A 60,948-nucleotide genomic window follows, 5' to 3' on the forward strand; every position below is an offset into this window, starting at 1 on the left:
GCCAAATCCCTTCAAGGAGGTGCCAAGTCCATTCTGGTCTGGAATGCATTGATAATTGGGACATTATGCTCAGAGACTGCAAATTGACATTCTGTCGTCATCCCTCTTGGAATAGAAGCCCTGATCCTTTCAAGTAATTAGCACCAATTTGGAGCTTGTGTGCAAAAATAAATCACAAGTGTCCAAAAACAGATACATTAAGTTCAATGGTTAGGAAGCAAACATTCTTATTAGCTCCGCCTACATCAACAACATCCGAAGCAACTAGCATTTAAAAATAGAAGAGACAAGGAGAGTTCACAGTTCCCACTGGAAAATTATTATTTATATAAATGTCCACAGTGATGACCTCCATGCACCCTTCCTGACCTCAGTCATGTTATTTCAATGGCTAGAGGATCAGTTTTCTTTTGTGAGGGTTAGGGAGGAGAACCATGATTCTGTGTGTATTGTCCTGGTTGAAACTGAGAGGTGTGTGGCCTCTAGCACTCCAACAGGTAGGGCTCCATCTCCTCTTCATTGGGCATCACCCCATCCTCTGCACGGATGAGAAGAGGATCTGCTGTGTCTCGAAATGCTCAGCAGATCTGCCCCCAGAAGCCCACTTGAATGCAGTAGTGTTGACCTTCACCCATGGGACACCTGCCTGCTGGAGAAAGCCTCAGTGGTCCTCCCTGAGGAAGGGTGGCAGCTCCCAGGAACCCAGCAGTGCACGCTTTGTAGTGGCCCTTGACACACTCTCTAGGACACGGAATGTCTCAGTCAAGGATGGAGTCTGACCATTGGCGTTCGGTGTCAGACTGCAGAGGCAGACTGACCACGGAGCACCTGAGGGACTGAGCTGTGATAAAGAGCACTGGCCGCTGGCTCGACAGGGCTCTAAGTCCAGGCTGTGTCACTAACTTGCTCTGTAAACTTGGTCAAACCACTAGCTCTTTCTGGGCCTTCTTTTCCTCATCCTTAAAATTAGGGGCTGAACTGGGTTATCTTTTTGCTTTATTCCATATGGTTTTTATACCCTTTGAAAGCTCAAGTCTTTTTCTGCCTCTTTTTATCCCCCTGCTTGGAAACATGTAGTGAATGGCAGGCTGGAAGGTAAGGTGTAGGACTCAAATATTTTTCCATTCCTCAAAAATGTGTGAAAATATACCCCATACTCCCTTCCCCCAAAAGACTGTGGCTTTAGGAACACAGGACTGGCAAGGAAGACACAGAAGGCCCACTTGGCAGGGCCAGGGCAGAACCCAGCAGACAGCCATCAGCCTGAGAAACAAACATCATATTTAAAGTTGATAGGGGGGGACTTCCCTGGTGGCGCAGTGGTTAAGAATCCGCCTGCCAATGCAGGGGACACGGGTTCGAGCCCTGGTCCGGGAAGATCTCACATGCCGCAGAGCAACTAAGCCCTTGCACCACAACTACTGAGCCTGTGCTCTAGAGCCTGTGAGCCATAACTACTGAGCCCACGTGCCTAGAGCCCGTGCTCTGCAACAAGAGATGCCACCGCAATGAGAAGCCTGCGCACCGCAACTAGAGAAAGCCCGCACGCAGCAACGAAGACCCAACGCAGCCATAAATAAATAAATAAATAAATTTATAAAAGTAAATAAATAAAGTTGATGGGACTTTGGAATCATTATGGGCTGAAGGAGGAGAGACTTGCTCGAAGTGGCAAGTTAAAGACAACTGTGATTCAACCTATTGGCTCCCAATCCTCTTTCTACCATGTCTTTCTTCCTCTGGCTTTGGTATTTCTAACCTGTAATCAGAGCCTAGGGACTGATCACATGTGTCCGCTTTAAATAAAAATATCAGTTTTTTGTAGAAGTGGGGAGTGGATTAAATCTTTGACCGTTAGTTTTTGTTAGGGCATCACTCATTTTTTCATACTGTTCCCCCTAAATTTTTCATTCTTTCCCCCCTAAATTTTTCATTTTTCTCCCTTACAATTAATACCAGTTTCCCCAACCACCTTGCACACACACAAATGTTTTTCCTTTTCTTGCAAAAATGAAGAGTTGAGCTAGCTCCTTCTTGTGTATCTTCCCATCTGCCAGTCAGTCTATATTCCAACGCCTCGTCCATACTTTCCTCGAGGTTTCTAATTTCCCTGTGTACAGATCCATCTCCTCTGGTAAGTCATAAGCTCTTTGAGAACTGGGAACATCTTTGGATTTCTGTTTCCAAGGCCAGAAATGCTACTCAGTTGTTGACTGAATACATTCATGGAAGAAAGAGGCACTTCATCCGTATCCAGATTGTGCCCTTGAAGCCCCTCAGAGTGATGATAAGCTTAGCAGTGGCCTCCATTTCATCCTTCATGAGGAATCAGAAAAGGTCAGAGAATGGGCAGATCTGGCTTGGCTTCATCGGATTTCCTACCTTATGTCTCTATGGCTGTAAACTCATCAAAGAGCACTCCTGGGTGGCCAGAGTACACAGAGGGACCCTGCCCAGGCTTAGGAGATGGGGGACAAGAGCAAGAAGCCAACTCCTAAACTTTGGGTTGTCAGTCTCAGCATGAGGGCATCCTAGAGCCAACCCCCCCACTGACTTTGGCCAGGGACCTAGGTCTGTTCACTGTGCATAAGCATTTGTCAACCTGGCCATTGGGAGGGGATCCTGGCAACAGACAGGCACCAAGGGTGGTACCTGAAACAATGTTGGATCGAGTGGCCTTTTTACTCAGAAGCTTGGAGGAGGAGAAGGAGGGGGAGATAATATAAAAATCCATGTGACCTCTGTCCAATGGTGCAGGCAAGAGAAAAAGGAGAGGCTTCTTAAATGGTAGTGAAAGATGAGATGGCACAGGGATGCGGGAGTGAGAGAAAGTCCTTGTGGACAGGAGCTAGAGGAAGAGTCTGGACTGAGGCTGGAGGAATGAGAGACAGAGATAAGAAAGACTGAGAACAAATACATATGGGAAGGAAGGAAATGAGGGAAGGAGGGAGGGAGGGAGGGAGGAAGAAAGGAAGGAAAGAGGGAAGGAGAGAGGGAACAAATGAAGGGACATTAAAATGCTAAAAAGAGACAGGCACAGACATCAGGAGAAAAAATCAGAACTAGGTTGGGAATGAAAGAAAACTGTGAGGAGAGAGAAGAGGGATGCGATGAAGGAACGTGTGTACACACATGAGACAGGGACAACTTAACGCCAGCCTGACCTGCTCAGCTCAGAAAAATTTCGTTTGTGAGCCTGGCACAGGAAAGATCTGGACAGGGAGAGAAATGGGCTGACTCCTGCCCAGGGCCTGTCGGAGGAAACAGATCAATTAACCTGGGTGGGGATCTCCTGTGCCAGGCCTGGCACTGCCAGCTCTCAGTGCCCAGCTAGGCCAGGCCAAGGACTCTCATGTGATCCTTGAGCTAGTAAAAGGCCATCAGCTGCAGGGCAGAATCAGCCTTTTACGCTGAGAAAAACCCTCTTCCCATGCGGACATCACTTCCGATGGCCCAGCATCCACCTCTCAGCCAGGCCCAGCCCTGGACCCAGTAAACCCGCACCCCTTGGCCTGGGGAAACTGACCATTGGGAATCTGAGCAGGTTTTGAGGACCCTCTGGGGGCCAGCACAGCCTGGAACATCCAATTGATGAAGTGATCTTAGGGCATATTTGTGGGTGGAGCAGGAGGTGTCTGGGGCAGAATGTTCCCTTAGATCTTGGATCACTGGGTGCACGTTATAGGGAGAAAGATTTCAGCACCAGGAAGGACTTTGAAATCAAAGCTAGACAAAGCTGGTTTCATTAATTTGTACATTTGTTATTTATCCAACAATTTTTGAGCATCTACAATGGGAGGGGCATTGTGCTAGAGGCTGAAGAGATAAGTAAACGCATCCCCTGGCCTCAAGGAGAGAACAATGGCGACTTTGCTTCCTCTACCCAATTTAACAGTAGGAAGGTGCGCGTGCACTGTGTTGGGTGCACGAAGGTGACTGATCCTGTTTCCAGGACAAGCAAGTTTTCCAGGGAAAGCAAGTTTTCCAGGAACTGCACATTGGAGTACAGCCACAAAGGTTGAGTAGGATCCACGAGGCAGAGAAAGTGGAGGAATTCTAGACCAAGAGAATCATAGGAAGAAGCTGGAAAGTGTGGAAGGGCAGGTGGATTACCTGGGGGATGAACTGGAGGAAACACCTTAGTAGACGTGCTGGACTCTCTGGAGGTAAAGGTGGGAGGGAGGTGGGTCCAGATAAGGACAGACAAATATAAAGGCACAGAGACACCCCAAATTTTAGTCAGAAGGGAGCTTAGAGATGATGGAAGTCATCTTTGTCCTTGTTACACATGTTTTTAATTTTAATGTGAGCGTGTGTGTGTGAAATAGGCTTCATTGAAGAGTATCCAGGGTTGGACACAGAAGAAGGAGGCCTGATAGCAACTCAAATAATTTCAAACTGGGGACTTCCCTGGTGGTCCAGTGGTTAGGACTCTGTGCTTCCACTGCAGGGGGTAAGGGTTTGATCTCTGGTTGGGGAACTAGGATCCCGCAAGCCGCACGGCGCGGCCAAAAATTAAAATAAGATAAAATAAAATAAAACGTTCAAATAATTTCAAACTGAATATGTGATTCCTCTTCTCTGAAGAGACCTGCTAGGCTGGCTTTACTGACTGCTTTACCTTGAGTGGTGGCCCCCAGCCTCCTGCCTTCTCAGGGTTTTTTCTCTGCCTTCTTTCCCGTCTCAAGTCTTCACCCAGCCCTCCAGACTGCCCACCCCAGGCACAGAAAATTCTCTGTTGGGTCTCCTTTAGGTAACAGTAAGTAATCGGAGAACAAAAAAGCCTCCTGTTTGCCCAGATCCTCCTTCCTTAGAGGGCAGATGTTAGTTTGTATTTGAAAAGTTCTAAATGCCCCAAAAGTAAAAATTACCCTTATGCAGTTCTTTTTAAAAATTACATAACGAACTTAAAGTTTCCTCCTTCAGTCTGTTAGCATTTATCAGTCAAGATATCTTCCCAAGTTAAAGCAAATATATCTCCCTCTACATATATATATATACATGTACACTCACACACGTATTTATAGAAAAGAAATTATGCCTTACATATTGATCTGTTTTTTAATTTAAAAATATGTTGTGAAAAAACTTCCAACCCCATACTTCATATGCAGTCTAGTCCATAGACTAGATAGACCACAAGTTTTCAACTACTTTCCTGTTGATAGACATTGATAACGCTTTAACCTGTTTGCTTGTAAATAATGCTGCCGCAAACATCCTTGCATGTGAATCCTGACGTGCCCTCGTTATGATCTCTATAGGATGGATTCCTGGAGTTAGGTTGTTAAATCAAAGACAATGCACATTTAAAATCTTACTAGGAATTACCTCATTCCCTTTGAAGAGTGTTGTACTAGTTTACACTCCTACGGACAGTAGAATGGGACGGCCTCTTTCACACTCGCCCTCCAGCACTGGAACTGCCTCCTCATTTGCCAGATAAGGAAATGGCTTAGAGAAGTGAACAGTTCTAATAACACACCTAGGTACTGGCAATGCGGGCACCAAGATTTCAGATCTACTGTCACTATACAATGAGATAATGCGTGCAGAATATTAAGGAGCATGCCTGGTACAATGTAAGTGCTCAATAAATGTTGGTCATCGCTATGATTAAAGCACACTGCCACAATAGGGACCTATCAGAAGCTTTAACAGCTGGCTCAGCCCGAAAGATGAATTGGAGAGGAGAGGGGACAGAGGCTCAGGTGGCTCCTCCCAGGCTGGGTGGAATGCCCCTTCTCCTGTTCTCCTAGCACTCTGTGACTACCTCTTCATGACATTCCATTTAATTAGTTGATTCATCTTTCCCCATAATACTGTCCCTGAAGGACAAGCAAGTGAGAAGGTGTGTTCTCTGAGCTCAGAGACTGATGACCTATGAGCTAGGATGCTGTCATCCTCCTCAAGTACCCCAAAGAAGTTTAAAGTGATAAACTTCTGAGTTTGAGATTCTCTCACTCTGTTATATGTTTAATACCTGAAAGTTACCAAAGTGCTTCTACATCATAAATTATAGTGTGGCTTTTTTTGCTTGTGACTCTCCTCTCAATCGGGATGCAAACTCTTTAAAATAGGAATTATATCCTGAACTTATTTTCTCTTCCACCGTGACAACTAGTGTGTTGAAGGGCACACAGGAGACACTCAGTACATACAAAGTGGGGGACGATAACAAGCCTGGTTTTGGGTTTTGGAGGAGGGGTAGGAAACTGGTTAAGGAAACCAGTCCCTTCGCTTTAGAGTCGTGACTCATAGATGTTGATTGACTAAATCACCAAGTGGCTATTTATCTAAAAGTCAATTTCATCTTTGCAAAGTAATGAGTATACCCTTGGAACTACCCTCAGAATGATGCTAGCCTCTCTCCCACACATTCACCAAGGCATGCCCCACATTCTTCAGCTGCAGGTTTTGCATCTGGGTGGGCCAGAGAGGAATGTCTGGGGAAATGGGATTGTAGGAGGTAACAGCCACTGGAAGAATTTGGCCCCAAAGCCAAGGACTCCTCATTCAATATGCATGGTTTTCAGAATTCCTATTTTAATCAGCAAAACGGAAATGAAATTCCAATGTAGCTTTTAGTTAAAAAAAAAAAAACAACAAATTACAAGTGGTATATGATATTCATGCATACCATTTCCTCTGAAATTCTTTTTAAGAATTGAAGAAAATAACCATATAACATACTGGAAAGAACACTAGCCTAGGCGTCCAGAGATTTAATTTCATGCCCTAAATTTATCACCTAGTAGCTGTGTGATCAAAAGCAGTCAGTTCCCCCATCTTACCTTATTTCACTCATATATAGAATGAGTGAGTTGATGACAGGTAAGCTCCCCTTCAGCCTCAATAATAAACGAGTCCATAATTGCCTGCTTAGTGTTGAAGATCCATCCGACCATCCAGCCTTTCCACAAGTATTTGTCGAATTCCCACCTGCATTATGTCTATATGATTTGAGCCCTTCTGATTCTCACCGATAGGTGACAGCATCATCACCCTTCCAAGGACCAAGATTCAACATCTTGAGTAAATTCTGACCCCTCCTCCTCTCTCACCCTCTTCACCTTCCAGCAGTTCCCGATGTTCGTTCTTTCTCTGTGTCTATCTCTGGCCCATCCTATCCCTTCTTCCTGCCCTTCATCCTATCCCTTCATCCTATCACTCTTCTTCCTGACTACTAGCTCTCACTTGAGCTGTTGCAAAAACTTCCTAAGTGGTCTCCCAGCCTCAATAATCTTCCTTCTCAATCCACTTGCATGCTCTGCCCAGAGTTATCTCTGATCTTTGATTTTAATCAATATTTTTTTGAAGGTTTGTTGTGCATAGTCACTCAGCCTGGACCCTTCAGGAGTTCACAATCCAGAGAGGAAGGCAGACAAAATTAAAGAATAAGTACAATCCGGTCTGGAACTGCGAGAGTGGAGGACCTAACACTGCTCAGTGTTGGTTTTCTTCCTCTCCTCTCACAGAACTTTCTTCCTTAGTCGTTCCCTCTTCCATGTACCTCACAGCACTTTTTCTCATGCCTCTAGCGTCTCACTTATCACATCCTTTTACCGTTCATTCTCCACTTGTCTCTCTCCTTGACTAGACTGTTAACTCCTTGATGATAGGGATCTAATCAACTTAAGCCAGCCTTCCAAGTCAGAAACCTTCAGTGGCTCCTTTTTGCCCTCGGGTGGAAGTCCAAACCTTCATACTGAGAATTCAAAACCCTGAAGAGTTTAGGTTTAACTATGTTTCCAACTAACTCTGCTCACCAGCCCATATCCAATCCCACTTCAATCCCAAACCCTCTTCTATTCTTTCCAAGAACTTTTGCAGAGAATCAGATCCACCTGTTCAGAATTAATTTTCACCTGTTCCCAAATACTTCTTATAGTGAATGTCCTAACACATCTATGTCTATCTTCTGCAGAGATTTTGTGAACTTTCTGTCTACTTCCTATATGACGAGTTCTTGGGGGCAAGTGCACATGTCCCTTGGGTTCTTGGATCCTTCATAGCACAGGGCCTACCTACTGCCTGGCACTTGGTCTGACTCTGTCCTGAGTAGTTGCCACCTGCCAGGCACTGCACAAGCTCTGTGATACTTTATCCTCACAGAAGACCTGGAAACTGGGCTCCAAAAGAGGCTAAGTAACCTGCTCAAGGCACCAGCAGGTACGTGATACAATTTAGATTTAAACACAGGTGCCTCTTAGCAACGAGGCTACACTGCTTCCCTACGAGGAGCCCCAGTAAATGTGAAATGGTTTTGCAGCCTCTTGGAGAAGAGGTTGAAGATATACTCAACAAGCATTTCCTAGTCAGCTAGGGAGATTTCTATTGGTTTTTTGAATCAATGAGTTGGCTCTGATCTTGCCCTTGAAGACTGAAGAGGAATCCGACAAAGAAAAAAGGTAAGAGTATTCTAGTAAGAGAATAAAATGTGAGCTAAGTCCCTGATACATGAATAAAGGGTGTTTTGGGGGAGAAGAGGGGAGATATTTAACTGATTCACTTCCCCAGCCAGACGGTAAGCAATTGAGGAAAGGAAACGTCTTGGTCTGGCTCAGGGCTGTATGTCTATTGCCCACGGCAGACTCTAATACAGAGCACATGTCGAATAAATATTTTGTATGAATGAATCTACTCAACAAATACTGTCTAAGCAATTTTTTGTGTGTTCATGTAATTTTAAACTCACTCTCGGCCTAGAAGAATTTATTGCCTTTATCAAGTCTCTAAAAGCCCAAATCCAAACTTTCAGCCCCTGAAAGTGAAACCTCCAGTCCCTAGAAAGTTTCACTGACCGGCTGAGTAAAAAACATTAAACCAACAGAACAAGCTATGAAAAATCAAATAAGAAAAAAATAATCTTTCAGTTCCAAGAAACTTAGGTATTTTCAGTAATGTGCCTCCTGCAAGGAAGCCTGAGGGCTTAGATGGTGTCAGTTTCATTTCCAGTAGAGAGCTTTGACCTTCTGTCTCCCAAGGAGAGAGGAAAAGGCTCCCACCTCCACCCCGCCCAGCAGCTGTGCCAGGGGCCTGGGTCTGAAGACACAAAGGGAACTGAGGCAGAATCAAAGAGGTTCTTCTCACATTGTATTAGGTTGTTTCGCATCTCCTTGTTCTGTGTTAGAATAAGCTATAAGCATGCCTGTGTCAGTGAGCATATTCAGATCACAACATTTGTTGAGTCAGTGAGTCAGACAATGGCTCAAAGCAGAGCTGGTAAGCGGGAAATTTAGCATGATGAAGTAGAAAATGCATTCAACTCGGGACAGGAGGACAGGCCTGTTCCTTCTCCACCACATATGAGCTGGTGACCCTGGGCAGTCACCTCTTTACTCTGGGCCTCAGTTTCCCCTTTCATTTCTGACATATTTGGTAGATCCTCATTATGGTAGGAGGGGAAAAATCCATGAAAACATCTATGGATGTTTTTTAAAAGGAGACATTCATGGAAATCGCCTTATGTACATGGGAATCTGGGAACTGGAGGGTTTTCCTTTTACTCTAACCTAGGGCTTTCCAACCTTGGCTCAGTTAATACTTGAGGCCAGACAATTGTTTGTTATAGAGGGCTGTTCTTTCCATTGTAGGACGTCTTGCAACATCTCTGATCTCTACCCTCCGGATGCCAGTAACATCCACTTCCCTCTCCCCAGTTGTGACCACCCAAAATGTCTCCAGACATTGCCAATTATTCCCTGGGGGCAAAATCACCCACAGTTGAGAACCATAGGCCCTGAGTTGCATTCCCAACTGGAAATGACAGATTCCTTAGAATAATGTAGCTGAGGATGGACTTGGGAGGGTGTGGAAACCAGGCACAGGGTCTTCCTTCACTTGTAAGGGCCTGGGGATGGGACATCTCACAGAGCTCAGGAAAGTTAGAAGTGCATGGGGTCTGGAGGCAGGAAATTGGCATTTGAGTCCCTACATTATTGCTGACTGGCTTTTTGACGTTCACCATACTGCTAACCTTTCTGAGCCTGAGTCCCTATGAATGTGAAGGAATTGGTACCTCTCCTCCACGCGCCTTCCTCCCATTCTCTCAGCCTCCACACACACCACCAGAACATTGTTAAGAGCACCAAAAGTTATGTATATGAAAGACACTGTGAGCTAAAAAGTCAAACATGTGTTATCGCTCTAAAGGTTTGTTTTTCCTAAGAGAGCACAGAAAAGGAAATTTATTCCTGGATAATTTTTCTGTCAAGAGCAGTAATGGTACCAGTGCAAGTACCACCACAGCAATAATGAGAACAAATAACAGAATTCTTAGGGAATTACTGCCACACCGCCAGCTCCAAGACTGGATTTCCACTGTGCCATGAATTCATTAGCAGTTTTCAAGTAAAAATGAAAAGTCTCCTCAAAGAACGTGTCATGGTATTTATTAGGCAAAGGTGAGGATGAGCCTTTAGCTGTTCACGTGCCTGGAAGTAACTGGGCCCTGGGCTGACTCTTTCTTCAACAAGGCTATCAACCTGGAAGGTGCCTCAGGGACTCCTATCTTTGACAACAGAGAACTTCAGAACTAAGAGAGGCTTCTGAAGCCTGGTGGTTCCTCAGAGTGGGAGTCAAGGGGCTCTGGTCATGGTCAGGCCTGGAGTGGGTGGCCCTTCCAACACCTCAGGCCAAAAGCCAAATCAGGGGGGGTCCAGGGTGACTCTCCAGGAAGCTCAATTATCTCAGAAACAATCTAGAATTTCAGAAACCTCTCAGGTCGAAGGGACAGGTTCAAGTTAGAAGGAATGATGTAACACACACTTGCACATGTTTTAGCATATGGACCACTTTTTCATCCTTTGGGGGAAGTATAGAATAGTGGCTAAGGGTGCTTACTTCTGAGCCCCGAGTGTGTTTCTTGGCTCTGCTCCTAGTTAGTCGTGGGTCCGTGGGCACCCAGTGGGTGCTCTGTAAATGTTAGCTGTACTGTTTGATGTGCTACTTGATGGGCACAGCAACCTCTGAGGTCAGTGGTGTGGTCACCTTCACGCTGCAGATGTGGACACTAAAGTTCAGACAAGTGTATCCCCACAGAGCAGCCCCCGCCTCCTTCTCCTCCTCTTCGTCTTAGCTCACTCTTTCCTCCATCTCTGCTATCTAAACGCCACCTGTCCCTCGAGCCTGTTCACATGCTAGCTCCTCTACATGTTCTACCTTCAGAGTTACTCTCTGTTTCCTCCAAGCTCCACAGCATTTTGCTGGTATCTCTGTTGCACCAAGACACTCACTTGGGCCATGGTAGGCAAGAGAAGGGACCAGGATAAGGCCATGACACAGGGCACACTGTGACAAAGACTAGAGAGAAAAGCTCAGATGAAGAACTCAGGAGGGTCAAAGGAAGGAAGGTTTCCTCCCTGAAGCATGCCTTTCCCGCTTCTCCCATCTGCCAGTCATAATACGGCATGGTACCTTTTAAAGGCCTCATCGCTTTCTGGTTTCAATGGAAGTTAACTCTGTATATGCTCTCTCCCTTCTGCTATGGAACATCTTAGGGGGCAGAACAGATTCACTTCCACATCCCCCATAGCACATGGCTAAAGGTTGCAAGCACTTAAAAACGCACATGGCTCTGAACTGAAAAAAGCTTGCTGACAGTGGGTGATGGTGCTGGATGACGGCGGAGATGATAGTGATAACAGGGAGGTTAACTGAACCGAAACCCAGCCGTCACGAAGGGTGATGTACGCACGATGTTTCGCTATGACTGAGTGAACAACAGGAGATCCATGAATCAGACCTAGAAACATAGCCCACTCACTGGCAAACTGAGAAGAAACTGGAAAATGGAAAAGGCATTTGGGTGGGGACTATCTTATCAGCTTGGGCCTGATCTACAGATCAATGTAGCAGTGGCCTATGGAAATGTTTCCTCTGACTGTTTAAGAAACGTAACTTTCACAGTCGTTGAAACAACGCTATTTATTATGATTGTTCATTGAGGAAGATATACAAAAATATCCAAAGGTACACATAAGAGAAAGAACCTCCATCATAGCAAGTGGGGTACTATTAAATTTCACTGCAGTTCTCTTGTTCTACCTGTTTGATTTTATGAAGTTGAGACCATACTGACTCTGTTTATTACAAAACATTTTAAATTTATTTTTAGAATAAATAACACATACATAAGGTACACAAATGAAAAGTCACGAAAGGGAGGGCAGGGAAAAGTCAGCCTCTCTCTTGTTCTTGCTTCTAACCACCCAGCTTTCTCCCAAGTCTCCCCGATCTCCTTCGAGAGGAGTCGATGCTTATCCCTTGTCCAGTTTTTTGAGTGATTTAATAGCCCTTCGTCCTTCGAGGTTCTCAGGAACCAAAAATTGTCTGTAAGAACAAAACATGTAACCTGATATAATGTATCTGTGCTGATGAAAGATACAGTTATACCACCTGGATGCCAGTTACATAACCAGAATTATATCCTGCAAATTTTCCTAAAGAGCATTCTTAACTGACAAAGGCAGTAGCAGGTTCTCAACAGGTCTCTGTCCCAAAGATTTCCCTGAATCTTCACAAAGCTCAGAACTTGAAATCAGAGTCTGTGTGTCTGGATTGCAGTGACTAAGACACATCAACCCCAGGCGCACGTCCCTAAAGGCAGGCCGCTCTTTCTCCCAAGCTCAGACCTGGCAAGGCCGTCCTCATCTCGTTCTGCCCTCGGGAGATTGCTGGGCTGGGACGCGTAGGAAGAGTGGGTGGGGGAATTCCAGTTCCAATGAAGCAGTTTTTTAAAAACTCATTTCCTTAAATTCTAGCTCAAAATAGAGAAAGCCACTCTATACTTACCCAAACTCTGTCCTCGTCAAACTCACCACCCTGCCCTACACGCAGAGAAGTGGAGGAGTGGCCCAGGGTTTTTTCCTGGAGATCTGGTGACACATGCTGCTCCAGGGGCTTACAGGGTCACAAATCCTCCCGCTCTGAGTGTGTACTGGCCACCACCTCACTGTGGATTTTCTCCCCTGTAGGCAGTTGCAAGAGATTTTCAGGAATCGGCTACGATTTGCAAGTTGATTTGCCAGGGCAGTGCATTTCCTTCTTTCCTCTCCCTCCTCGCCTCACAGGATCCATCTGATAAAGTTACAGCAGCATCTTGGATTCACAACAATCCCGCCAGCTCCTCACTGAACAACACGTCGTCTGGCAACAGGAGGCGCTTGATTACATTTGGCTGGAGCGCCGGCATCAACTCCAGTTGTCCCTGAATGGGGATTGATGGGCCTCACGTGCTGCAGCCAACAGTTTGCCTTCACCCACTCCCCTCTCTCAAATGAACCTTCTTCTGGGAAAACAAGAAACCTACGTGCCATCCTGGGTGAGAGACGAATGGGGGCTGCGTCCCAGCATCGAATCCTTGGAGTGACAGGGAAGAGCAGACTCGGAGGGGTTCCCGACAGCAAGCCATGCTTCGAGCATTTCTGGAGAGACCCCCTGAACCACAGGACACAAATGCTCTCTCTGGAGGACTGGAGCCCCTGTGTTCCTTTCAGCTCACGGGCATCGATTCTCCCTGTGTGCAGGGTAAGGCATCAAGCGACTGTCCCCTTTAGGCAAGCTTCCATGACCTCCCTCTCCCTATTCTGACTTATTTGCTCAGTGAGTCACTTGCGCAGGCAGAATAATGGCCCCCGAAGATGTCCATGTCCTAATCCCCAGGACCCGTGAATATGTTATATTAAATGGCGAGGGCTAGTAAAGGTTGTGGACGGAATTAAGCTTGCTCATCAGCCTACCTTAAAAAACAGGGATATTATCCAGGACGAATCATGTGGCCACAATGTATTCACAAACGTCCTTAAATAAGGAAGAGGGAAGGCAGAAGAGTCAGAAGCAGACTGGTGGCATCGTAAAAAAGACTTGACCTGCTGTGGTTGCCTTTGAAGATGTAGGAAGGGGCCACGGACCAAGGAATGTGGGCAGTCTCTACAATCTGAAAAAGGCAAGAAAATAGATTTTCCCCTAGAGCTTCCTTGATTTTAACTCAGTGAGACCTATTCAGACTTCTGACTTCCAGATCTGTAATATTTGTGCTGTTACAGCAGCCATAGGAAACCAGGACTGTCATCATGGACTCGCCATGTACCCGGCCTGGTACAGGTGCTGAGGGAACATTCCCCAAGCATGTGATTTCTACCTTGTATTAGTCATCAGGGTCCAACCAGGGAAACTGAGGCCACTCTAAGTGTCTAAACACAGGAAATCGAATGCAGGTCATTGGCTATATAGACGATAGAAGAAGTTCAAAAGCCAGTCCAGCCATTAGCCATAACAGTGGGTGCTACTAGGCTGAGCTAGAGGGACAAAGAGAGGAGGTCATATACTGGAGTCCAGAGGCCAGATCACCTGGTAGAAGCTGGACCATGGTGGGCCTGTCTAGCAGGAGCTGCAGCTATGGAGGGAACAGAGCCCTGCTGTAGAAGCTGTCTGAGACAGAAAGGGAAAGAGATATACACCCTGATTTCTCCCTTTCTCCTACCCTCCAATCTCCCACCAACGCCTCCCATTGGCTGTTACTAGCTGGAAGGCAGCTGACGTGGGAGCCTGGGGTACGCAGGAGGAAACCCTCCTGCAGGACAGAGCAGAGCTGGGAAACAGCAGTGAATGGATTAATGGATTTGTAGATAAATAGGCCCCAGACTGGTACATACCTCCTTTCTGCTTTGATCACCATGAATCTTGAAACATAATTTATTGTTTAAAATCCAAATTCTTGATCATGGCTTCTAAGACCTGACATAACCTAGCCCTCCTCTAATTTCTCTGCCCTCATCCTATAAAGTTCTCCCCTCATTCACAGCACGCCAACCATGCTGGCCTTTGTTCTGTCCTCAACATGCCAGGCAAGTCCCATCTTGGGACCTTGCACTTGTTTGTTGTAGCCTCTGCTGGACTTTCCTCCTCTTGTCTCTCCCCTACTGATCACTTTTTATCATTTGAGTTTCAGCTTATGTAACACCCTTCCCCTTCTGAAATAGGTCCCCTCACCAAAAGTCACCATCGTATTCCCCTATTTTTTTTTCTTCAGAGCAGCTATTATTAGCTGAAATTATCTTGGTTATATGTGTATCTATTTATCATAACCTTCCCCAAGCTGTAAGCTCCTTGAGGGTAGGAATCTGTTTTGCTGCTTGCTATATGTCCTTGTATCAGCGTTGGCTAGATGTTCACCAAAATCTATCTCTTCTTCTTGGAAACAGAGTAAGGCTCATGTTATATTCCTTTGTGGTTAGGTGTGATGGAGTTCTAGCTAATGGAACAGGAGTGGAAACATTCAGTGCCGCTTCCCAGGCTTGGCCCATGAAAACCTCTCATGCACACTCCTGCATGTTTTCCCCTTTCTGCCAGATGTTGACAAGGCCCTACGGGAGGGTGGAGGCACAAGATGAAAGGAACCTGGGCCGTTGAGTGACTAAGTGAAGAAGGGTTGCCCCAGCAACCTGCATACCCATCCGGGACTATTATGTCAACAAGAAACAAATGTGTTTTGTGTTGAGTCATTATATTAGCCTGTCCTAACCAAAACAATTCCCACTGCCAAGAATTCCCAAAGCCTTGTCCATAATTGGCTCTCAGTAGCTATTGAATGATTGACTGTTAAACACTCAGTAGTTACATGTTCAGGGAAGGAATGTCTTTTCCTTACCCTCATGCCTTACCTGCCAAGCTCCCTGTATATTCATCTCTGGACTCTTGATGGCTTTCATGGAGCCTCAGCCTTTGTAGGTGTTTGATAGTCGTGTGTTGCGTTGAGTTTCTAGGCAGCATGAGGGAGACGGTGACCAGGCATGGTCTGCAAGTGTGAGTTTAAGCAGGTATTCTGCATCGCTATAACTACCAATGTTTGTGAGGTTCTTTAGAGTTAACAAAGGGTTCACTCACTTGATCCTTATAAGAACTCTGAAAGGAAAGGGCTATTATGACCCCCATTTTACAGTTGATGAGTCTGAGCTCAGAGGTTAATTATCTCGTTCAAGATCTTACTTTTTCAAGGGATGAAGCTGGTGTTAATTCATTGTTTAAAAACATTTATGGAGTACCTACAATGTGCTAGCCCCTGTCTAAAGCTTCTGTACCTAGTAGGGGTCTCAGGAAACATGGAAACCCAAAGTTCTGAAGAAACCTCCCAGAAAATAAAAGGGAGGCCCCAGTTCAAGCCCAGGACCGAGAGCTTTGCCTGTGTCTTGCAGCTTATGTTGTTAGCTATGACGCTGCCACGGCTGTGTGCCTTGGGGCAAGCTTCTGGGTGGTCTCCCAGACCTGCCTGGAGACAACAACATGGCTGGAACCCCTCAGCAAGTCTCCCACTTGCCCGGGCTAATGGCCCTGGCATTCTGAGTCTGCCCTTTTCCATACATTCTTTCCTCCTTCCATGCCAAGATTGCAGTAGACGATTTAGAATGGGTTCCAGGCCATTTAGCTCAGTCAGAGATTTGGGTGAAAGTTTCCTCCCACCCATCCCAGGCCTCAGATAACCCATCAGAGGGTGACAACCCGCACAAAGGAGGGGGAAGAAACACCATGGAGGCTTTCAGGCACGGGATTGGAGCAAAAGTTTCAGCAGCTACTGCATTTCTCCACCCTCTTCTGGCTGTACGAAGTGTGTCAGTAGTGGTCAGTTGGAAAGCTTAGGACAGAAAGCCCAAGAGGATGTAACTTGTCTAAACGGAGATGGCCAAGGCCCCTGGAGGGTCACCCGCAGGCTGGGTTATTTGCCGACGCAGAGAAGGAAAGTGCTGGCATCTGAGGGGCCTGTGGAAGAGGAAGAGGAAAGTTAGATGGCCCGTCTCTGCCAGGGCTCAGCCTTTCCCAGCCGGACGACACTCCTCTCGTGCTTGGGTGCTTCTCTCTGTAAATAAATCCCGGCTGCTCTTAACAGCGCAGGACGTCCCACATACCGTACATCTGAGGTGGGGTGAAATACAAATATGCCTTTTCATAATAGCTTTACACCTGGAGCAGCAGAGGACCGGTTTATTGCCTTGGTAAACAGAAGTCTGAATTCAAGCAAAGTACAAACTTTGCCCAAGGCACTTCTGACTGTGCACCTTGTGTTTGCGAAGTGAACTCGGTATATATGCACGATGTGAAGCAATGGGAGGCTGGCCTTTCTCTCTCATCTGATTTCCAAGGTTTAAAAGTTCAGGTGTGTGTTCGGGGGTGGGGTGGGGTGGGAGTGCAGAGAGGGAATTTGCTTTGGCTCTGTTGTTTTTTTGAGCATTTTGAAATCATGCTACATGGTGTGAAAAAAAATCTGTGAGCCAATTTATATTGTTTTCTAGGGAGAGTATACTTCTTGCTGCTCTCAGGGTGACAGTTAGGATTTGTGGGTGAGAGACAGGGTAAACCAGTTTGGGAAACACATAAAAGAATCAGGATTTGCCTTGAACTTAAATGAAACATTAAAAAATAAGAAATATTTATTCAGTGCCTACTATGTGCCAGGCACAAAACCATGAACTTTTATAAACATTATTTTATCTTCACAACCACATGAAGTAGGAATTGTTGACGAAAATAGCCATTTTACAGGTGAGGAAACTAAGGCTACTGTTGCTGAAGAGATTCAAGCCACAGCTTTCTAATTCCAAATTCGGAGTTTTCTGTACTATCCTCCAACCTCTTAAAGGGTCACAGACTCTGTCCTGTCCTGTCACTTTGTTTGCCCTCTCTGTATCCACTATTTTTCTTTCTCACTTTCTGCCTGCACTTGGGGAAACGACTCTTCTCCATTCTTTGACACATTTCTGCTTAAGAGTTTCCCTACTATTTAGCCGTCACCTGGCCATCTGGGCTGCTCTCTCGCCAACCAGCACCCCCCATGCATTCAAGTGCAAAGGAATCAAAACGTGGATTAGATTTCCCCTGAAAACACTCATAAGCTTAAAGGCAAAGGCAGGGACAGTGGAGCACATCTTAGGTTCGGTTGACTCCACAAATGCCTCTGCGTTCCCCCATTCCTAGCTTGAAAAAATCAGATAAGCTTCAGCAAAAGCATCTGAACTTTTTGTGTTCTTTTCCGAAACAAGTCTTTGAACCTGAAGAACTTTGCCCATCTCTGTCTGCCTGTTCACTCCTCAAACGTTCAGCTGGGGCTTGCCTGATGCAGAGCTCAAGCCAGTGAAATTTTAACTCTTTCATCCGCAGATTAATTCCTAAGCCTCTAAAATGAGAGTGAACTCATTAGGCTTACTTTTAAAAGAAGTCCCTATGAATGTGTCAACTTGTGCCTGTCTTTACAGAAGAAGGATTCCTTGTGGGAACATATTAAACTGAGGCTAGAGAGAGGTGATGTCATTAAGGCATTGTCAACTCAGCAGTTTCGGGGTACCAGAGTTGTGGCTGCTTGTGCTTTTCCCTTTTCAAAGGAAAGCCGAGTCCCCCTCCTCCAGCTCTGAAATTTTTCTCTCCTCCTATCTTTACCCCCTACCATTAATGCATCTTTAACTGCAGCTCCTTGAGGAATGCCTTTGGCTTAGTTATTGCAAGCTTTTAAGAAATTATCGGAACACAAATACTCATTGCGAGGAAACAGATATGAGTTGCAAATGGATTAAACACAATCCTTGTGCTGGAGCCCTTGAGGGAAAATAGATGGGGATCACTGGGCTGTGAGACAAATCTTGGTCAAGGATGCTTGCTTTAGGTACTCTGCTCTAAAAACCCGGGTAAGCAAAAATGGTGGAATGTTAACTCTTAAATGAACTTTAAAGAACATATAACCTAACCCCTTTCCCTTGCAGAGGAGGAAATCAAGGCACAGAGTGGAACAAGCAAGGTCAAGGCTAACACAGCCAGCCAGTGACAGGCCTCCCCAGTTTCCTGGCCAGGGCTCATAGCTCTCCCCAGTGCTGTCTTTCATCCTGGGAGAAAGTGAAATTAAATAAAGACAAAAACCTGGTCCTAAATCCTGGCCTGGACACACTTCTCTTAGCTTTTCATCACTGCTTTTCTTTCTTTTTTTTTTTTTAATTAATTTATTTATTTATTTTTGGCTGCATTGGGTCTTCGTTGCTGTGCACAGGCTTTCTCTAGTTGTGGCGAGCGAGGGCTACTCTTCGTTGCGGTGCCCGGGCTTCTCATTGCGGTGGCTTCTCTTGTTGCAGAGCACGGGCTCTAGGCGCACGGGCTTCAGTAGTTGTGGCACGTGGGCTCAGTAGTTGTGGCACACGGGCTTAGTTGCTCCACGGCATGTGGGATCTTCCCAGACCAGCGCTTGAATCCGTGTCCCCTGCATTGGCAGGCGGATTCTTAACCACTGTGCCACCAGGGAAGTCCCCATCACTGCTTTTCAATACAGTTCCACAGATTGAGTCCATGGAAAGATGTTTACCCTGAGAAAGAAGAGAGATGAGAATGCTGGAATACTTCCACAAAGGTGATTGGAAATCTTCTTCAAGGTTAAGAGAACTTAATGTTTTCTTACGTGGTTATGATTATAGAACAGATGAGCAATGCTTTAAAATCTATATAGTATTCCTTTCCTATGTTCAATTTCATTCTCATTCATTAGCTTTAGTGATTTTCTAGCTAGTGATTCTACTTTGGTCAGAGTCCCTATCACTGGGAAATATAGTTAGTCAGCCCATGACCGGTTCCTAAATTGAAGAAGCTGACAGAATGTTAGACTATTAGGGCTAGAAGGAAGCTTAGAGATTCTCTGGACCATATACCTCTGTTTATAGATGAGTATAATGGAACTGAGGCAAGGCAAGTGGGTTACTCAGTACATTCATGGACCACACCATTGATTCTCCCCACCATGTGGAAGGAGGGTCCTTCCATCTGAAAATTACAAAGCAGCTCCCTTTGTAATACTCAGGTGTCTTTTTTTTTTTTTAAATAATTTCTTTTTTTTTTAAATTAATTAATTAATTAATTTATTTATTTATTTATTTTTGGCTGTGTTGGGTCTTCGTTTCTGTGCGAGGGCTTTCTCTAATTGCGGCAAGCTGGGGGCACTCTTCATCGCGGTGCGCGGGCCTCTCACTATCGCAGGCTCTCTTGTTGCGGAGCACAGGCTCCAGACGCGCAGGCTCAGTAGTTGTGGCTCACGGACCCAGTTGCTCCGCGGCATGTGGGATCTTCCCAGACCACGGCTCGAACCCGTGTCCCGTGCATTGGCAGGCAGATTCTCAACCACTGCGCCACCAGGGAAGCCCCTCAGGTGTCTTTTATGAATAATTAATGGTTGTGCCCAACTCCAGGGGGCTGAATGCCTATTGCAACCTGGGTGTGACTAATCCACAGGCACTTCCATAAGGTATGGATCTTGAGTTGTCCTTGCCATCTTTTGCTTCATGGAAAGATCAATGGAGAGAAAACAAGGACATTTTCCAAGATTTCATGATGAATCAGCAAAGGCTCTGAGGCAACATTCTGTTACTGGATGAGGAATCAGAAGACATAAATTCCAGTCCTTACATTATCTCTAACCATGTGAGAGACCTAGGGCAACTTACTTTTCTTTCTGAGTCTCAGTTTTCCCCCATCATGGAAGGGTTTTGCTGGGTGACCTCTAAAAACCTTTCAGCTCTGATGGCCTGTGGGTCTAGAAGACAAGGCTCAGAGCTATGTCATGCCTAAAACGTGATCGTTTGAAGCCAGAAATTGACTGCTACCATGACGTACCTCAAGGCTCCTCAACCTGTAAGGGATAAATGGGTTCTGCATCCAAAACAGAATAACAGTGTCTTTCAGCGATTTACATGCAAAAGAAATATAAGTTCAGTTTTATTTTTTTCCATTGTTTTTTTTTCTCAAGCTCTTAATGCCTGTTTTCACTTGTCTGCTTGCAAGGGCAAGCATATAACACAACAAATAAATGAATAACAGACAAATAGCACATGAAAACTCAGAAATACAGTATCTTTATCATTTTTCCTTTTGAAGTATAGTAAGGAAAATAATATTTATTGAATATTTTCCACAGTTTATATACAGCATCTTATTTAAGATCTTTAAACAATCAGTGTTATCATGCCTTTTTTGCAGAAGAAAGCACTAAGACTCAGAGATAAAAATCATTTGCCTAAATATCGTATATTAACACATATATATGGAACCCAGAAAAATGGTACAGATGAACTGGTTTGCAGGGCAGAAATAGAGACACAGATGTACAGAACAAACGTATGGACACCAAGGGGGGAAGGTGGCAGGGGGTGGCGGTGTGATGAATTGGGAGATTGGGATTGACATGTATACACTAATATGTATAAAATAGATAACTAATAAGAACCTGCTGTATAAAAAAATAAATAAAATTAAATTTTAAAAAAGTTAAAGATTTCGGAAAAAATAAAATCATTTGCCTAGTATACACACAAGCAGTAAAGCCCAGATTCGAAGCCAGTTTTTCTGACTCCAAAGCCTACATGAATTTCCACAATCAAAAAGTTGCATGCAGAAAACACAGACATACTGTTTTTGAGCAAAACTGACTTTCTGTAAGAGAGGGAAATTAAATATATCAACATTTTAGTGGGTTCCACAGAGAACAACACCATGGTTTCCCTGGGTTCTGACATTGGAACATCTTTGAAAACAGGCAGATAATGTGAGGCTTTAGTCTGACTTTCCCCAAGAATTTTAAAGAGAGGGGATATCTATGTCTAGAAAAATTTCGATCAAAATATTTATTAATATATCCATAGGATTAAAGGTGAGGTGACTGTTTCTTCATTTAGAATTCATGTTACTTTAAAAATGCACCATGCACCAGGCTTTTGTCCTGACCCCCTCCCTAGGCATTCAATCCTGTATCCTCCCAGGGGTATAGGGCAAGATTAGAGTGGGCTTGAATGAACTCTTTCTGATTCAGAGACTCCCCTAAGATGGGAGTCTATATAGTGCCTTCTCAAAGTGGCCCATATGTCAGTCTCCAAATCTGTGGAGCAACTGGGACCAGATCACAGATTCTTTCATCCAACATTCTTTGACAGCCCTGGATGCTTCCAGCACAGGGCAAGACTAGCGCTACCAAAACAAATACAATTTAGTCTTCATGTGGCCTTGGACACCTAACCTATGTCAAGCCTAGACCCCAGGAACAGCTGTGGGAGGCTGCATTGTCCTGTGCCTGCCTCCATGCTCTAGAGATAAAAGTCAAGTGATATGGCAAAGGGCGCTGCATTTTCTGTTCTGGCTTTCACCAAAATTAAATATCTGTGCCCATTTTGTCTCCCAGCAATTGCCAGAAAAATCAGAGAATATCAAAGTTTGAAATGACTCTGGAGAGCTGGCTATCACTTCATCTCAAATCTCTCCTTTCAGAGATGAGGTTACTGAGGTTCAGAGGGTGGAGGGTTGTCTAAGGTCACCCATAGAGTGTGGGGCAAGACTGGACCTAAAACCCAGGTCTCCTGGCTCTACACTCAATGCTCCTTTCACTGCTGTTGTCTAATTGCCTTGGTAATGGGCAAGTCATTAGCTTAGAAGGAAAAGAAGTCACTCTTTGTTTAATGAAAAATTATAACTGAATGGATGGATAGATAGATCTGTACTTCCTCAAACTGCAGTGGCTCATGGTTATGTTGGACTGATTCTGTGACCTAGTAACAAAAACACCTTATGCTGCCCCATTATGAACATCCTGAACACACCAGACCTTTTCACGTTCTGCAAATTATACTCCCTGGATCTGGAATATCCTTCCCCTTTCTCCTTGTGGCAAACACTCTTTCAGACCCAATTCCATCACTTCCTCTATGGAACTGTGGTGGATTTGTTCTGGGGCACCTTAGGTAAGCTGGAACTATGTTCCCAGACTCCCCTTACATAGTAGCATTGGCTACAAGAGACATTTTCCACAATATTTGGAATATAGAAGTGAAGCTACTATGTTATAATATTTAGAAGGTTGTTGCAGGGCACCACATGTCTCAGTGTCTCATTCATATTGTTCCTGATCTGCTGGTTTACCTGTTGGGGTGGAGCAGTAGCTGAGCCCTCAGGTCTTCCAATTCCCATCAGAGCTCCTCTTGCAGCACCTCTGATTCCTGCACCAGCATGTAGGGCTCCATGGGGAAGGCCAGGTTCTCCTACAGGTCACCAAGGTCATCACCTAGAGACAGTGAGAGGCGGAAATGGACTCCAGTCAGTCCTTGCAGGTTGCGGTCCTTCATTGCTCCCCCTACTTCATGCCCATTTCTCTTTCCTAACTGCATGCCATGCTGACTCCAAGTCCAGAACCAAACTCTGAAACAACAGCCTCACCTCAGCTGAATGGGCAGTTCCTATAATTGTGAGAACTGAGCCCTGATAATGAATCTCTAGTTCTACACCACATGAAGTGGTTTTGCTTCTCTGATGGAACCCTAAGTGATCAGGCTTCTGTGAAGCCCCCAGAGTCAGTCATCTCCAGGCTGTGCCTTTCTATTAAAGCACACAACACACTGTGCTGTACTCTCATGATGGACAAGTCTCTCTCTCATTAGCAGGGATAGCTGACATGTACTGTGTGCTGACTTTGTGCCAGGCACTATTTTGAGCACAGAGTTAATTCTTACAACTGAATGAGGTAAATGTTATTATTATTCCCATTTTATAAACAAGGCAACCAGAGACCAGAAAAGCTAAGTGATTTGCCCAGGCTTTCACAACTAGGAAGGGGAAGGCCCAGGATTCAAAACCAGGCAGCCTGGTCCAGAGTCAGCACTCTGACCTTCTCTGTGTGAGCTCTTCAAGGAACAAGTCTCTTTCGTTACCCAACTCTGGCACTAGAATGAAAGAATGATCCATCTACTTCATCTGAAGATAAAATGACTTTTCTACAAAGTTGATGGAGGGTGGATGACAATGGAAGCTTTAGAGCCTAGGGTCCTACTGTACCTTGAATGCTATCCGTCCCGGGCTGGAAGGCGAGATTATAAACAGTCCATAGTCAAGGTCTTGTTAGTAGACAAGAGAACTGCTTACACACGAAGTGTGCATCACCTGAAGGCCATCAGCATGCTTTCTGGGAGCAGCAAACCGACAATGCGCACACCACCAGATGAGCCTGCTTTTCTCCCCAGCCCAGGCAGACACCCCACCCTGGGTGGAGCCCTCTCTACCCTGTGAGTCTCCCGGACTGGAGGGCTGAGCCCAGCTGGAGGGCAGAATTCCCACCCAGGTGCTAGGTATACAATTCCTGTTTAATACTTCACTTCTTCTATGTAACCTCAAAACTGCTTGTTGTATGTAGTAAACATGGATTAGGACTCACATTTAGTTTTTAATGTGATTGCCAGTTTCTAGATATCAAACTTGAATGAAGACTCAAGTTTGGACTTCACGTCAGTGTATCTTGGGCCATAGAGTCTGTTGTTCGATATGAAATTGGGTGTTCCCTATTCACCTATCCAGAAGAGACATGGGGAAATTAATGGCCTCTATCTTATGTGCAACACACCAAAAAATTTAAAAAAAAATAAGAAAGAGAGAAATGGAAAAAAAATTAAAATGTATAGGAAAAATGGCAAGAAACAAAAATCAGTTGCTACATCAGTGAGGTACAATGCCTGTACTGCTCTTCTAGGACAGAGAAGGGAGGCAGGTAAAGGTCTAGAAGCTTCATGCAACTTGAAGTGTTCCACTATTCACGTAAGAGGAGAAAACCCTCGTGATATTTAGTGCGCCATTAATGGCCAGTGTCGACATCATGTACATGTTCTATATCAGCCAACCAGAAGGGCTTGTAGTATTCAAATTCAGGGCTTTTATTCAGGGTGAGACTTGGAGAGGACCTAGTCCAACCTTTCATTCACAGATGAGGAAACTGAGATTCTGAGAAGGTAGATCTTCCGATTCTAGACTGATACTAGCCAACCTGGGAAGAGGTCCAGAGCAAAGGTGTCCCAGCCTGGAAGCAGGGAAGTCAGCTGAGACCCAGGGCTCTGGCTGCAGCATGGCAGCCAGCCTCCTCGCAGGGCTCCACCTGCTACCTGGAGCCCCACAGCAACCCATGCCTCCCACGCAGGATGCTAAAGCAAGGGGCTCAGAGTGGGCTGTCCTAAGGCCCTGCTGGCAGTAAAATCCTGTTGCCCAGCCTGTGTGGAGCGTGTTCAAACCTTCCTGGGACTTTAGCCCAAACTCATAAACTCTTTTCATTCTTCCCACACCTTCTGAGAGCTAGCTTTCCAAAACAGGCCCTGCCATACCCCTAAACCCCCAGACAGGAGCCTCTCAAGAGCTCCTTCTTCACTTCAAATCCAAAGGAGAAAAGGGACCCAGAGGTTGGGGACAGCACCGCTAAGGAGATTTACTTCCCTTACAAATCTTCCCATCCAGGAACATTTCCCCTGGAATGAAATAGCACCAATGCAGAGAGCCTTTAGAAACATTCCAGTTCAAGTCACTCATTTGTTGGATGAAACTGGGACCCAGAGAAGGGGCATGCTTTGCTTAAGGGCCCACAAAGAGTCAGGTGGGCTAGGGCTGCAGGAGGGTCTCTGGTCTCTGGGCACCACTCCTCCTGCCAGGTGCATCCAATCGAGTGAGTGTGTGTGTGTGTGTACAGGCCTGTGTGAGCATGCATTTAGTGCCAGGAACCCAAATTGCACTGAGAAGTTTTCTTGTACACCATGGAGGGGTGAGGAGAGAAGGGGTTTACTTGCAGGTAGGGTCAAAAAGACTTGCATATGGCAGATGACATTTTTATCTTCAACTGAACCAGAAATGAAGAGTCCACCTCACAATTTTACCTGCTACTATTTTGAACAATCATTAACTGGAAAGTAATATATATTTATTACAGAAAATTTGGAAGTTAGAAGAAATGTGAAAGAATTTAAACTACCCATAGGGCTTCCCTGGTGGCGCAGTGGTTGAGAATCTGCCTGCCTATGCAGGGGACACGGGTTTGAGCCCTGGTCTGGGAAGATCCCACAAGCCACGGAGCAACTGGGCCCGTGAGCCACAACTACTGAGCCTGCGCGTCTGGAGCCTGTGCTCTGCAACAACAGAGGCCGCGATAGTGAGAGGCCCGCGCACCGTGATGAAGAGTGGTCCCCACTTGCCACAACTAGAGAAAGCCCTCACACAGAAATGAAGACCCAACACAGCCAAAAATAAATAAATTAATTAATTAATTTTTTAAAAAAAAGTAAAATCTTAAAAAAAAAAAAAAACTACCCATAATTCCACCACCTAGAAACCACCTTTGCCAATGTTTTGGTTTACATTCTTCAGTCTTTGAAAAAAAATGCAATTAACTGGCATGTTCTGTTTGGTAATCTAATATTTGCATGTTCTAGTGAAACTTTGTTTTCATAATGCTAAATACTCCTCCATGGTTTGTTTTCAGTGGCTGCCTAGTTATTCATGCTGTTGGTTTATCCATTCAACCCATTTCTTACTGACGGACACTTTGGTAACTCCTCTTTTCTCTCATCAAAAATAATAGTGAGATAAATGTCTCTGGATCTCTGGTTATTCTTGGATGAGATTCTTAAGATAGAATTAGTGTAACGAAGAGAATGACACTTCAAAATTTTGACATATTATGTTTCCAAGTCATGCTTCAGAAAACTTGGATCTACATTTTTACATTCTTAGCAACAGTGTAATATATGAACATTAGTTTCGCTATACATTTTGCTTATAATTTTATGGAATTCCAAGGAACTTCAGAAAATATTTTAATTGTTGCTATGTAGACATTCACTTTTTTTCACTTGATTTTTATAAAAATTATAAAACTAACCAATACAACAAAATACCTTGTTCTGTTTCACATTGTTTGAAGTTTGATCTTTCTTAATAAACTTGAGTTTTCACAGAATTATAAATAAGTATATACAGGCCACTTAGCATTCTTTATATAAGTATTTCTATAAAATGCTATAATGTGCATACTTGATGTTTTAAAACTACAAAATACTTTCAAAGCACTATAGTGGTTCAAAGTGTAGTATCCTGTCATTTGGTGAGCCAGCTCTTTATTTTTGAGTATTTGAGTTGTTTGCAATTTGATTGGAATTAACAGGTAGAGAGTATGAAGCCTTCCTTAGTTCCTGCTGGGCATTGGTAACTCACATTGAACTGTGCTCTGTGCATCACTGGGAACAAAAACAACCTCCATTATTGCTTCTGGATGCCAATTTTTGCAAACATTTTGATCTTTATATGAATTAATGTTGTATATTTTCTCAAACCCCTAGATCTCTATTTTTCAGTTTACTGTGATCGCCCAAAAGGAAATGAAAAACTGAAGGAGATATTGAAGACATGGTTATATATATTTATCTGTACACTTTCAACTTTTTATTGTACGATGAATATATGTTATATGTAGAAAGTTATAGAATAGAAATAAAAGGAAGAAAATTAAAGTAGCTTGTAATCACATCATGCAAAGATAATGCTGTTACTATTAACAGTGTTAATATCTTTCCAGTCTTTTCCCTAGAGGAATATATACATATTGTCCATAGTGCTTTTTTAAAAAATTTTTTATTTATTTATTTATGGATGTGTTGGGTCTTCGTTTCTGTGCGAGGGCTTTCTCTAGTTGTGGCAAGCGGGGGCCACTCTTCATCGCGGTGCGCGGGCCTCTCACTATCTCAGCCTCTCTTTTTGCGGAGCACAGGCTCCAGACGCGCAGGCTCAGTAATTGTGGCTCACGGGCCTAGTTGCTCCGCGGCACGTGGGATCTTCCCAGACCAGGGCTCGAACCCGTGTCCCCTGCATTGGCAGGCAGATTCTCAACCACTGCACCACCAGGGAAGCCCCATAGTGCTTTTATCACCCACAATGATATATTGTGAATGTATCATCATTCCTACATGCCAATAAGTACGGTAGGCCCCCTTATCCCCGGGGATATGTTCCAAGACACCCAGTGGGTGCCTGAAACCACAGATAGCACTGAATCCTATATATACTAGGCTTTTCCCTACACTAATGTACAGGTAGCATACACAGCTGCTTGGACAGAGGGATGATTCATGACCCAGGTGGGATGGAGTGGGACAGCATGAGATTGCAGCGTGCTACTTGAAACAGCTCGAAACTTAAAACTTATGAATTGTTTATTTCTGGAATTTTCCATTTAATATTTTCAGACCAAAGTTGACTACAGGTAAGTGAAACCGTGGAAAGTGAAACCACGGGTAAGGGAAGACTATTGTACCTACTTTTAATCAACTTCCTAGTATGTGCCAGGCACAGTGAGATAGTTATGAGCAAAACAAGACCCAGTCCTCAGGCCAGATTGGCGAGAGTGGGAAAGAACACAGGCTCCCTGAGCCCTGGTCCAGCACCCTTTCTCCTGGTTTACTCTCATTACTAGGTAAAGTTTGACTCCTTAGCGGTTTTTATTTTTATTTATTTATTTTTACAAGCCCAGCAATTTTAGATCACAGTTTTCTTAAATTTGTCTTTAGGTCACAGTGTCCTACTTATTTACTTTTTTTTCTTAATATTTATTTATTAGTAGATCTTTATTGGAGTGTAATTGCTTCACAATACTGTGTTAGTTTCTGTTGTACAACAAAGTGAATCAGCCATGTGCATACACATGCCCCCATATCCCCTCCCTCTTGAGCCTCCCACCCATCCTCCCTATTCTACCCCGCTCTGGGTCATCGCAAAACACCGAGCTGATCTCCTGTGCTATGCTGCTTCTTCCCACTAGCTAACTATTTTATATTTGGTACTGTATATATGTTGATGTTACTCTTACCCTTGATCCATAAAGAATCGAGAGTCTGGGAGTTCCCTTGTATGTTATATGTTGCTTTTCCCTTGTTGCTTTCAATATTGTTTCTTTGTCTTTAATTTTTGTCAATTTGATTACTGTGTGTCTCAGCGTATTCCTCCTTGGGTTTATCTTGTGGGAACTCTGCTCAATATTCTGTAATAACTTAAACGGGAAAAGAATTTGAAAAAGAATAGATGCATGCGTATGTATAACTGAATCACTTTGCTATACACCTGAAACTAACGCAACATCGTTACTCAACTATACTACTCCAATGTAAAAAAAAAAAAAAAAAGGAATTGAGAGTCTTTTAGTTAGATTGCCCCTGTATGGCCTGACAGAGCACAGTTCCCAGAAGTCGTGGAAGCAAAGCTTTTCCCATAGCAGGTGCACCTGCTAGCGGTACTACAAGTAGAAATAAATCCTGGCTTTTGGAAATACAGTTCTTCCTTGAACTGAAGGGTCCTTCCCTGATGCAGAAGGACCCTCCCAGTTCCACAGAAGGCTTTCTGCTCCCTAACGCATGCCAGGACCCACGCAGACTTCTGTGAGGTGGGGCAAGAAAGGGGGCAACGTGGCTGAGATCCAGCCTAGTAGAGACAGAGCAGAGCCAGGATGGAGCCCAGGCCTGGTGATGCCAGCGCAGCGCTCTTCCTGACCTCCCCCACCTCCACTGAAGGCATGGTTGACTCGGCTGAAGAACCTGAATGGGTCAAAAAGAGGCCACTACTGTCTGCTCTTCTCATACGTGCATACACACACACACACACACACACACACACACACACACAGACATACACACAACCCTGAAACACACACATGAAAACAGGCAATCTTAAACAAAATGCTCCCAGGCATTCCATAAGTGCTCCCACCCTGGGAGGATCTGCCTCATCTGTGGTCCTTGCACCACTGCTGGAGCCTGATTCATGCTTAACAATCGTTTGGACCAGACCCCCAACAGCATGAGACCATCTCCAGACAAGCCAGGATCCCTTCCACTGGGAGTTTCCAGGCCTGCATCACACACACCCCAGGGACATGCTCTCCGCTGGTAGGTGGAGTCAAGAGGCTCAGTGCAGTGAGTCCCAGACAGCAGACACCGAGCGAGCACCTCCGAAGAGCAAGATGCAGGGCTGGGCTGGGAAACGGACCGTGGGATGATCGAGTGCTCTAGAAAGCACTCCATATACATTAGAATCATATCATCTCACTATATGTGTACTGAGCTTCATGATTCACAGGCATTGTCTCGCCTGCATGAGCCCCGCATGAAGGATGTATTATTAATTTATTTAACAGATGAAGACTCTGAGGTTCAGAGAAGCTTACTGGCTGGGCCTAAATTAGACAGTGAGTAGCACAGCTTGGATGCAAACCCCAGATCTTCTGACTCTAAAACCAATGTCCTCCACCCTTTCAAAGGTTGACCTCAACTTGTGATGTGAGTCTCAGTTCTCACTATGACCCAGGAGGTGAGGCTGGTAAAGCTCACTATTCTCATTGAAACAGGTGGGGGAACAGGTTCCAAGAGGAGAAGACAGCCACATTCAGCAGGGGCCTTCTGGCTCTACATCCAGGGCTCCTTCCTCCTCACCTGGTCCCTGCCATGGAATAGCTCCCCAGAGAGGAGGGAATTGTGAACAGAGCAAGAATAACAAAGATTCGGAGCAGATTGGGAGCTCCCTAAGAGTGCTACAGACAGATGTTTTGGGTACTTCTGCTGAGAACCTCCCTGGGGGAGTCCCAGCCCCTGCCCAGCACGAGGGTGTAATGTATGTGAGGTCATGTCCACTTCCTCTTAGATGCTGTCGCCTGTGATCTTCTTTCTGGTCTAGGTCGGGATATCACTTTCTACTGACCAGGCATAGGGTCCTACTTTAGAACGTCCAACTGTTGTTCAGCAGTGTGGTTTCTTTGAAGAAAAATGTGGATAGAGATAGGTGGGGAGGAAGTTGACAGGAGAGGACAAACACACACACAGTGGCATTGCCTACTGCCTGTTCTTGGAAAGGGTTGTAGAGCATCTTACACTGGCCCTGACCTGTTCCTTCCACTATGTATAGAGCAGAGTCAAACATTACACTCTTCATTTCATAGAGACGCTGATGGGAGGTAACAGCAGGGAGATCAGTTAGGAGAAACCCAAATGGGATACAACAGCGACTTAAAAGTGGCATTAGGGTCAGGAACTGGACACAGTCTAAAGAAAGACTTCAGAGAGAGAATCAAAGAGTGGGCTGTGTTGGTAGAATTCACAGTGAATAAAGGAAGGGTCCTGAGTAGGAGCAAGTAGGCTTCGCTGATTCCCTTACAGCCCATTATTTTCATGGATTGTTTGGTAGACAAGTACCAATGTCACATTGGCAACGTCATAATGGAATGACTTGAGACTCTTGAGTTAAAAGGTCTGGATTTGGTGTTATAAATTCCTAGCTACATGATCTAGGGCTAAACACTTAACTTTCCTGATCTTCTTTCTTTATAAAATGGTTGTCTTGTGAAAATGCTGTGTAAATTATAACAGGTTGTTCTCGGGTAAATGATCAGTTTAATATGTCATACCAACAAGCAACTAATTTTGTAACTGAAATTGAATGCTTACCAATTTGAGAAGCTAAAGCTTTAAGGAGGAAGTACTAACAGATTGGAAAAACCCAGTGAATTTTTTTAGAGCAAATTATAGGAAACCCTCAAAGCTCCAGCATCCTGTAATGACGTCTTTAGGGAAAGGAAGGTGCAAGAATGGAAGTCGGGGGTTGTCCCACCAGCCTCCTTACCCCAATCCTCTCACCGCAGTGGTGACGCTTGCATGTGGAATAAATCTCTACGCTCTTGTGGATGCTGTGTTTGCTGCTCTGGCACAGCTATCTGTCAGTTTCTTAATCTTGGGTCTCACATAGGATTTTAGTTTGTCACCTTCTTGGGCACCAGCTGCTTATTATCACTCAGCAAGTCATCACTTCAGCATCAACTCTTGAGGCAATAAAAGGGATAGAGGGCATGGACTTCAATTTAATGAAAAGCCAACTGTTTTTTGAACTCCTTGGACGTGTCAGGCACTGTGCTAAGCAATGGAGATAGAATGCTGAGCCCAACAGTCAAAGTTACTGCAAAATGAGAACAATGATAAAAATAAGAACTACCTTCCTTACAGTATGCTGGGAAGAAAAGAATGAGGATGTGTGTTATCATTGGCAAAGTCCTGGACAAATAGACATTTTTTTTTTATTTAAAAAAAAAAAAAAGAGAGAGAAGGAAAGAAGGAAGGAAGAAGGGAAAGGGGAAGGGAGGACTATCTTCAGTCCTGGTGTGAATATCTTTAAAAAAAAAAGTACTAATTGCCTAACAAATCCTTTCCTGATTTTTCTGCCCCCTCTTGCCCCTATTCACACTGGTATTCTGTTACCAGACTATGAATCAGTCAAGATGGTAATATTAATTTGTACAATATAAGCCAAAATTACTTTGAAAAAAGAGGGGACTTATTTTCTGGTGGTACATAGTTTATGAAGAAACTCCAAGAAAAATAAAAACACAGATGCATTGGAGGTTTGTGCTCTCATTCTTGGTTTTATTAACACAGCCCTCAGTGGGTTCCCTGCAGTCTGATGCTTCATGAAGCTTCTGCAGTCCAGGGTCCAGTTGAGCTAAGAATCCTGGTGTGAAAAAGCCTAGAATGGTCAAAGAGGGAAAGGTGGGTGGAGATCATTAGAGATTACAGAACAAAGAATAGCATTTGTGTTCACTCAAATCTGAAGTCACAATGTAGTACGTTCCTGTGTGGACAAGGAAGAGCGGTTGTTTCATACTAAAAAAATTCAAAAACAAATGTATATATATATTTTTTTCAAAAATGTTCTTCCATGTATCTGAAAACTGAAATATGGGTTTTTCCAATAAAAAACTGTGCCTTGATTAGAATATCATAAATCAGAACATGGACTTCAGTCATTTTAAAGCCTTATTACTAAAGTATATTTTTTTCACCTTAAGCTTACATCTCTGGTCTTGGGTTTGAGAAGATAAGATCTATAGGTATGTTGTTAAAAGAAAAGGACAAGTGGCATTTCATGAGCACCTAGTATGTGCCATGCACTATGTGATAACATTTTCCATGTACATTGTCTCATTATCTCATTAATCCTCACCACTCGGCTCCCTCTAGTTTAGGTTTTTGGACAAGGGAACACTTTGGTCCAGTATATATATATATATATATTTTTGAATCCCTCTGCTACCTCAACCACACTAGCCCCTACTCACACCACTGGTCGCCTGGATAACTTTTTCCCTTCAAGATTCAGCCTGAAAAAAAAAATAAAAAAAAAAAAAAAAAAAAAAAAAGATTCAGCCTGGCCCAAGTTTGCCAAGGTTTTCCCATCCCCTGTTGCTTCAGTCAGCAGGTCTTCCTCTATCATGCTTTGCCACAGAGTATAACATTAGACACCAATCCGTTTTCCTTATTAAAGTGCAAGCTTCGTGAGGACAGAGGCCATGTCTCTTTTCACTACAAACCTAGTCCACAGCGCGGTTCTTAGCACATTGAACACCCCCCAAGATGTTGGTTGAAGGAACACATGAATGAGTTATTGAGTGAGCTAAATATTTTTAGTTCCCAATTTTCAGATAAGAAAGACAGGGCTCAGAGAGTTTTAATAAGTGATTGCCCTATAGCAGGTGTTTGTTCTAGTAGGTCTAGGATTTGGACCAAATTGTCTGACTCTTCTTGCTCTTACTATCAACAAGAGTGGGAGGATCCTGAAGTCCCACTGCCTGTCCCTCTGACGTCACTTTGTTGTACTGTAGTAAGAAAGCATTAATGAAAAACAGAGGCCTCAAAGCATCTAAGGCCAACCAATGGTGCAGGAGCCAGCAGTTAACCTCAAGCTCCAAAGCAGCCAGAGCCTCTGCTAAGGACAGAGAATTGAGGTTGATAAAGCTCAGCTTGGGTTTTCTGAGTGTCTCCTGTGTGTTTCACCCATGCTATAAGCTGTGGGGAGTTTGGAAACGGGCACCAGATACATCTCTACCCTCAGGATGCTTACAGGCTCTCCAAGGGTGTCAAGATGACACACAGCGTGAAATAGCCTCAGGTCAGAGGAGGTAATAAGAAGATAAGAAAGGCCCTTGGCTGGAGGCCTGCCTCTGCCTTTTTCCACCTGTGACCTTTGGAGAGCCACTTGCGTCCCTCAGTGCTTTAGTTTCCATACCTGCCCAATTTAGACAATGCACTCTAACCGGAACAGTCAGCAGGTCAGATCTGACCTTCAAATTTGTTTTTTTCCTGCCCGTATATTATGGATTGAATTGTGTTTCCCCCCAAATTCATATGTTGCAGTCCTAACTCTTAGCATCTCAGAATGTGACCTTCTTTGGAGATGGGGGTCTTCACAGAGAGAATCGAATTAAAATGGGATCGAATATGACTGGTGTCCTTATTAAACAGACATGCATACAAGAAGAATGCCATGTGAACTTGAAGACTGCTGTCCACAAGCCAAGGACAGAGGCCTGGAGCAGATCCTTCCCTCACAGCCCTCAGAAGGAACCAACCCTACCAACACCTTGACAGTAAATTAGTCTAAGCCACCCAGTCTATAATTTTGTTATGGCAGCCCTAGCAAACTCTACACCATTGTTGTTGTTGATTTAAACACTTTGGGATTTTTTTCACCACATTCCTCACCTTCTGTATTTATTTTCTTCCACTGAACTGCTTGGCTCATTTACTTTCTCAACTGGTTCTTCAGGCACTTAAGCCTGTCATCTCTGGATAAAGACCATCCCAAAGGTCTCCTTGAGTGTTCACATTTCATGACTATTCCCTGGAAGTCTTTAAAGACTGAGAAACAAGGGTCACATTCCATAAGAAGGTCTATTTCAGGACCTGGTAAAGGAGACTGAATATGTCCAAACCAGTGGTTTTTAATAATCAGCTCTTGGGGGGAGGGAGAGGGGAAGCCCTGATTTGTAGTATTTGCCAGTTTCTCACCATGGCCAATTTCAAGCTTTCAACATGAACTCATTGAAAATAGAGGTGGGAGGAGATGTGCAACGTTGGCTCTAGGAGGTGTGGGCAGGGGGCGACTCCAGCACACAGCTGCCACGGCCTTCCCAGGGCTCGAAGTCGACACATGGAGCTCTTTGCACCGGGACCTAATGCCCGAGCTCTTTAAACGACATCAGCTGAGCAGGGGGAAATCCGGGTCCTAATCCTGCCTCTTCTTTTGACTCACTGAGTGAATTGGGATAAGCCTCTAGGCCTCAATGATCGTCATTTGTAAAACGAAAAGTTTTGAACAAATTAGGGGCTTACGGGTTTGGTAGCTTGGTCTCTGCACCACTGAAGGAGGGAGGAGGGGGGCAAGTAAACTGGGCCCCCCTAACCGCTCTTCAACCAAAGGCACTTTGCCTTTATATGCCTCCTGTATTGGGGATGTAAATCACGTTTGTGTCGGGGGTGGGCGGGGGGAAAGGAGAAGAATGGGTGGCTTCTGAGGTCCCTACCGCTGAAGCGTTTTGTGCTCTTCCATGATTCTAGGCCAGAACTCTTAGCCTCACCCATAGACTTTAAAAAGGAAGCACAAAAGGGCGTGGTTGGGGGAGGAAAGGCCAACAGGGTGACCAATTCCAAAGAACAAGGCAATGAATGGGGACAGGTCAAAACCGGTGGATGGGCCCCAGTGATGCTGCACATTTTCTGAGCATGTTTCTTCCAGAAAGCTCCTCTGACAATTTATGTGAAGAGAGGAATATTTTCACCTGCCCTTGGATGGCACCCAGGTCTGGGGTGGAAGGTGGCAGCTGTTTAACAGCCCACAGTAACACTGCACGGCAATTAGGGCAGGAAGTGAAGAAGGCTGCATCGCGCTGTAAGTGCTGAGGTGGAACTGAGGTCAAGAGAATGCAGTGCCTCCAGATCGAACTCAGCCTCCTGCCCCAACTGAATGTCCTCCTCCATGGACAGGGCACCTGGGAGAGCAGCGGGTGGTTTCTAAGGAGGAGAGTCCTTAAAGTTGGGGCCCAACATAGATACTGGGGTGCAAGGACAGGGCAAGAGCAGGAGGAGCCATCTTCATTTTGCTTGGGGACCACGCATCTGGTGGCAATGCAGAGGGTGGGTTGAGAGGGGATTGCTGGGTCAGGAGACCAGGTAGCAGATTACAGGGATTGTCTAGATGACAGATCATGCACGTTTGTCTTAGTGTGGTACAGTGACAAGGATGGAGTTTGTCCTTAAGGGACCAGACACTTCATACGGAGGGTACCTTCTTACTCAGACCTCTCTTTTATGGACACTTCCAGCCTCTCCATTGTCCTCTGGATTGGCCTCTGGGTTTGTCAGTTCCTCCGATTGAGGGAAAGACAGACTTTTCTTTTGTTTTCTTTCACACCATACTTATACTTGGGCACAGAATAGGACTGAGTAAACATCATCCCAGAAACCTTGGGCCATGGAATGGGAGTCACAACTTCCACGTAGGCTTAATAATCATGTTGAAAAACAAAAACACTAATTCAAAAAGATATGTGCACCCCAGTGTTCATAGCAGAATTATTTATGGTTGCCAAGACATGGAAGCAACCTAAGTGTCCATCAAGAGATGAATGTATAAAGAAGATGTGGTATATATATACACACATATATATATACACACACACACAATGAAATACTACTCAGCCATAAAAAAGAATGAAATTTTGCCATTTGCAGCAACATGGGTGGACCTGGAGGGTATTATGCTAAGTGAAATAAGTCAGACAGAGAAAGACAAATACTGTGTGATATCACTCATATGTGGAATCGGAAAAATATGACATACTAGTGAATATAACAGAAAAGAAGCAGACTCACAGTTGTAGACAACAAACCAGTGGAGGGAGGGAGGGAGGGAAGGACCTTACTGGAGTGGGGGAGTGGAAAGTACAAACTATTGGAATCTAAAAAATACAACAAACTAGTGAATATAACTAAAAATAAGCAGACTCTCTATATCTATAGAGAACAAACCAGTGGTTACCCACGGGGAGAGGGAGGGGGGAGGGGCAATATAGGGGTAGGGGATTAACAGGTACAAACTATTAGGTATAAAATAAGCTACCAGCCTATATTGTACAACATGGGAAATATAGCCAATATTTTATAATAACTATAAATGGAGTATAACCTTTAAAAGTTGTGAATCACTATATTGTATACCTGTAAGTTATATAATATTGTACATCAACTACATTTCAGTTAAGACAAAAAAGAAAAGAAAGAAGGAAAAGGGGAAAACAAAATCATGCAGAGAAACAGGACCCTTGAAAGAGTTGTATCTATTTTTAAAAAGTAGCCCGGTGTCTCTCTCTCCACGCTTGGGCAGGGGACTTTGTGGAGGTGATGATGGAATTCTAGTGCAGTCAAAGGGTTTGGGGGCTGGAAGCGGACTTAGAAATTGAATTTGGGTCAAGGAAATTGTGTTGGCTCCACTTTTAAAATACAGATCCCAAATCTCATCACTTTGCACCCCCTGCAGCCATCCCTCTGGACTGTTGCCGTCGCCTCCTACCTGGTCTCCCTGCTTCTACCCTTGTGCTCCTTGGTATATTTTCAGAATAACCCTTGCAGGATGTGCATTGGATTCTGTCACTTCTCTGCTGAAAACCCTGCCTTGGTGTCCCATTTCTTTCAGAGAGAAATCCCAGGGCCTCCAAATAGGCTTCAAGGCCCCACCGGACGTGGCTGCACAGTGACCCTCTGACCTAATCTCCTATGACCCTCCATGGCCGCAGCCTGACCACGCTGCCCCAGCCATGCTGGCCTCCTGGCTGCGTGCCCCTGACAGGCTCTTCCCAGATATCTGCTTGGTTAATCCCCTCCTCTCCCTCCCTCCTGGAGTCTGCTCAGTCAGGCCCACCTTGACTATTGATACATCAGCCTGCAAGTCCCTCCCCACCCCTTCAAACCTAGGACATCTGCTCCCTCTTCTGTTATCCATCCTACTTTTACCCGTCGTAAGACTTAACACCTTCTAACAGGACACTTTTTGTATTTCTTGTGCTGATTACTATTTGTCTCTGCCTGTTGGGATGTCAGCTCTACGAGGCAGCGATCTTCCTGACGTTTGCCTGCCTCATGGTGAACTTGGCTGAATGAAAGAGAATGTAATTACAGAGAATGTAACATTTTTTAAAACATTTTATTTTGAAGTAATTTTAAGTTTACAGAAGAGTTGCAAAAATAGCACCAAGGGTTCAAATACACCCTTCGCAGAGATGTTAACATTTTACCACCATGTTTGCTTTGAGAATGTTTAATGATGTTAATATTAGCATTCAACAATGATAATAGTACCAAAATTCATATGTTGAAATCCTAACCCCCAAGGTGATTTTAGGAAGTAGGGCCTTTGGGAAGTGATTAGGTCATGAAGGAGAAGCTCTCAGGAATGGGATCAGTGCCTTATGAAAGAGGCTCCAGAGAGCTCTCTTGTGCCTTCCTCCATCTGAGGACAAGGTGAGAAGGTGCCAGCTGTGAACCAGGAAGTGGGCCATCACCAGAACGCCACCATGCTGGAGGCACCTTGACCTTGGACTTCCCACCCTCCAGAACTGTGAGAAATAAATTTCTGTTCTTTGTAAGCCACTCAGTCTGTGGTATTTCATTGTAGCAGCCTGAACAGACTAAAACACGTGTGTAAACCCCTCTAGATTTACAAGAGGCTTTATTATTATTTTTTCTTCCGTGCATTACCCTACTGGCCACTCTCCAATGTACCCATGAACACGTGAGAGGAGTCAGGCTCATGCAGTTCAGGTGACATCATACCCAAGCTCACACCGCTGGAAAGAGCAAAAGCAGAGCTGGGAGCGGAGCTGAGGTTTCCGAACTCCCTGGTGGGCACTCGCTCTTCTGCCCAGTGCTGCCCATTTACAGCCCAGCTTCCTCCCCTCTGCTCCTAGCATGGCGGCTGCCTAGGCCAAGAGTGACTGACAAAGTGAGGATGGCAGCTGCCTCAGCCGGGCCGGGATGCCCTCGGAACAGCTGCGAGCAGCTCTACACAGGGCGTGAGTCACCGCGTTCTCGCCCTCTCTATCCCACGTGCTCCCTTCACTCACTGTCTCTGTGCCCACAGTGGCGATGTGGGGATGGGCTGCCAGCCTGGGGCTGACCGCAGGGTCCTCGGGCGCCCTCCTTCCTCGTGACTGAGATGCCATCTGGCACCCACCGCAGCTGCAGGGCCTCCAGCCTGGCCCCAGGAAGCGGGAGAACAGGAGCAAGAGGAAAGTTGGGGGGAGACTTCCCACCTCTAGTCAGAGGGGACAAGTTACTGATCCCCTCCAGACCTCAGCTTCCTCACCTGGAAGATGAGGAGAATCAATAGTTCTGAAACTGATCATAACTTCTTGACCCTGAGTCGTCTCAGCCCATGATTCGTCTTCAAGGAAGAAGTCTCAAGCCCGGATCCCCTAATAGGAAAACTGCCGGGGGTGGAGATAAAGGAAGGTCAAGAAATATCAGAAGGGCAGAGATCAGATGTACAAGCTGCTATTAGGATTAAATGAGTTGATAGAGGTAAAGCCTGTGGTCAGGAGTCAAAAAATATTTGTAATAACAGTGGTAAGAAGAGCATCTTCTTTTGAGTCTCCCTCCACGTCTGCCACCCTCCCCAAGCCAGGCCTCATTTTTTTCACTTCTGAGATTCTGCAGTAGACTCTGGTCACCAGTTATCTCCCTTCTCCAACCCAATCTGCCCGCTGCTATCAGAGCAATTTTCCTAAACACAGTTTTGCCGTGTACCCCCCTCCGACTCAAAATCCTTCAGTGGCCTCACAGCCTCCTGAGTTGCATTCAAATTCCTCTCCCTGGCAGTCAAGCCCCTCAACAAACAAAGCCCAAGCTTACCTCTCCCACTGCATTCCATCTACTCCCCACACCTGTCCAGTGCTTCCAGAAACCTACTCCTTGCTTCCCTCCAGACAGGAGCAAGCTGTCTCTTTCCCTTGCTGAGAGTGGTGAGATGGTACAGTAGTTAAGAGATCAGGTTCTTGGGTCAGAAAACCTGAGTTTGAGTAGCTGTGGGGCCTTGGGGAAGTTGCATAACCTCTCCGAGCTTCAGGTTCCTCGTCTGTAAATGAGGATTTAATAATGGCATCTCCTGTAGGGATGGTTGTGAGGATAAAAGAAGTACGGAAAGCGATCGATGTACAGCGAGCAAATACTCAATAAATACTTCTCATTGTTTAATCCTTACACTGAATATGTCTTCCCTACCCCATGCCCATCCCTCTTGTCTGTTAACATCATCCTGCCCGCCTGATGAAACCCTCCCCACTCCTCTCCTTCATTCACCTTTCAATGCACTCCCTTCTTTCCCCTTCACAATGTACTGACTTGATTGGACTTATTTTTCCACTCTGACTGCAAAGTCCTTGAGAGCAGAGAGGAACCCGTCTCTCAGGTTGAGAAGTCTCTGTGTCTCAGGATGTAGGACAGCACCCAGCACCTAGAAAGTCTCAATCAGGATGTGTTGAGTGAAAGAACAAAGGGATGAGATCATGGAAAGCTCAATAAGGAGTGAAGGCCTGAATAAGTGAAGTACGGGAAGCATCCTGATGACCTGGGGATATGATGCAACTTCCCCGAATGCGGGACACAGGCCTTCTGAGCATGGGCTCCGGGCTAGGAATGCTGCCCTTTGATCATCGTCCCAGGGATAAAGCAGCCTGAGAGCCCAGGCCAGACTGGCCTTCTGTGTCCAGGGCCCTGTCATGCTGGAGCAGGTGCAGGGTGTGATGCACAAGGCCTGGACAAGGCAGGGAGGGCCTGTGGGAGAGTGGGGTCTATTCTAGCTCATCTCTAACTTGCTAAGGAAGCTTGGAGGAATCACCTATCCTGGCTCTGAAGGGAAAATTTGGGCTAGATCCATGGTTCTTCAAGTTTGTCCCCAGAAGAGCAGCACTGGGGTCCCCTAGGAGCTTGTTAGAAATACAGACTATCAGCCTCACCCTGAAATGCTGAATCAGCCTCACCCTGAAATGCTGACTCAGCAACTTTGGACAGGGGGCCAGCCATCTGTGTTTTATCTAGCCCTCCAGGAGATCTGAGGCATGTTCAAGTTTGAGGAACACTGGGCTAGACTGTTGGGGCTTTTAAGGTTGTTTGCTTTTTTTGGTTTGTAATCGCAGTGGACTCTCATTTTGTTTTGTCTTTTTTTTCCTCCAGTGAAATCTCAGGCAGATGCCCGTATGCAAAGTGGATTAGAGCAGAGCCCCTCTTGTTGATGGCGAGGCTGAGTCCCACCTACCCTGACTCTTCCCCATCAAGCACACTCTGCCTGGTATGATCCCCCGTCTAGCAGGCCTCCAGCCAGCCGACAGGCGTAGAATTCGGGGCTTGCCAAACCCCGGGCTGATGGTGGGCTCCCAAGAAGTCACCCCTTGTTGGCTCCCTGCTCAGTGTCCCCAGCAGACACTGCTGTGTCCCCAGGGGGCCTGATATGGAGTGGGCCCCAGGCATCAGGGAGGGTGGCGTCGAGGCCTGGGGGAACCCTGGGCCGGGATGGTAGCTGAGGCTCCGCGATGCTGGCCACCACGGCAGCATCTGTCCTGAGGCTGCGCGGCCCGCCGCTGAGCTACATTTGAGCCCGTGAAGCAGGAGCTGCCCTGCATTTTGGGGAGGCGGCAGTCACACTTCATTTTCACTCTAGCTGCTCTCGGAGACAATATGGCATCGCCCAGATTTTTCTATCTTCCCTCTCGTGAAGCTCAGCAGACCGCGGGAAGCAGGCAAGAGGCCTGCAGACATCCTTATCTGGACCCACAGACTCACTCTCTCTGCTTCTCCCCCTCCTGCCATGTGGACTGATGAGTCACGCGAATTTCTTTTTTATTTCATTTTCTGAAATGAAGATGATGGTGAGGGGGAACCTGCGGGCGGGGGGATGTTGGGGAAACCCATGGTTAGAGAACTTCGCAGAAGAGGCCACGTTGGTGGAGAAGCAGAAGAGAGAAGGCCTTGGGGACTGTTAGAAAGTGTAGATGATGGTGGGACCTTCCTTGAGGCAGGGAACCAGACAGACACCAAAGATTACTTCCTGATCTGAGATAGCACCGGAGGGTGCAGCCTTTGGCCAATAGCAGAGACCATCCCAACAGCAGGGGGTGGGGGAAGGCGGACAGTGGGAGTGTGTGGAGAAGAGACGTAGGTGCCAGGGCTCCCGAGTTGACGTGAAAGTGGCCATCTACCTGATTCCCTGCCAGGATACGTGTGTCTCACGCAGCTGAACAGAAGGAAATCTCCCCAGTCTGGAGTATTGCCCCAGACAGGTATGGAACCCTGTCAGTCTCAGAAAGAGAGGACGTGCCAGGCCATGAGGAGGCACTAGAGCCCTCCCAGTGTAGGGAGACCCCTTCTCTCGGTCCTGGCACTAAGGAACGGGACCCACATCCCTTCGTATCTCTGTGCCCTGATTTCCGCATCTGGAAATGGAGAATAATAAAAAAATCAACTTGCTTTAGAAAAGCACACGAAGCAGGCATGATCATATTAGCACCTCCCATCTGTCTAATGTTTAAGTGCTTCACATCCCTCACCCCATGGATCCTCTAATCAAGCTTGGGCGCAAATTGTCATCCTCGTGAGGAAACCGAGGCTCCAAGAGGTTAAGCGTTCTCCCGAGATCACACAGTAAGTCAGTGGTGGCCCAGGTTTTCTGATTCTCAGTTCATTGCTTTCTCCTAGATCCTGCTGCTTCCCCATCTGTGAAATGCAGAGACCTTTCAAGAGAAAGAGTGCTCCTAGCTGTGCCATTATTGTCTCCTGTTGCTCCAAATGCTTGCAACCTTAACAAACTTTATTACGTCTGCCCCACTCCTGGAACTCAGCCTTTTCCCGCCACAAAGATTGGCTCAGTGTTTCCTGGGGACAAGCTGACAGGAGACTCGGCTGTGACTTTTGCCCTATTTATCCCTGAGCCCAGACAGAATTTCTTAGGATTCCCTGGGGCTCATTCCATTTTCTAGTTCTCAATCAGAGTCAGCAGGAATCATTACTTTCCTGTGGATTCCAGAGAGCTTGACTCCATGACTTCAAAGACTATTCAAATACTGAGTTTGTGTGACTTTATAACCTAGAAGGGGAAAACTCAAAGGCGTTCCCAGGGGTCTTGGGATCATTGCTCAGGGTTGGAAATCACTGAGTTCAGATCCAGTTGAGAAGAGTGTTGGCCCAGGCCCTGGGCAGCTCTGGAGCTGGGGGGCCTCTTGGCACCTGCTCACGTGGTGGCAGGTCCCTCACCTGTCTCTGAATTCCCTTTTCACCGCATTTCTGAAATAAGTGTGGTAACAGCTGCCTATGAAATGCTTCGTGACCAGGCAGCAGGCTTGTACTGTGGCCAAGTATTATGGAACAGATGCACTTTGTCTGAACCCATCTCCCAAAGCATACAAGTGGGCCGTACTTGGAGGCACAAAAAATGCCGTTGCTGGAAGGGGTATTTGAGCAGTTATCTAGCCAGACCTTCTACTCCCTAAATATATGCTTATACACCACTCTCAGGGAGGCATGGTCCGGCCTCTGCTTGAATGCTTCCAGTGATGACAAGCTCACTGTTCCAGAAGACAACTCATTTCTCTGTTGTACGTCTCTGGCAAGAAGCTCTGCCTTATGAGGCTGGTTGCCTTTAATTTTCATCCCTTTCCTCTAGGGACTCCCCGAAGTAAATCTAGCACCGACCCCCACTTCTATCCTTTATATACAGGATGTACTTGAAGGGGGCTTTAATGGCTTTTCTTTCAAGGGAGCCCACGGGTGCCATATGACCTGGTGTGGATGCCATGTTCAGAGAAGGTGGGAAAAGTGGCATTGAGGCACTGGGTCCTGCTTTTGTCTCTTCCAGCCATCGAGGACTAAGAATGAAGCCCTCCCTCTACTCCCTGACTTCAGTAGATGCAGGCAGCCTGTCCATTTTACTGTGCAGCTTATTGTAGGGTGCTGCGTATTGCACCTCCACATAAGAACATAGTCAAACATTAGTAAGAAAATTTAGAAAGGAAGGAAGGAAGGATTAATTGACTTAGCGGAGGATGATATGCTTCTATGATGGTTTCGGCCCTGAGGCAGAAACAAAGACGCTAGCTCTGTCGTGTGCACCTGTGGCCCTTGGAAGGGATGTTTATTGCAGATGGACTAAGCTTCTGTTTAGTCATGTAGGGATTAGAAGCCACTGGTCCCTCCCTGCCATGAACAATCCTCAAGACCGCAGGCTTATAGGGAACAGCATTTCAAAGACACCCAGACGGAGGCTATATATTCTATGCCCAGGGTAAAGAGTTTCCGATGGCTCAAATGCCTGACATTCTAGGATTCATTTTGTGTTTGAGAAGCAGAGTGGGGCAAGATTAAGGGATTTGAGTCCAAAAGCCTAGGTTTGGCTATAGGCTCTGTTGCTTCTTGGCTATGTGATTATTGCACAGGTCACTTCACCTCTATAAACCTGTTTCTGAATCAGTAAAATGGAGAAAAAAATTCCTGAACTGTGGGGTGTATGGTTGTGTGTGTGTGTGTGTGTGTGTGTGTGTGTGTGTGTGTGTACAAGTGTGCGAGCTCATTGTTTTCAGGATTAAATGTGCGGAAGTTTCTTCCGTAAACTGCGTTAACTACTGTCAACTTTAGAATGGTCTGCCCAGACGTCCTTCTCCAGTCATCCAATATAGCAAGTGCTGGTTTGTAAGGTGACAGCTTTTTACTGCATTCAGTTTTTTTGAAAGTTAGGTTACATAAATAGGTTTGAGTCTTTATCAACCAGTAAATATACATTAAAGAGTATAACACAGCTCTTAAGTGCTTTTCTAAGTCTTGGGAAATGGAACTTTTGTCTTCCATTTTAGTTTGAAATCTTTGTAATATGTTACAGACCCACACACGTGTATCCTTGTAGTTTGCACCTCAGGCCACCAGGAAAATATCAAGTGACATTCTAAACAATCACACCCACCTAGAACCTTTGGTTTTGTTGCTTTTTCCATTCATCCATTTATTCTTTCATCCACCCATTAATTCATCCACTCAATGGACACATTTACTACATCTCTGCTATGTGCTGTGGAGTATTCAAAGTGGTTCCTGTCTAAAGAGGTTACAGTATAGTTGGGGATTTGAGAGATGAGCACACGTAACAGCAACATATGGCAAAGTGAAGTGAGTACCACACGATATTTACAAACATCCTGCTTTGGAAACTTGAGGGGAGAACAACTCCTGCTCCCCACTAGCAGGAAGAGGGGGAGGGCTTAGTGTACACTTTACCTGCTCAAACAAATAAAATCTAATTAAAACACACATACAGTGCTAGAGTGTGGGAATTTTGAGTCCCCCTGTGTTTTGTTCCTGGTTTCCCCATTTCTTAGCTGTGTGGCTTTGGGCAATTCTCTATTCCTCAGCTTTCTCATAATAGTACGTATCCCCTGGAATTGTTGTAAAAGTTAAATGAGATAATGCAGCATCCGACATGTAGTAAGAAGTCAATAAATGTCAGTTGATATTGTTGTTATTTCCCACAGAAGGTGGAGGCTGAGGTGAGCCACTAGGGCTGAGTAAAATTTCAAAAGCCAGCAAAGGAGAGCAGAGGGAACATTCTGAGCAAAGGCTCAGGGGAAGAAAGTTTTCAGAAAAAGATGTCCAGCCCTGTGTGTTTGTACAGTGCAGTGTGTGGGTGATCATGGGAATGGGTGGAGTTAGCAATGGTTGGAGGCATGGCTAAAGAAGTAGGTCACCAGTCTCAGAAGGCTGAGGGCTCTGATTTGGGTACAAGGGTTTCCAAAGAGGAGTGCATGCCCCCAGGAGGGTGTGAAATCATATTGGAATCTTCTTTTATATTTACTTTTATTTACATAGAAGAAGTTAAAATTCCTATTATTTCCTTTATAGATTGACTAGGGGACCCATGTCAGATCCATAAGTCAAATGATTCCATGTCACATCTCCAACTAAGGTTATTCTGAGGGAAGGGTAGGGATTCTATGCCCTAGAGTGTCCATGAGGTACCCACACTGCTGTTCTCATTTAGCTAATTTTTTGGATTTATGGAATCTTTACCTGGATCTAACTTAATAAATCTTCACGAAATGGACAAGTGGTTTTGAAAGATCCCTGCAAAGAACTCATGGATTGAGAATGACTCTTGTAACAAATACAAGCAAACAACAAGAAAATGGCAGAGCTGATTTTTCTCCTATTCTTGGCTTGCCACTGGCCACATTTCAGGGGTTAAAGCCAACGATGATCTAATCACATATAACAAGCGGTAGGCAAATCAATCAATCAATCAATCAAATACCCTTAAAATTCTCAGGAAGAATGCTTGAAATATGGGTTTACATTCCTGTGATTAATGATGAACCCCACCTACAGTGTTGATTATGTCTTGGGATGGTAGAAAAGATAGTATGATGTTATGAAGATTAACACATATTTTAAAGCATTCTTTAATTCTTATGTATCTCTCCTTTTATCATTTCTATTTTTGCTTTATTTTTATAATGTGCATAATATATTGGCATGGTTTGACGCACATGCATACACACATATTATAAATCAATATGGGCACACAAATTATAAATCTTTTTAACTGGTGAGGCTCCATGCTCAGCCGAGTTTGGAGACTGCTGACTGGGGCCAAGAGAAATCATTCTTGGAGGTCCTTCAACAATGGGAGGCATGATGAGAGCTGTGTTTGTGGTGATAAACGTGATCACATATTCTCAAGGGAAAAATAGTGTTGCACAAGGAATCAGAGAGGTGGAGTCTGAAAGAGAGTCATTAAACTTGGCTCTTCCTCTTTCAGAGATGTTGTTCTCTCTTCCTTACGAAGGTAAACCACGGGCCTCCTCCATCTGGCAGCAGGAGCTCTGTAGGACATGTTCCCAGAGCCAGGCTTTCTCTGGCTGCCTGCACAGGAAGAAGATTGCATAGAACATCCTTCAGCTAATTTCCTCTCTTCTGCAGTTCTAGCTTTATGAGAAACCAATCCTGAAACAGTCCTCAGCTTTGACTCACAGCAGAGGTGACCGAGATTATCGTTGTGACATGGGAGCTCCAGGCTTTCCTGCCTGAAAGAGGCAGAATTTCAGAACGGTCAGAGGCATGGGCTCTGCAGTTAGACAATCTACATCCAGTTCTACCAGGTATTCCTGGACTCACCTTAGCCAGTTCCTTACTTTCTTTATGCCATGGTTTCCTCACCTATAAGTTGAGGTTAACCATCATACCTGTGTGGTAGTGGTGAGGAGTAAATAAGACAATGGGTGTGAAAGACAGAGTGTGATTTTCAGCATAGAATAAATTCCCAAGGAATGTGAGTTCTTCTCATTACAAAGGAATGAACTGGAGCATGGTCTGAAGGGCCCTGGGGAAGAAATGAGGAAGGAGGCTTCCAGGAATACAGATCCTTTAATCTCCTTAAAGCAACATCCAAACAAAAGTATAAATCTCTATGGAAGCCAGCACACTCAAGGCTGCCAGTTGGGGGTGGTGGGCAGGGCTAAGATGGTTGCCTCTGAGTCACCCTCTCTCCTTGACTCATCTGTCACCTCTGTCATCTCTGGCTATTGCCACAGTTTCTTGTGAGAAATTATGAAATCAATGGCCTGTGCAGTAATGCCTGGGTGACTAGGTGAATCCTGGGCATGTGGCCAACGTTCCATGCACTTTAAATATCCTTAGGTTTAGTGAACTCCACATGATTTAATTTCCTTAAAGAAAAAAAAAAAAAAGTGCTGATAATCATGCTCAGGAGGACTTACAGATGCAAAGTTAACATTCTGAGGCCTTCCAGGGTGAGATTTACGCAAAGCAAAAAGATGTGGTGGGTGACAGGAGTGAACCGTGCTCATTCATAGCCAGTGTCTCTGTTTCCAGATGTAAGCCAGCGCCTGGAGGACAAGAGCAGGCAATTGTGGTGCTAATTAAGTCATCACAGCAGTAGCTTTGCTCGTGTGTACTGGGATAGAGAATTTCCGAAGTGCTTTCGTATGTGATGATGATGATGATAATTAATAATAAGTTCTTTCACTTGGCCCTTCATCTCCTCCCTTCTCTTTCAATCACCCAACAGTTCATGTGGAAGTTTCATGATCCCCATTTTACTTGTGACAAAACTGAGGCCCAGAGAGACTTTGAGGAACCTGATCCCAGTCGCACAGCTGGAAAGGAGGAGAGTCAGGTGAAAACCCAGGTCTTCTGGCTAAAAGCAGGGTCTTCTTTCCACTCTGTTTTGTTCGTGTGATCTTCATAAAACACTCCAGATCCCTTTGGTCTGGAGGGAAGTTTCCTTTTCTGTTACTTCTTTTGTCTTTCCCCGGCAGATCTGGCCATTGCATGACCATTGATTTGTCAGTTTCTCTGTGATAGTGTGCATTACACCATATGCTGATGATCATCTTATGAGTGTCTCTCCTATGGGATTGTGATCTCCTGAAGAACTGGGATACTATCTAACTCATCTGTGTATGCCCAGCACCTAGCCCAGAGCCTGCTATGTGGTCGATGCTTATTGATTGAATGATGAATAAATTAATGCCTCCAAACTAAATGTCCTTTGTACTCCTTTCTGCCTCTTCTAATTTTATCTATCCTTCTAGCCCCAGCTTAGGGCCCACGATGTTGTCCATCTCTTCTGAACCTCTATAGAACCATAGGCTCTCAGCCATATCCTTAGAGCATATATATCTTACCTCTTCAAAGGGTTCTTGAGGGTAGAGATTAAATCTGAGTGTCCAAAGAGTCCCTCATGAGATCTAGGCCAATTCTAGGTAGAGTGGGTACATGGTGAGTACTCAGGCCCATGTTCACATGGTTGCCTGCACTTTGGCAAGAGCTGGTGGAACAGGTTGGTGACAGAGCCCAAGCAGAGACTTAATTGGTAAGAGGCAGAAAAGCAGATGGCCAAGAGCCCAGCCTTTACCTGGCTTATCAGCATACCCCTTTCACAATCACTGAAACTGTGTCTCATGGACACTTTTATAGATGGGTAATCCCTTGAAACCAGACAATAGATCTGTGAAGAGATCAAGCTTCAGGGGGGAAAATTATCACTGCAACTTATTTGTGTAGAAATATGTGAACCAGAGATTCATTGTCGTCAGAAAGGAACAAATATGAGGGACTTTGTGAACCAGTTGGATGTGAAAAGGAACAGACCAGGAAACTGGGACACTGAGCTAGTTCATTAGTGACTTGGTGAACTAGTGAGGTAGTTTGCTTAAATGAGGGAGGAAGACTCTGATTAAAAATAAATACATTAAAGGAGGTAACAACCAACAATTTTATCAAGGTCTCATCTCTTTTGGCCCAATAGTTCCACTACTGGAGATTTATTCTAAGAAAATAATCCAAGCCTAGGAAAAGGGATGGCAGGAAAGTGCCCAAAGAGGTATTATTGGTAACAGAAGTGAATTGGAGATAACATCAATGTCCCAGGATAATTTCGAAATGCTGATATAAATGACAATATATTCACTAAAGTTATATTTTGAAGCCATTCAAATGGGTCATTATAAAGACCACATTGGAATTGCTCGTTGTGTGGTGCCTATGACAAAGATTAGAATGCAAAATTATATTTGTGCTGCATGTCCAACACTGTGAGAAAATATGATTTTTTGGAAAAGACAGGAAAGAATGGAAATAGATGATTTATAAAGATAGTAAGCTTGTGGGTGGCTTTTTATTTCCATAATCATGGTATTATGTATTTGTATAATATAAAAAAAAAATGTATGTTCATCAGATACTTAAAAGAAAAAGAAAAACACCTTAACATGAGGTATGCTGCACCCAGTAGCCATTTCGGAGAGGTTAAACATAAGACATGATCTTTTCCGAACCCTCATCTTCAAACATAGGTCCAGCTTAGATTTCTTTCACTGGTGACAAGTTTGAAATTGTGTACTTGAAAGTCAGAAAGACTTTGGACCCATAACTATCGATATGGATGCACATATGGGTATGGATATAATTCCCCTGGAAAGATAGACCACATGAGTCCTCTCATGTAACAAATGCCTCATGCAAAGTGATGCCTGTATATGAAGAGTGGAAAGATTATGAATGTGTGGATTTCAATGCCCTTCAAAATGCATGAGAGCTTAAAAATTAAGGGAGACCATGTTTAAGGGATCCAAGTGAGGCTCATCTTCCAGTAACAAATTTAAACTATGAACCATATATAGCACAGAGAGTGCTTTGGTTTTGGGGTAGAATCCCAGTTTATAAACTTTTTTCCTTATCATCCATGTTAGTGTCATTATAGACTTGCCTTTGGCAATCATTTTTTTTTTGAACCACTTTATTGAGATATTATTGACTTATAAAAAGTTACACGTATTTAATGTATACAATTTAATGAGTTTGGAGATAAGTATCCATCCATGAAAACATCACTACACTCCATGTCAAAAACATATCCATTCCCTCCAAAAGTTTCTTTTCCCATTCTTATTATTATTATTGTTATGGTTATTGTTATTATTATTATATGTGTGATAAGAACACTTAACATAATATCTACCCTCTTTGCAAAATTTTAAAAATACAATACAGTATTTTTAACTATAGCCACTATGCTGTACAGTAGATGTCTAGGACTTACTCATCTTATATAACTGAAACTTTGTACCCTTTGACTTATACCTCCCCCTTTCTCCTGCTCCTCTACCCCTGGCAACCACCATCCTACTCTCTGCTTCTATGAGTTTTACTATTTTATATTCCTCATGTAAGTGGTATTATGTCAAAATGGATTAAAAACTTAAACATAAAATCTGAAACCATAAAACTCCTAGAAGAAAATATAGGAAGAAAGCTTCCTGACATTGGCTTTAGCAGTGATTTCTTGGATATGACATCAAACGAGCAGGCAACAAAAGGAAAATAGACAAGTGGGATTACATCAAACTAAAAAGCTTCTGCACAGTGAAGGAAACAATCAACAAAATGAAAAGGCAACAACAGAATGGGAGAAATTGTTGCAAACCATGTATCTGATAAAGGGCTATTATCCAAAATACATAAGAAACTCCTACAACTCAATAGCAAACAACAATTAATCCAATTTGAAAATGGGCAAAGGAACTGAATAGACATTTCATCAAAGAAGACATACAAAAGGCAATTGTTTAAATAAATGCCAAAAGCTGAAAATCCTTTTTATTTTTTTACTTAAATCAAAACCTGAACTTTATAACAAGGGATGTAAAACCAAGGAAATTAATTTTGATTTCTTTATTTTCCTATCTGGCATAGTTCAATGACATATATAGTAATTGGTAGTTGTTCATGACTTTTGCCCCTGAAGCAATCTAGTTGTACTGGATGATATTTGCTTTATAAAATTTTATATATATTTTTTTGCACTTTACTACCCATTTAATTAATAGTCTCATTTTGAAATCGCCATACTAAATAATGAAAATTCCTCTTGTTACTATTTAATCTGTCTTCTATGTTTGAGACATCCCAGTTCCTCATTCCTAATAATTTTTACTAGATCCACAAATTTTCCTGGAAAGATTGATCCATTTGTACCATGAAAAGCACCATCATGTTTGGCTAAGTACTGGCTAAATAATATTAATCTAAAAACTTTATACTAATATTCAAAGCAAATGTTAGCTTTGCTTTGTCTCTGTTACATTTTATCAACTCCTGTTTTTTTCCAGCTTTTGAATTTTTCAGTCCACCACCTACTCTTAAGTAGGCTTTTCTGTGTACAAGTCAATTTGTTCACTTTCATTATTTCTATTTTAAAGAATTAGGCAGACCACCTCTTTATTTCTTTCTCTCCTCAAACTTTCATCTTTTCTTAGGTCCTCCTGTGCTTTTTCTATTTCTATTATCTAGACAGGTTCTCATTTTTAATGATCTAAAAACGTGCTGTTCAATATAATTGCCACTAGCCACATGTGGATATTTAAAATTTAAATCAGTTAAAATTGAATAGAAATTAAAATTAAAGTAAAAGTTCCTCAGTTGCAGTAGCCACATGTCACATACTCAGTAGGCACGTGTGTCTAGTGACTACCATTTTGGCAGCACAGATGCAGACCATTTTCATCATAGCAGGAAGTCCTACTGGACAACACTGATCTAAAGGATTACAGAACAAATTGTTAATTGTATTCAAAGTGTATAACACTTGAATATAATTTCATGAAAAATGTACATGAAAGTAAATGTAATACATTTAAAAATTAAAAGTACTTTCCATATACATTTTCAAAAACATCTTAAATATAAAAAATTATTAATTCCAGTTAAAAAGTAAACTACAAGTAAGTTATAATTAATAGATATTAACATTGTAAATAAAAATTATATAAGTAAAGCTAATTTTAAAGTTTAATTTTTTAATTTAATCAAATTGTATTTATTTCTGTAAAAAATTAAACTATTGAAAATGCCAGCTTTTAATGCCCACTTAGTTGCAAATGTTATGAATCTATATCACACTTGTCAGAGAGATTATGTTTCAACCTACATAAACACAAATTTGAGAGTAATATGAATTGTTTATTTTGCAAAATATTCCTCAAGTGCCATGTAAAACTGCTGGAAACTCATGCTAATTCAGAACTACCAGAGTCATGAATTAGAGCATAAAGAGAAACAGGAAAACGGACACTCAGCACCACTTTTCTATTAAGGGTCTATTATATTTATGCCATCTGAGAGGAGGGATGTGACAAGTTAATGAATTGTTTAATTTCTCTTACCTAAGTGCTTTAACCATTCAAATCCTCCCTGTTCTCCAAAGCAGTATAGGGCAAAAGATCTGAAGATCTGGGGACCTGACTGACGTTTGTCACAAGAACTGATGTATTTGGTTATGGTTCTTGCTGTGTCAGCTCTGAGTACCAGATTCTGAATGACGGAAGAGCCCATGCCGCCTTTTTCAGGTTTATTTGTTTTCATGTTTGTGATATGCCGTGGTATCTTCCTCAAAGGTGAACCTGGGGCCTCCTTGCCTGGGTCTCAGGGCAGTAAGAGTCACATGGATGTGATAAGTAACTTGGCTAAGGGGCTGATAGCCGGGTTGGACAGACCAACAGCAGATACAGTTGATGGAGCACTTCCATGTACTACACATCAGGCCCTCTTCAAGGGAACCCAACAAGGAAGGCATTACTGTCCGTCAAGGCCATTTCATAAAGGGCAAACTGAGTCTTTAGAAGAGCGAAACAACTTGCTCAAGACAACAGAGTTGATAAGAGGCAGAGCCACGTTTTAAAACCAGGGCTTGTCTGAAGCCAAAGCTCTTAGCCTAACCACTCCACATCTTACCCCAGACTGACGGTTGCATCTCCAGCTCCCTGGAGTCAGTCATCTGAAGGGAGGCTCTTTCTGGGGAGGGGCTGGTGCTGAAAGCTGTCTTTTTGCTGGCTGAGGACAGTAGGGCTGAATATAGATGAGATGAACCCTGAGAGTGTGGCTCCCCAGCAGGAAGACGACTGGGGAAGAGAGGTGCTGCCACTGCCACATGGATCAACTCGCATCTCTCCCTTGCTCCAAAACCTCTTTTGGTGCCTTGGTGCCTTCAGGACAGGCCACACTCCTCAGCAAGATGTTTAAAAAAAAAAAAAAAAAATCCGATCTTGCCCCAACCAACTTATTCAGCAACACCTCCCCCATTCCCACCTCTCCCCAGCACAGCCCCGATTTTAGTCTCCATGAACCCCATATTCTCAGAAAACAATCTGCTCTCTCAGCCTTCCCACCTGTGAATACACTGCCCCTTTGGCTAGAACACCCTGTTTCCTCCCACCTGTCTGGAGAAGCCTTACTCATCCTTCAGGTTATAATTCAAGTGTCACCTCCTGGGTCATTGGCTCCTAGACCCCCAGAGGGAGTTGGTCACATACTCCCCTGAGGCTTCTAGAACTTTATTCAGACCTAAGTTAGAGTCCCATCATCACAGCAGCCTGTGATGCTTGCCTGTATGTCCAGATTTCTCACTAGACGGTGAGATCCTGCAGAACAGAAGCCATTTTCTATTCATCTCTGCGTCCTCCCTGCCCCATCCCCTTGCTCCAAGCACAATCCCTAGAATATAGCAGGCTCTTACCAAGTGTTGAGTGTTGAATGAATGCACCTTCAAGGGAAGGTGACCTCAGGGGCTTGGTTTCCTGGGCGGAGACTTTGCCTGCTGCACCCACAGGCCCCTTTGAACAATGTCCCATCCAAGGCACTGAGTCACTACTGGGGCCGTTGCAGCAGCAGGAGCCTAGGGTGCAGCTGATAGGAAAACAAACAGAAAAGGCAAAACAGGGGTGTGTTGAAATCTTGACAAAGTTCTATTCCTTGGTGTTCAAACTTGCCACACCTTCTAAGTCAGGTGGGTTCTTAGTCCAGTGCTCTGAGAGGATCCACTGTAGGTACAAAGGCTATGGGATCATGGCCCAGGAGCAGGGAAGAGACCAGGGGATGTGAAATTGTCTTCCTTGTTTAGCTTTTCTCTTAGTGTGCGTGTTTGTCTTTCTAGACAGAAGAAACCCTTCCCCTGCTTGAATTACCTAATGGCTTTGACACCTTGGGCTGTTGCATCACCACAACTGTTTTGTCAAGGATACTGCACTGGGGTGGATCTAGGCTTAGGGAGAGGCAACTGACAGGAAACAAGTTCTGACAGCCAGGGAAATGTTGGGCAGAGGAAGAGATTTAGGGGAGGGAGGGAGGGTGGTGAAAAGAAGAAAAAAGAAATGGTTGGGACAGCGGTAAGAGGAGATCTTGGGAAAGGTGGCAGCTAGGTTAACAAAACTGGATGGCTCTGTCTGGAAGATTTCCCAGATGAGGCTTCAGGAAGGTTGTGCACAAGCAGGCAAACCTGTCTGCTACAGGTCCCCAAAAGGAACACAATTAGCTCAGGTTGCCATCTTGGGATTACATCTGGCTGAGGTGTTTTCTTCACTCTGGATCTCAATTTCTCTCCTCAGAAACAAGGCCAGATTTGGAATCTTTCCCACAAACCCCCAGATGCTCCTTTCTGAAATACTCTTTTTTTTTTTTTAACATCTTTATTGGAGTATAATTGCTTTACAATGCTGTGTTAGTTTCTGCTGTATAACAAAGTGAATCAGCTATATGTATACATATATCCCCATATCCTCTCCCTCTTGTGTCTCCCTCCCATGCTCCCTATCCCACCCCTCTAGGTGGTCACAAAACACCCAGCTGATCTCCCTGTGCTATGCAGCTGCTTCCCACTAGCTATCTGTTTTACGTTTGGTAGTGTATATATGTCCATACCACTGTCTCACTTCGTCTCAGCTTACCATTCCCCCTCCCCGTGTCCTCAAGTCCATTCTCTACATCTGTGTCTTTTTTTTTTTTTTTTTTTTTTTTTTTAACATCTGTGTCTTTATTCCTGTCCTGCCCCTAGGTTTGTCAGAACCTTTTTTTTTTTTTTTTAAGATTCCATATATATGTGTTAGCATACGGTATTTGTTTTTCTCTTTCTGACTTACTTCACTCTGTATGGCAGACTCTATGTCTATCCACCTCACTAAAAATAACTCAATTTCGTTTCTTTCTATGGCTGAGTAATATTCCATTGTATATATGTGCCACATCTTCTTTATCCATTCATCTGTTGATGGACACTTAGGTTGCTTCCATGTCCTGGCTATTGTAAATAGTGCTGCGGTGAACATTGTGGTATATGTCTCTTTTTGAATTATGGCTTTCTCAGGATATACGCCCAGTAGTGGGATTGCTGGGTTGTATGGTAGTTCTATTTTTAGTTTTTTAAGGGACCTCCATACTGTTCTCCATAGTGACTGTATCAATCTACATTCCCACCAACAGTGCGTGAAGGTTCTGTTTTCTCCACACCCTCTCCAGCATTTATTGTTTGTAGATTTTTTGATGATGCCCATTCTGACCGGTGTGAGGTGATACCTCATTGTAGTTTTGATTTGCATTTCTCTAATGATTAGTTCTGTTGAGCATCCTTTCATGTGTTTGTTGGCAATCTATATATCTTCTTTGGAGAAACGCCTATTTAGGTCTTCTGCCCATTTTTGGATTGGGTTTTTTGTTTTTTTGATTTTGAGCTGCATGAGCTGTTTGTATATTTGGAGATTAATCCTTTGTCAGTTGCTTCATTTGCAAATATTTTCTCCCATTCTGAGGGTTGTCTTTTTGTCTTGTTTATGGTTTCCTTGCTGTGCAAAAGCTTTTAAGTTTGATTAGGTCCCATTTGTTTATTTTTGTTCTTATTTCCATTTCTCTAGGTGCTGTGATTTATATCATAGAGTGTTCTGCCTATGTTTTCCTTTAAGAGTTTTATAGTGTCTGGCCTTACATTTAGGTCTTTAATCCATTTTGAGTTTATTTTTGTATACCGAGTTAGGGAGTGTTCTAATTTCATTCTTTTCCATGTACCTGTCCAGTTTTCCCAGCACCACTTATTGAAGAGACTGTCTTTTCTCCATTGTATATTCTTGCCTACTTTATCAAAGACAAGGTGACCATATGTGCGTGGGTTTATCTCTGGGCTTTCTATCCTGTTCCATTGATCTATATTTCTGTTTTTGTGCCAGTACCATACTGTCTTGATTACTGTAGCTTTGTAGTATAATCTGAAGTCAGGGAACCTGATTCCTCCAGTTCCGTTTTTCTTCCTCAAGATTGTTTTGGCTATTCGGGTCTTTTGTGTTTCCATAGAAATTGCAAAATTCTTTGTTCTAGTTCTGTGAAAAATGCCATTGGTAGTTTGATAGGGATTACCTTGAATCTGTAGATTGCTTTGGGTAGTATAGTCATTTTCACAATGTTGATTCTTCCAATCCAAGGACATGGTATATCTCTCTATCTATTGGTATCATCTTTAATTTCTTTCATCAGTGTCTTATAGTTTTCTGCATACAGGTCTTTTGTCTCCTTAGGTAGGTTTATTCCTAGGTATTTTATTCTTTTTGTTGCAATGGTAAATGGGAGTGTTTCCTTGATTTCTCTTTCAGATTTTTCATCATTAGTGTATAGGAATGCAAGAGATTTCTGTGCATTAATTTTGTATCCTGCTACGTTACCAAATTCATTGATTAGCTCTAGTAGTTTTCTGGTAGCATCTTTAGGATTCTCTATGTATAGTAAGTATCATGTCATCTGCACACAGTGACAGTTTTACTTCTTCTTTTCTGATTTGTATTCCTTTTATTTCTTTTTCTTCTCTGATTGCTATGGCTAAAGCTTCCAAAACTATGTTGAATAATAGCAGTGAGAGAGGGCAATCTTGTCTTGTTCCTGATCTTAGAGGAAATGGATTCAGTTTTTCACCACTGAGAACAATGTTGGCTGTGGGTTTGTCATATATGGCCTTTATTATGTTGAGGTAGGTTCCCTCTATGCCTACTTTCTGGAGAGTTTTTATCATAAATGGGTGTTGAATTTTGTCGAAAGCTTTTTCTGCATCTATTGAGATTATCATGTTTTTTATCCTTCAGTTTGTTAATATGGTGTATCACAGTGATTGATTCACATATATTTAAGAATCCTTGCATTCCTGGGATAAACTCCACTTGATCATGGTGTATGATCCTTTTAATGTGCTGTCTTACTGAAATATTCTTGAGACAAAAATGGAAGAAATCATCAAAACCATCATAAAGCCCTTCATAAATATTCAAACAATTAGTACGGGAGATTCTGGAAAGAAACATGGTCAAACAAAGTGTTTGTCACAACTGTGAAACACAGCCCCAGCAAAGGACAGCCCTAGCACATTTAATCTGGCCTCTAGGTACTGTATGGAGGAACCAAAGAAGTAGATGTAGGGAAACCAAAAGCTTGAAGATCTTGAAACGTGAGGATGAAGAATTGAACATTTAGTTGTATGAGCCTGGGGTGGGGCTCGGGAGACCTGGGTTTTAGACCAGCTCGGCTTATTGCTTTACAGATGTGAACCTAGATTTCTCAACTGTATGATAAAAGGGTGAATCTCTGTGGGGCTCGTGTTCCTCGGGGTGGGTGTGCGGGGCTATGCAGTCAGATGCTGGAGGCCACTGTCAAGTACAATTCATCTTCCTGGAACATCAATTTTACCTGATGGCAAACATTTTATTTTATTATTTTTTTTAAGTTTTATTGCAGTATAGTTGTTTTACAATGTTGTGTTAGTTTCTACTGTAAAACAAAGTGAATCAGCTATACATATACATATATCCCCTCTTTTTTGGATTTCCTTCCCATTTAGGTCACCACAGAACATTGAGTAGGGTTCCCTGTGCTATACAGTATGTTCTCATTAGTTATCTATTTTATACATAGTATCAATAGTGTATATATGTCAATCCCAATCTTCCAATTCATCCCACCCCCTGTTTCGCCCTTGGTATCCATATCTTGTTCTCTATGTCTGTGTCTCTATTTCTGCTTTGCAAATAAAATAATCTGTCCCATTTTTCTAGATTCCACATATATGTGTTAATGTATGATATTTGTTTTTCTCTTTCTGACGTACTTCACTCCATATGACAGTCTCTAGGTCCATCCACTGATGGCAAACATTATTTTTTACTCAAAAATTAATTCACTTGGTCAACAAATGCTTATCAAGTTTTGGCTACATGCCAGGTACTGTTTTAAACACTATTTTAGTATCAAAGTAAACATGGATATATTATGGAATAATGTGCATAATTTACATGATCTAAGGTGAACAACGGTCCCCAAAAATATTTTTCACATACAGGGGCACTTCTGGCTGTGTCCATTCGCTCTCAGCTCCAAACAAATAATGCATATTTGTTCTCCTTTGCCCCTGGGCACACACCAGTGGTTAGGCAGGCCAGTAGTCTTAGGTCCCTTTCCAATAGATACAGCCTATACTGTCATGACCACCAGAAATTAAGCAAATCCTTGTTGTTGACAACAGGTTTGATATGCATATCTACCAGATGAAAGTAAGATAAGGGAACTAACTTTCAATAAGCACCGCTACCTACCTAATAGGTGATAAGCGTATCAGCCTTTTTAAAACAATTTCACTTGATCTCCACAACCATCCATCTGCAAAATCGGTGTCATTACCCCAATTTGAAAATTCAGGAGAGGAAGCCGAGGCTCAAAGAGGTTGAGTGATTTGTTCAAAGTCTCAGTGCTAAAAAATGGAAGAGTCAAGATTTCATCCTGCCTTGGTCTGGCTCCAAGCCAATCCCCTTCTCTCTCTCTGACCCCACCCTCCGAAGGTGATAGCAATCATGTCACTTTTCCTTTGAAGTCTCTCTCTGTCTCACAGCTTGGCAGTATAATCTTAAACTCGGGTGCTAAGGACATAGCATTAGAGAGAAAATGCACATGACCCACTCCACAGAACAACAGAATGTCAGAATGGGACCAGATTGCAGAGATTGCCCAATACTCTTGTTTCCAGAGAGGAAACCTGGGGCCTAGGCTATAACATGAACATTTGTGGAAAGAAGCTCTGAGGTTGGCAAGACATATCCAAGTTCAGCACTGCCGTGTTCCCCTGGGACCCTGCAGTCCCTTAAGCTCCCCGAGACTCATTTTCCTTCTCTATAAAATGGGATGGAATGGGGAAATTATGCCACGTGCAGAAGGCTGTTGTAAAGATGATATAAAATCATGTACGTGCAAGATTTTAAACCGTAAAGTGCTATGTACAGATGTCTGTGACTCACCTAAGTTCTCCCAGCACAGACCCAGTACTCAGATATTAAATATTCTTCCACTGCCCCACGGTGCTGGAGACCCTCCCTGAAGCTGCAGCCACCCCACTAACTTTCAGAACACACTCAGAATCCTTCGCAAAAGAATGGACTGGTGTAAGGGGGGAAAACTGCGGTGAGGTGGGGATGGTGGTGTGCTGAATTGGGCGATTGGGATTGACATGTATACACTGATATGTATAAAATTGATGCCTAATAAGAACCTGCAGTATAAAAAAACAAACAAAACAACTAATACTAAACTTTCATTGGGTTATTTGTATGGAAATATGTTAATATAAATGTTTCAGACATTACATGAAATTCCTAAAAATCTTATATTTGTATTTGTATGGAAATATATATGGAAATATGTTAATATAAATGTTTCAGACATTACATGAAATTTCTAAAAATCTTATATTTGTATTTGTATGGAAATATGTATGGAAATATGTTAATATAAATGTTTCAGACATTACATGAAATTTCTAAAAATCTTATATGTTCTGGTATAATGTTATAAGTAATAATCCTAGTTATTACTTTAAAATGTATATCTCAGAAATAACTAATTTTCTTGTCAACTGCATTATTATGAACTTTCATCAAATCTTTTACCGTGGTCATTTTTAAGTCTTTTGTCATTTACAGACAGTTCTGGGTGTACTCTGATGATTTTGCAAATATGTTCCTATAAAAGGGTTTCATCTTCAAGAAATTCATGGAAAAGACTCTGACAAGTACAGGTTTCTGGTAACTGACTGTACTGCTGAACTGAATGAATAAGCATTTTCAGAACTCTGATGAAAAACTGATGAACTCATAAAAGTGCTAACAAAAGATCAAGATGAAAAAAAACAATTAATTACATGGGACTGAGTGAACTGATGAGGATGAGTATAATTTTTGTGACTTTCTGTCTGAATTAAAAAAAAAAAAAAAATCCCACAAGGACTCAGAGGCAAAGAATATACAAATCAATTTTCACTGCAAAGTAAAGGAGCTGTTACAGTGGAGGATTACTGGACTGAATGTCAATATTATGACATAGTATGAGTGTGTTTCATGTTTGGTAATTGCAATCATTGTTGCTTTTGTTGTGGTCATCCATGTACAATGCTTGGTGTCAGTCTATTTATCTCTTGTAAAAATAAAATACAGTGTGTGTGTGTGAAAAAAAATAAATAAATAAATAAAGTAATACTGCGTGGTACCCATCCCATGGGTCCCAAAAAAAAAAAAAAAAAAAAAAAAAAGAATGGACTGGTGTACACTTTTATAACTTGAGAAAATGGAGCGAGTAACCAGTCTCTCCTCATCCTAAGATGCTCCTTGCGGGAGGAAAGCACACACCCTAGACACACGGTTAGTGCCCAGAATGAGCTGAGCTCTGTACCCAGAGCAGCCTTGAGTGAAGGTCCTTGCCCTCTAGGAGCAAGTTCGGGTGAAGGGAGTTCCCCAAAGGAAGTGACTCACTCAGGGAGGGTCTCTTTGTTATGGCGTGTGCCAGGCCAAATCTGTTTGACCACTACAACTTCAAGCCTGTA

General features: G+C 43.7%; 3 long non-coding RNA genes across 5 annotated transcripts; 1 reads left to right on the forward strand and 2 right to left on the reverse strand.

The window, feature by feature from the left end:
• Nucleotides 1–12,086: 12,086 nt before the first annotated feature.
• LOC309660423 lies at nt 12,087–15,740 on the reverse strand. The gene is made up of 2 exons (XR_014263389.1): nt 15,666–15,740; nt 12,087–13,939 (listed from the first exon to the last, which is right to left on the reverse strand). It is a non-coding gene; the product is annotated as an uncharacterized lncRNA (long non-coding RNA).
• A 3,992-nt stretch (nt 15,741–19,732) lies between these two features.
• Nucleotides 19,733–21,277, forward strand: LOC309660425. The gene is made up of 2 exons (XR_014263391.1): nt 19,733–19,828; nt 20,174–21,277. It is a non-coding gene; the product is annotated as an uncharacterized lncRNA (long non-coding RNA).
• Nucleotides 21,278–32,911: 11,634 nt separating this feature from the next.
• On the reverse strand, nt 32,912–59,507 carry LOC309660668. Of its 3 annotated transcripts, XR_014263519.1 has the most exons (4): nt 53,797–59,507; nt 53,016–53,266; nt 33,046–51,821; nt 32,912–32,998 (listed from the first exon to the last, which is right to left on the reverse strand). It is a non-coding gene; the product is annotated as an uncharacterized lncRNA (long non-coding RNA). The 3 variants fall into 3 exon arrangements; XR_014263520.1 differs by having other exon boundaries at nt 33,046–46,786; nt 53,016–59,507; XR_014263521.1 differs by having other exon boundaries at nt 53,016–59,507.
• Nucleotides 59,508–60,948: the final 1,441 nt, after the last annotated feature.

This window comes from Balaenoptera physalus (assembly GCF_965194825.1).
Source record: "Balaenoptera physalus genome assembly, chromosome: 4".
NCBI lineage: Eukaryota > Metazoa > Chordata > Mammalia > Artiodactyla > Balaenopteridae > Balaenoptera > Balaenoptera physalus.